We start from the raw sequence: 66,048 nt of genomic DNA, 5'->3' as shown, positions 1-66,048 counted from the left end.
GGTGTTGATGCTGCTGAAAGTGTATATTAAGGAAAAGTTTACCTACCTTACTTTTTGTGGAGGTGCTAGAACTACTTCTGTCTTGTGTTTAGATTTCAACAAACCTTTGCATGGGCATTATGTGGTTGCACAAATGTACTTTGTTTTGACCCGAAAATGCAAAAACTTCCTTTCTTCCCACTTTCTGAGACTCTGCAACCTTAAAGGAAGAGTGGGGTACTTTAAAGGAAAGGTGGTGGTGGTTGGGTCATGGGTAACAATGTCTACTGTGTACTTCCTTTCCCAAAAGAAGTCCCTGTCTACCGTCAGCATTTCCAAAATTTGAAGATCAGTTGTGGTGTTAACTCATTAACTAATGACTAGATTTTGAGCGGTTGTGGAAGCAAAATCTCAGTAAGTGCCTGGATGTTCTAATTCTGTTAAGTCAGTGAGTGCATATTCCATACAACACTCTCTTAGCCCGGTGGCAGATTTAAGGAGTGGGAGATAGATTTCTATGTTTCAGAAATCAAATACACAAAGAATAAAAATTTTTAATCCCATGATTCTTTGCCCAAGTTTAATTTTTTGGAGAGTTTTTCTTTTAGATTTTCTTTCCCTTCCATTAAACTTCTACTTTGAAAGGTCCCAGGGTTTGGGCAAAGCAAGTGGGAAAGACACTTGCTTAGATTCTCCAGGATAAGGGATTGAAGAGGACTTCTTTCTCTCATTTTATTATTGAATAATGTCACAATAACAGTTATTAAGGTGAACAGTCTACAGTAGAAGTTTTTAGATGCCTTCTCTGCAAAATAATTTGGTTTAGTCAACCCGAGGATGCCTTTGGTTAGCTGGAATGGAAGATGTGCAGGCTAGAGTGGTCTTGGCAAGTCTTCCAGGGGGAAATACAGCATTTGGAAGGGTAGGAAGCAGAAGGAATCTCAGGCAAGAGAAAGGTGTGAGCAGAGCCCCGGAGGACAGAACAGGTTGTGGTGGACTTGGTGTCCACATAGACCTAATTAGTGGTCTTAGCTTTTGTGTTTTCAAAATTACCACAGTTTGTGTTCTACAACTGTCATTCCCTTGATTTTATTTTAGACATACTATCTGTGTATTTTGAAATTTAAAATAACAGTAAAGGAGAAATGAAATTATTTTGTCTGAGAAAGAGTTAAAAAGTTAAAACATATGGATCTAAATAATTTTCTAATGGGAGATTTGGTACACCCCCAGAAGTTGTTTTTGGTTCAGAGAATAGTCTTCAGATCTAGAAAGGACTTGAGGAGTCCCAGAGAGGTGCTGCCTGGTCTGAACCATTTGATGCTCACGACAGAATGGATAAAAACAATTTGAACCAGGAAACCATGCAGATGTTCCTATTTTGGATAGGGTAAGGTCAGTGCCATTGTCAGAGGAAAAACTCTTGGCCGTCACAGGATGGGAGAGAAAGTTTGAGTTGTAAAGAATACTCAAATGCCATTTAAGGAAACGGGTTCTTCTGCCCCTATTCTTTGGAATATTTAGAGCTAAGTTCTTAGTTTTTGACATCATAAAAATGTCAAAGTATTCTGTTCTAAGAGCCATTTCAAACAACTGACTAGAATTTCAGAGCAGTTACGTGAGAGTAATACCATTAAAATTTTTAAATTACCCATAGTCCTATATCCCTAACAAGTATGTTCATGTTTGCATGTTCTCTTCTCATCTTTACTGTGTGTCTACTTTCTTAGTAATGGCACATAGAAATTGTTGAAGCAGGAATAATTCTCGAGATAATTTTGTATGTTTCCTTTTTTCTTTTTAAGGTATGTATTGGGTGGAGGAGAATTATGTATTGAACTTCTCACAGAACAGGTGATTATTTTCTTATAATACTCAATTTTCAACCTCCATAGAGTGTTTTGATTATGTAAGTTAGATAGAAAGTAGAAGGTTCTCTTAGAGAAATTTTAGTGTTTTTTTTTTCATACCTCCTACTTTCAAGAATGAAAAAGGTAAACCAGTAAAATGACACTGTTCTTGGTACTGAATCTATGCTGGGATAGGCATTAAGAGTGACCTTTATTTAAGGTTCTAATTTGCTCATGTTGGGCACTTAGAACGTCAGCTTGTTGCTTTTTGTGCAATTCTGGAAATGGTCCAATTTTACTTTTTCCCCTTGACTCCAGACTTTTTAACACTGATGTGCTGCTGTTGAGGCATATGCCATTTTGTTAGGCCTTCTCAAGTGGGAATCAGGAATGCTGCTGTGTTCCAGAGATGTTTTGTTCTTCCTGTAGGGCTGAAGCAGTGCCTACTCGACAGAACCAGTCATCATGCAAAGAAACGCCACCTGACTCAAAGGCAAAGCCAGAGTGCAGCTTGGAGGAAAGAAGGTATTTTATTAAGAATTTTACATAAACCATAAGATATATTTTATATTACTTTGTCAGCCTTCTTCCTGTCTTGACTTAATTCTTTTTGAGAGAATTCATTTCATTTTCATTTGGTTTGTTTTCTTCTTGTTACAAAGATGATCTATAGAAAATATAGAAGTATAAGAAAATTAAAGATACTAACTCATAACTGCTTAATGATTTAGTATCTGCTTGTTTAGTCTTTGTTGTATTTCCAGTAGGCAAACATGTCTACCGTTGTAAATTTATTATTGGTATGTATACCCTAGTAAGTTAAAAGTTATATGTACTTTGAAGTTTTGCAAAATTGAGTTCATATTATAGAATTAATTCCTGATGAACTTTTATGTGCTAGGCACTGGTCTTTTTATTTAATTATTTATTTTTACTTTTTTTTTTTCCTCTGTGCCTATGCTTACCAAGTCTTTTTATTTTTTACTTTTTATTAACTCTTTTAATCCTCTGAATAAATTAAAAAGAGGGTATTATTAATATCTGCATCTTGTAGATGAGGTAACTGAAGGTAGGTAACTTGTCCAAGGTCACAGGTGGCAGAGCAAGGATTAAAACCAGACAGTCTGGCTGCCCAAGGCCCAACCAAGAGGAGCTGAGAGCAAGCCACTTGGCAGAAGGATGTTGGTCAGGCTGGTTTCCTGTTCAGTTACCATGAAACATAGGCTTAACCTTAATTCTAGGACATTACCGAGAAAGCCTTCCAAAGCCGTAGGTTTTTTACCATGACCATGACTTTTTTTTTTTTTTGAGACAGAGTCTCACTGTGTAGCCCAGGCTGGAGTGCAGTGGTGCGATCTCAGTTCACTGCAGCCTACCTCTCTTGACAGTCCACTGGTTAAAGCGATTCTCCTGCCTCAGCCTCCCAAGTAGCTGAAATTACAGGTGCCCACCACCACACCTGGCTAACTTTTGTGTTTTTAGTAGAGACGGGGTTTCACCGTGTTGGCCAGGCTGGTCTTGAACTCCTGACCTCAAATGACCCACCTCTGCCTCCCAAAGTGCTGGGATTCTAGGCATGAGCCACCGCACCAGGACCCAAGGCCCTTAAGTTTTAATGTCTCATTCTTCAGTCAGATTTTCCTTGTTCCCGAGTGTTCAGCCAATTGTTTTTAAGTTTGTGTTGAAGGAGAAACTAACAATGAAAGTGGACTTGTTGACAGAAGAAAAGTAGGAATGCAGCCTCTGGTGCTGTTTGAGTGATCCCTCTGCCCCAGGCCTGGCTGCATGCTGCTGTGTTCTGGAAAGGTGCATTGTACCCTTTCTGCGGCAGGTAAGAGTCCTGTACAGGTGCTCTGCCCACTTTACCTTTCAGGCTTCTGTATCAGCTGTTTTTCCCTTGTAGAATGTGCCTCTGACCTGTGCCCCTGACTTCCACCCCTTAACCCTACCCAATACATCTTTACATGTCTGACCATCAAGCCTCTTCTGGGTCATATTCAGTTCATGCTGATATTTTCCCTTCCTCCCTTCTTTAGTCCTTACTGTTTTTGCTTTGGTCATGTTATGCTATATTCCGTAAGCCTTTAAAAATTTTGTTGTATCGTGGCAGGGGAGCATATTTTATAATTATGCTTTGTGCGTTTTATCTTCCACTCAATGAATGCTTGGTAAATATTTGTTTTATTGATTATATGACCCTGTTCTAGCTATACTGTGTTTGAACAAAAATGTTAACTGCCTTGTAAGTTCACTGCTAAGAATTTGTCAAAAGTGCAGAGATAACATCCAGAACTTGTCATGAATATTACAAAAAGCTATCTAAGCGCTTGATGGAAGTCTGCAAATTGACTTCATGTGAAAGAGTGTAAGAAGTGAAAATATGAAGCATGACTGGAGCGCCGGAGTGATAAAGCAAGGGTCCCTTTCTCCAGATCCTTTGTAACAGTGTCATGTGACCTCTTCTAGATCATTCTGAAAGACAATGCCAGCTCGGAACCTAGGAAAGCATCCAGTTGGTTTCCGCAGGTTAGGTGGTTCAAACCCTCATTAGCACCTTTGTTTTCTCTGCCTCAGTTTGCTTACAATGATGTTCTCAGTAGCTGTAATTGCTGTCTTTCTTTGAATACTTAAGCATTTTTTTTTTAGGTCACAGGGTATATGTGCATTTTTATTTTACCAAGTGTTAGAATTTTTACTCTGCCTTTGTGGGCTCTGGGTTAGCTACTTGGTTGTTTCATTGTAAAGTGATTAGCAGGAAGAACTGTGTGTGTGTGTGTGTGTGTGTGTGTGTGTGTGGTGTGTGTACTTTAAGTTTCTTAATTGGGTTGGTACATGTAAACCATTTAGAACAGTGCCTGCTGCATACCACATCCCCATCAGTATTCACGTCTCTCATATTCTATCCTCACACTTGATTGATAGTTTGCTTGATTATGTATTTCTAGGTTGAGGATAATTTTACCTTAGAATTTCAAAGTCTGTGCTTTTGTCTTCTAACCAGTCGTGGTGGTGAAACCTCATGCCATCCTGAGTTTCACTTGTTTATGCATGACTTTCTCCCTGGAAGCTTTTAGGAATTTGTCTTTTCCTTGGTGAGCTGAAATAGCACAACAATGTACTTAGTGTGGGTCTTTTTTCATTCATTGTGCTGGGTACACCAAATGAACAGGCCTATGGATAGGCTCTTTCAAAGTTGGAGTCTTGAGTCTTGTCATATTTTTGGTGTTAACTTTCTCTTTTCCATTTTATTTGTTCATTTTGAAGTGTCTATTAATTGGATTTTGGACCTCATGTCTTGAGTCTTGTATTTCAAGTTATTTCTAATTTTTTTTTAAATTTAAAGTTCTGGAATATTTTCTTATCTTTTGACTTTCAGGAAATTTTATTTGGACTGTCATAACTTTAAGTTTTGTTTTGGTTATTTATTGTTGCTTAACCAATTTTCTCAAAACTTAATGGCATAAAACTACACATCTGTCTATCTGTCACTACTGTATGGATTAACTGGGGCTAGCTGGACAGTTTTTCTTCTGGTCTCATTTGGCAGCTCTCACTGTGCAGTTAGACAGTGTCAGGGACTGGTCATCTGGATGCTCAGCTGTAGTCGAATGTCTGAGATGGCTTCTTCACCCACAGGTCTGCTGCCTTGGTGTTTCTTGATGTGGCCTTTCTCTCTGCATAGCATCTCATCGTCTCAGGTCTCTTCATGTGGCTTTTCTTTCTCCAAGAGTGTAGTCAATTCTTATGTTTGGCTTCCAGAAGCACAGAAATGAAGCTGCCAGAGGTTCTTAAGGCTTAGACCTGGAACAGCTCCAGTGTCATTTCTACCACATGCTATAGGTTAAAGTGAGTGTTGGGGCCAACCCAGATTGACTATAGATGGGCCTGTCTAAGGACATGATGACAGGAGGTATTTCTCATTGGAGACCAACTCCCAAGATGAAGCATGAGTTCTAAGAACTTTTTCTTCTCTGATTATTTCTTATTCATATTCTGTTTTGTTTTATACATGTAATATATTCACAAGTGTCCTTATGAAGTGATTTTGATACTCTGTCTTCTCCCTGGCATCTCTTTGTTCTTTAATAATTTTTTTCTTAGTTTATTCTGGTCTTATTTTTCTTTTTAAAGCCTTTCCTTAAATATCTATTCTATGTTGCTTATCATTTGTAGTCTTTTTTTTTTTTTGAGACCCAGTTTTGTTCTTGTTGCCTAGGCTGGAGTACAATGATGTGATCTCGGCTCACCACAACCTCTGCCTCCCAGGTTCAAGCAGTTCTCCTGCCTCAGCCTCCCAAGTAGCTGAGATTACAGGCATGTGCTACCATGCCCAGCTAATTTGTGTATTTTTAGTAGAGATGGGATTTCTCCACGTTGGTCAGTCTGGTCTGGAACTCCCAACCTCAGGTGATCCACCCACCTCAGCCTCCCAAAGTGCTGGGATTACAGACATGAGCCACCGTGCCTGACCTGTAGTCTTTTTTTCATTTTTTATTTGTTCATTCATATTTGAGAGAGGTACTAAAAGACTGGGAGGTGGGGTGTGGTGACTCACACCTATAATCTCAGTGCTTTGGGAGACCGAAGTGGGAGGATCTCTTGAGCCCAGGAGCTCAATACTAGTTTGGGCAACATAGTGAGACCCCATCTTTACCAAAAAAAAAAAAATAGCTAAGTGTGGTGACACCCATCTGCAGTCTCAGCTACTTGGGAGGCTGAGGCAGGAGGATTGCTTGAGCCCAGGAGATTGAGGCTGCAGTGAGCTGTGATCATGCCACTGCATTCCTGCATTCCAGCCTGGGTGAAAGAGCAAGACCCTGTCTCAAAAAAATAAATAAATAAAAATAAAAGTAAAAATAAATAAAAATTGATTGGGAGTTCTTTGTGGCAAAGACTTGTCAACTGATAGCTTTTAGGAGGAATGTATGCTGATTCCTAATTGTTATCCTCCATCCCTCTATCTTATCTCCTGGTGCAATCATAAATGATGGCTGGAACTACTCCATTCCTCTGGATGTAAAATCTACATTCTCTTGCCTGAGGTAGATATGTTTGCTTGGGTTCTGTTTAAGGAGATGGGGCCAGCAGTGTGTTTCAGGGCCTGGAAAACGTGTTCTCTGCCCGGGCTTTTGGTTAATCTCTGTTTTCAGTCTTGCCTATCAGTCCCACTCTCGGGGGTACCTCGTGTCTGAGTCTAGAACATTTCCAGGTTGCTGTGGGACAAATTAGCCTCCTTGTTCTCAGTATCCTCCTGACCTCCACCTTTGTTTGCTTTGCTCCATTAATTAACCATTTTCCATTTACTGTCATTGTCTAATGAAGATGAATTCTCTTCTGTTGGTAACCCCATTCCTTTTTTGTAATTGTGTGCTCATACAATGTTTATTCTTCACTGTATTTCTATTGGAGCCTCAGGACAAAGAGTAAATGGTGAAAATATGTGTTCAGTGTTAAGTTTTCCTTCTGTAAGACATCTGCAACTTGTGTTTTTCACTGAATAGATCATGGACCTAATGCATATAGAGCTACTTTGTTTGTCATGATTGTGCCTTCAATTATATGTAGAAATATAATTTATGAATTGCCTGATGAAGTTTTCCTAATTTTGAATTATCTTTGCATTCCTATAGTAAACACTGTTAGAATGGCTATGGTAATATTTTATTTTTGCATTTTTACTTCTGTATTAAATAAGATTATAGTTTTGTTTGCTTCCTTTAAGGCTGTTATTTCATTTCAGTATCAAGGGTATGCAGGGCTGAGTTGGGAAGCTTTACTTCTTTTTTCTAAGATCTAGGATGTAGATCTGGTTTACACAGTAATTTTCAATGGCAGGAGTATGTTGCCTCCTATGGGATGTTTGGAAATATCTGGAGACATTTTTGTGGTCACAACTGGTCATGGTCGGGAGGTCTTATTGGCATTCTGTGGGTAGAGGGAATGTTACTAAATGTCCGACAACACACCAGGAGAACCCTCCACAAAGAATTATCTGGCCCAATATATCAATATTGCTGAGGCTGACAAATTCTGGTTTAAATAAGTATCCAATATGGAGGATGAGTCTTTGTCTTTTTCCTTCTTCTGCGTATTGGTCTCCAGATTTTCCACTTCTTCAGTTAGTTTTCATAACTGTAGATTCTTAAAAAAAAAAAAAAATGAACACTTTGGCCGGGTGCGATGGCTCATGCCTGTAATCCCAGCACTTTGGGAGGCCGAGGCTGGTGGATCACGAGGGCAGGAGATCGAGACCATCCTGGCTAACATGGTGATGCCCATCTCTACCAAGCCAAAATACAAAAAATTAGCCAGGCGTGGTGGCGGGCGCCTGTAGCCCCAGCTACTTGGGAGGTTGAGGCAGGAGAATGGCGTGAACCCGGGAGGTGGAGCTTGTCACGCCACTGCACTCCAGCGTGGGTGACAGAGCGAGACTCCGTCTGAGAAAAAAAAAAAATGAACATGTCATCCGTACTTCTAAGGTGTTGTAAAGATGTGCAAAGTTTTCACTTTTTGCATCATATTCACATGTGGCTATATGCCTTTTTCTCTTCAAAGTTTTCTTTATCTTGATTGCTTATCAGAGGCTTGACTGTTTTAATCTCAGTCTTTTGAAAGAATTCTCCTTTAGTTTTATTTTTTAAATCTAGTGGTTTTTCTTTTTTACTTTTTCCTTATATCTTAATTATTTCCCCCTTTTTGTTTGTTTTGCTTTTCCTAGTTTAGTGGATCAATGTAATTTAAATTGCTTTTTAAACAAACATGTAAGGGTATATGTTTTTGTTGGGTGCTGTTTGACTTCATTGCACAAGTTTTAAAATCTACTTTTTAATAGTTTGTACTTTCTAAATTATTTCATTGCATCTTTTGTTCACATTGCTCTTACTATTAATTTTTTATTTTAATTAATTAATGAATTTATTTATTTATTTATTGAGATGGAGTCTTGCTCTGTAGCCCAGGCTGGAGTGCAGTGGCATGATCTTGGCTCACTGCCAGCTCCACCTCGGGGGTTCATGTCATTCTCCTGCCTTAGCCTCCCAAGTAGCTGAGACTACAGGTGTCTGCCACCATGTCCGGACATTTTTGTATTTTTAGTACAGATGGGGTTTCACTGCATTAGCCAGGATGGTCTCGATCTCCTGACCTCATGATCCACCCACGTTGGGCTCTCAAAGTCCCAGAATTACAGGCATGAGCCACTGCGCCCAGCCCAAAACTTTGTGTTTTTACAGATATTAGACATGTTTCTTGTTTAAGAAAAAAAATCTTAACAAAAACGTAGGAGAATAAGAGAAACATTTTTCCAAAAAAGAGAAATCATTGTGATTATTTTATCTTATTAGAATGTTGGATAATATAGTCTGCCTCATTAATCATCAAGCATGCTATGGGTTTTCCATTTTTATAGGATCTGTATCTCAGTTAAGGTAATACTGGTAATTTTTGTACTGTAATCAAAGATGAAAACTGTAGGCCAAAATCATAGACCTTGCATAGAAGCTGGATAATGAAGACAGCTATGGAGAAAAACATAGATACACACACACGGACACACATATATATAAAGTATACACACATATATTTTTTAAAGTTTGAAAGCTTTTAAAGCAAAAGCCGGCCCCTCTTCTCTTCCAGAGTGGGAGGCCTCTCCCCTCTCTTAGAGTGGGTGGGGACAGCGGTTGTGAGCCACATGTCCCTCTGGACACACTGCTGTCTGGCCACACCCCCTTTCCCTTTCATCTTTCTCATTGACCAATGGGCTTGGAGCATTAAGGCCACACCCCTATTCCACATTCTACTGGGGCCGTGGTTACGCCTCCTCTGGCTCAGTCACACAGCTGCCTGGTAGGTGACTGGAGGCGTTGATTAGTGCTCACTGGGATTTCGCTGACGTGGCCCCAACCCTGCCTCCCTACCCACCCTGCGATGGCAGAAGAAACTCAACAGAACAAATTGGCGGCAGCCAAGAAAAAGGTAAAAACGCACTAGGTCATAGCCCCTCAACCCAGCCACAGATCCCCTCTGATGACAAGACCCCTGCCAGAGTCCATACGACTCCTGAAGCACACTGGACTGGGCCCCCCAACCCCGGTGCCTCTGGGCTACCCCCACCAAAGTTTTGTCAGTCAGCCCCACCCCTTCAGCAAACAGCCCAGTCCTTGCCCTCACAAATCACCCCAGGGTGACTTTGGGTGGGTGACTCTTGGGGCTTCCCACTCCATTACTGGGCCTTCATCTCCTGCTGCCCCAAGCTTGATCTCCCTGGGCTCTTTGGACTCTCATCTCCAAGGATCCAGGCCCCACCCCCTTTGGTCTGGTGACTGCTGGGACTCCCTGCTGCAGACTCTGCCCTCCCCTCCTGTTGCCTCAAGGTAGACCTCCCTGGGTTCTTTGTGCTGGCATCTCCAAGGAGCTGGGTCCCAACCCTGTACTTCCATCCCCCATCATGGAGCGGCGACTTGGACATGGTGCTGACATGGTCCCTCCCCCCACCAGGAGGAGTGGAATGTAGTGATGTCACAGTCCACCTGTAACTGTCATTACTGCAAGACTGGCCTTTGATCTTATGACCCAGTCCCCTAAGCATTCTCACCCCATTTCTGGTTCCTCTGGTCACAGCACAAATTTCCAGCTGGAAGGGGAATGGAGACTGGGACCTAGGAGCAAGCGGTTTCAGGCTGCCTCACTCCCTTACAGATGTTGATGGTGGGAAAATCCTACACTTCCCCCGTGAACTCAAAACGTTGACAGTATCTCTGGGTGGCAATGAGAGAATGGGTTTGGTTTGGTTTTCTCCCAGGCTTCTACTTTCCAGAGAGATTTTAACATTTTTTTCCGAGTTCTCCACCTCATATTCTAATTCTCTATGGTTCTGGGACCAGACTGCCCTTCAGTCAGTGGTCTCTGAAGTGAGATTTGCTCATCTTCTGTGGAATAGATCTTGGGAAACTGAACTTGACACCTTGAATCTTCCTCATATTATCTCAACCTTGGGTACTTTGAGTGCCACAGGATAAATGTGGGACATCTTTCTGAAGCATCAGTTTCCCTTGATTCTCCTGAGATCAAGAGAAAAAACATGAATGTACTTAGGGATGACAGTCACATAGGTTTCTAAGAGTATACCAGACTTCTCTCTGAAATGAGGCTTGGGTTGTCCTCTTTCTGATAAATTCTGATTTAAGAGAAAGGCTGCCTTCTGCCATGAGGACACATTGATATAAAAGTTTGAGGGGTACTGGTGCACTTCTTCACACTAACAGATGTGTGAGGATGTATGACTCTAAACCACATGGCATACAGTTCCTGCCTACTTAATGTTTACTTTTCTACCTCTGCCTCTGGGTTTGGTCCCTGGCAGCTGCTGATTCTTGGCAAAACCTCAGAGCTTGGAGTCAGAAGACTGAGTTTCAAAGTTCCAGTATTGCCTTTTTCTTTTTTTTTTCTAGCCATGATATCAATCCCTCTCAGTCACTAAGTGAGTGTGACAACATCTTGTACTGTTGTTGGCATCATTAAATCAGATGGTGTGTAAGTGTATTTTGTAAAAACTGTAAAGGAGGATGTGGCTGTAGGGGCTGACGGTTCTCATGAGTATTACTGCTCTTCTTTCCAACAGTTAAAAGAATATTGGCAGAAAAACAGCCCTAGAGTTCCAGCAGGAGTGAACAGGAACAGGAAAACAAATGGCAGTATCACTGAGACAGCCACTTCTGGTGGTTGCCAGTCACCTGGGGATGTGAGTCTTGGCTGGCCAGGCTTCTGGGGACAGGGGGGCCAAGGGGCAATAGAGGGTAATTGTTAAGATTGTAGATGGACTGCTGGGTACTGGTTAAGAATTCTGGCTTTAGCTGGGTGTGGTGGCCCATGCCTGTAATCCTAGAAATTTGGGAGGCCAAGGCAGGCAGATCATGAGGTCAGGAGATCCAGACCATCCTGGTTAATGTGGTGAAACCCTGTCTCTACTAAAAATACAAAATTTAGCCAAGCATGGTGGCGTGTGCCTGTAGTCCCAGCTACTCAGAAGGCTGAGGCAAGAGAATGGTGTGAACCTGGGAGGTGGAGCTTCCAGTAGCCAAGATTGTGCCACTGCACTCCAGCCTGGTGACAGAGCAAGACTCTGTCTCAAAAAAAAGAAAAAAAGGAATTCTGGGTTTGAATCCTGCCTCTCCATCTGCTCTGCTAGGGCTATGATTTAGGGCAAGATCTTGACCTAATTGGGCCTCTCTTTTCACATCTGTATAACAGAGGTGTTACTGTTTGACTTCCACTTGTGAAGTTTAAATGAGATTTGTTATTGTTGTTTTTATGTTAATCCCTAGTACATGGCCTGCTGTAAACACTCAGGACACCCAGGATATGGTCATTGCTGTTTGAGTTTCCTCATCCCCAGTCTCAAGGGGAAGCCAAGACAATGAGAACAGTCACTTGCCATCAGGAATCACTGAAAGGGCCCCAGGATGGGATGGTGGGGAGATAAGAACCATGAGAGAAGTTAGCATAAAGGAGTTATGGGACAAAGGGTCCAAGACAGGCAGAAAAGAAAATGTTGCCAGTTGATGGGGAAGAAAGGAAGTCAGAGGACTCAGACACTGTGGGGGACAGAACATCTCCATATGCGCTCTCATCTCTTGTAGTCAGCAAGAGATTTCCACAGGGAAGGCCCTACATCATCTGCTACCCTGAAGGATCTGGAGGTAAGAGGCTCTGGGCACAGGTGCTGTGACCCTTCAGGTCAACCCTCCAACCTCCTCCTCCAGGTGGGACTGGGTGCCCCTCTGCCAGCTGAGACAGCCCACACACACGCCAGCCCTAATGATTATTCTCTCTACCTCTCCCCCAACTCCTCCTCCACCTCCTCCTCTCTGCATGTGCCTCAGAGCCCATGCCAAGAACTAGCAGTAGTCCTGGATTCAAGGTCCGTAAAAATCAGTCAACTGAAGAACACCATCAAATCTTTGGTAAGAGTCCAGTGGGGTCCCCTGATTCCACACTGCCAATCCTGGGCTCCAGTTTCCCCTTGGGGCCCTGAAGAAAGGGGCTGGGGGCCCCTGGTGCCCAGGACAAATAGGGAGCTGGGGCACCCAGGCCTCACCTGGAGGGAGCCCAGAGCATGCAGCATGGCTCTTCTTTTGCTGCCCTCTTTGCCAACTCTCTCCTCTCCAGACACCCGTGCTCGAGTCCTTGCTACACAAGCCCTGGGGTTGTTGCCTCTCAGGGAATTGGTAGCCTGACTGGTTATCAGGGGCCCTGTATTTCTGCCATGACTCAGTCCCTAATTTGCTCTTTGATTCTCAACAAGCCACCTCTCCTTTTTAGGCTCGTGTTTCCAGAGGAGGTAGTGAGTATCAAAAGTCTCTGTTAGCTCTTGAGTCTGAGATTTAAAGGCCCACTAGAAAGGAAACCTCAGGGCCAAGGGCTCCTGTCTGTCCTTTTCCATCCTATATCTGCTGTGAAGAACAGTACCTGGCCTGTACGTGCTCAGTACATGTTTATTGAATGAACCCACTTTTCTAAATCACAAGCTGCCAGAAGGAGGGGCCTTTCTGAAACTCCGTCTCTAGAGGTTTATGTTGCTGTCCTCTCAAGAGATTCCAGATTCAGACTTTGAGTTCTGTGGCTGTGGGCAAAAGCCAACAAAGACCCAAATCCTCTGTCCTTGGGAGCTTGAGGAGAGTTTACCAGTTCGTGTTCCCATTATGTCTGAGAACTTTGCCTTGAAAATCCATTCCTGGCCCCTGCCTACCACTTCCTGGTCTGGGGAATAGAGTTGAGGGGGCCACCCTCCATCACCTTAATTTGACTTTCCCCACAGAAACAACAGAAGAAACAAGTGGAACATCAGCTGGAAGAAGTAACGTGATTTCTTTGTTTGCTCACGAGATGACTGCAGGGTTTGGGGGGCACTCAGACATAGAGGCCCCAGTCTCATCTCGCCTACTCCCAGCCTGGGGAAGAAGGCTCACTCCTCAGATTCCACCCCATCCCCACAGGGCCCCTGATAACCTGGTCTCATGGGTGGGCCTGTCCTGGGGCATTGGTGGCATTCTGGGTGCATGTCTCTTGCTGTGCCATCTCTGCCTTTCCCTGGTGAGAGCTCTGTCTTCCTCTTCCTACAGGAAAAGAAAGCAAACAACAAGAAACAGAAAGCCAAAAGGGAGCTAGAGGTGAGTGGAGGGTGTGAAGTTTCCTCCTGTCCTCCGGAGAATGTTTCTTTCCTTCTCTTTCAGCACTTGCTTGGCTTTTCTCCCAAAGGTTCAAATCCAGACATTGAACATACAGAAAGGGAAGCTAAATACAGACCTGTACCACATGAAACGTTCCCTCAGATACTTTGAAGGTGAGAATCTGGGCACCCTGTCATCCTTCAACCTGGCACTTTGACAGGTCTTCAGGGGGAGTCCTTTGGGACCCATCTCAACTCTCTCATTACAGAAGAGTCAAAGGATCTGGCTATCCACCTGCAATATTCATTGCAGCGTAAAAGAGAGTTAGAGCGGGCTCTGTCTGCTGTCACTACCACACAGGAGAAGGAGATCAGTGTGAGTTCAACCATTTGCCCTGTCCCCTGGGTGCCCGGCTTCACAGATGGAGGAGTGAGCCTAAAGGTCCCTTCTGCAGGATGGAGTGTCCTGCCCAGAAGGCAGCATGGCCATATCTTGCTGCTTTTTTAAAAGGTTTTTAGTGGCAGCTTGGGGCTGAGTCAGCTGCTGTGGGTGAGCTGGGGGGCACTGTGTGGAGTGAGCACTGGACGCAGAGCTTGGAGGCCAAGTGCCTGCCCCACCCTTACCTGACTGTGGTCTTGGGCAAGTCCTAGGTGGGGTATTGGGTACTTGTACTGTGAAGGTACAGAAGAGTACTTCTAGTATGTTACCATTTCTGTAGAAAGAGGAAATGTGTGCATCTGTGTCTGTGTGTGTGTACATACTATGATAATATACATAAAACATGTCTGCAAGCGTTCATAAAAAATTCAGGAGAGAGCAACAAGATGGCTGGGAGATACTTCCCTTCTGTACCTTCTGAGTTTTGGACTATGCGAATGTATCATCCTTTCAAAAAGTGAACAAAATTTTAATTTTCCCTTCCTATCTGTGCCCCCATCCCCAGCAAGAAAAATGGGCTTAGAGTATTGGATAGACCTGGGTGTTTATATCCCAGCTCTGCCTAAGTGAACTCAGGCAAGCACTTAACCTCAAATACTCCATGTTTTTTCATCTATACAATAGAGGTAATCATAGTAACTGTCTCCTATGGTGGTTGTGAGGATTAAACAGGATTGTTAGCATGGTACCTGGTGAAGCATTCCACAAAGGTTCAAACAGTGGTAATAATAACAGTAATAACAATAGCAATATTATCTGATCTCTCTGGGCCTCTGTTAGCCAGCTATAAATTCAATCTCATTCCCTGTCCCTTCCAACTTTACTGAGTTCTTTTAAAAACCAGACCACGGGCTTGGAAATGCCTTGATCTTTACTGAGCAAGTTGTATATTGGGCCTAGCCCTAGCCCTTTTAAGGGGCACTGTGTGGAATGGCCTGGGCTCACCAGATTGAAACTGGTCACTCTTCACCATCCAGTTCTCCAGCCACAGTAAAGCACGTATGGAGTGGAAGTTAGAGCACTCCATCCAGGAGCAGGCACTGCTGAAAGCGCAGGTGACACAGGTGAGGTTTTCCGAGGGATGGATGTGGAAGGAAGATGACCCCAGGTGGCCAGGAGCAGGAGAGGACCAGTGACAGCCCTTCCTAACTTCTGTGCCCATTCTTGCAGTTGAAGGAGTCATTTAAACAAGCCCAATTAGAAAGAGACGAGTGTGTGCAACATCTAAAAGGAGAGAGGGCCCGGTGGCAGCAGAGGATGAGAAAAATGTCGCAGGAGGTGAGATCTGACCCTTCAGCACCCCCACCTTAGATAGGTCACTGGATCTTTCTGGGCATCTGTAAAATGGCAATAGTACAGCCAGAGGTGGTCATGGGTCTGGGCTTTGTGGAGGTGGGGTCAGAGAGGGAGATGGCAGCCTGTCCAGCCACCAGCCCCTCTCTCCAGGGCCCTTTCCCCTTGTGCTTTTGGCAGGTTTGCACATTAAAGAATGAAAAGAAGGATGATATGCGTCGGGTAGAGAAGCTGGAGAGGAGCTTGTCCAAACTGAAAAACCAGATGGGTAAGATGGGGCTGGCGTGACCTGGGAGCAGGACTGGCATCAGAGGGCTGTGAGGGTGGCTTAGAATGCCCCAGGGAGGTGGGTGGATGCAAGGGCTTTGAGGCAGAGGGAAAGAGGTCTGTGCCAGGAGATGGCAAGTCTTGTCATCTCAATAAGTCTCAGTGTCTCAGTGTCCCCATCAGCAAGGAGGGCCCACTGTCAGCCATCCGCAGTGCTCTTTTTCTGAAACTGGTTTGGAAGACTGGCTACCATCCCGGTGCATGGAATCATAAGCAGTGAGGCCAAGTTTGGGGAGTCTGAGAGGAGCTGTGCACCAAGAGGAGGGTTTTTGTTTTGTTTTGTTTTTTTGAGAATCCAGAGGCCCTTATTATCCGCTTCCTTTCTCAGCTGAACCCCTGCCCCCAGAGCCCCCAGAGCCCCCAGCAATGTCCTCCAAGGTGGAGCTGCAGCACCTGAGGAAGGAACTAGAGAGAGTGGCAGGAGAGCTCCAGGCCCAAGTCAAAAACAATCAGCGCATAAGCCTCCTGAACCGGGGACAAGAAGAGAGGATTCGGGTGCAGGAAGAGAGGCTTCGGAAGCAGGAGGAGAGGCTTGAGGAGCAGCAGGAGAGGCTTCAGCAGCTGGTCAAGCCACAGAGCATCTTTGAGGAGCTGGTGCGTTGCCCCACCGGGGGAGCCTGCCCTCCTCCCTAGCCCTCCGGGCCTTTGTTTCCCCACCTCTAAAATGGGGCAGTGTAGCCCTCACGTGAAATGTTACTTCTAAGGGCACCTGTGAGCCAGGTGGCTGTGGGAGAGAGGGGATGATTTTTCTAACCTGCCTCCACCCTTCCTGGTGCCATGGGAGGCAGACACCAAGTTCTGGGGTCTCCAGCTGCAGTGGGTGGCTGCTGATTGCTTCTCTATGTCCAGAACAACGAGCACAAAAGCGCACTGCAGTTGGAGCAGCAAGTAAAGGAGCTATAGGAGAAGCTTGGTGAGGTGAAGGAGACAGAAACCTCCACCCCATCCAAGAAGGGCTGGGAGGCGGGCAGCAGCCTCTGGGGAGGGGAGGTGCCAGGCCAGAGGCAGCTCCAGCCTGGGGGCAGGTGACCCCAGCACTCTCCAGAGCAGTACTGTGACTGTTTCTTGCTTCCTGCCCTCTGACTTTTAGAGGTGGGTAGCCCTGGGCTCCTGTCAGGTCTGGACATCATCATCCCAGCTAGAGGCATGGAGCCCCCAATCACAGGGGAAGAGACGGTGGTATAACAGGCTCCTTATGCCAGGTGCAGTGGCTCACACCTATAATCCCAGCACTTTGGGAGACTGAGGCAGGAGAATCACTTGAGGTCGGGAGTTTGAGATCAGCCTGGCCAACATGGTAAAACCTCATGTCTACTAAAACTACAAAAAAATAAAATAAATATTAGCAGGGCATTGTGGCACATGCCTGTAATTCCACCTACTCAGGAGGCTGAGGCATGAGAATCGCTTGAGCTCAGGGGGTGGAGGTTGCAGTGAGCTGAGATTGCACCACTGCACTCCAGCCTGGGCCACAGAGTGACACTCTTGTCTCAAAACAAAACAAAAAGACTCCTTAGATTAAAACTGGATTCCAGCCCGGTTCCACTGGTCACCATTCAAGTACTTTTCATCTCAAAGTCTGTTTCTTTAACTTCAAAGGGAAGTTAGCATTTTCCTTACAGAGGTGCTGAGGATTAAATGAGAAGAGGGTATGAGATTTGAGGCTGGGGAAGGAGGCATGGGGTTCTAGGAAAGGGAGGCAGTCACTTAGGCCTGGAGCAAGGGGCCAGGGGCCTGGGCAGGTGACAGAGCCCCACAGTGCCCTCGCTACCCCACTAATGGGCCCAGAATCTGGAAACCAGCCACCACGTGCTCTCACGCCCAGGATCTTCCTGCAGGTGGAGCTGAAGAGCCAAGAGGCTCAGAGTCTGCAGCAGCAGCCAGACCATTACCTGGGTCACGTGCAGAAGTACGTGGCCACCTATCAGCAGCGGGTGGCCGCCTATCAGCAGCTGACCTCTGAGAAGGAGGCGCTGCACAGGCAGTGACTGCAGCAGACCCAGCTCATGAACCAGCTGCAGCAGCAGGAAGCTTGGGGCAAAGCGGTGGCCGAGATGGCCTGCCAAAAGTTGCAGGAGACCCAGGGGAGGGAGCTGTGGAGGACAGGGCCGTGAGGGGGACGACCTGGCAAACTCCGTCCCTTCTCACTCTTTCCTGGCCCCTTAGGAGTGCCTGGAAGCTACCAGCCAGCAGAACCAGCAGCTAACAACCCAGCTGAGCCTCGTGGATCTCCCAGGGGAAGGTACGGGAGACCACTCAGAGGAAGAGGAGAGAGCCCCAGGAGGAAGGGGGGACTGTTAGCAGCATAGGATTGAGGAGTTGGAAGAGACCTTTAGAACAGCTGGTCATTATGCCAACCGGGTGCCTACACTAAGTTCGGCATCACTGTGTTGACCTCCTGTGAGCAGGGGGCCACCAAGTTGCCTAAGGATGGCTGAACTGGCCCAGGTCAGAAAGAGAGCAGGTCAGAACTCCCACATCGACCAGTAGTGGGAGTGTGCCTGGGCGGAATAGCAAGATTTTGATTCTTAAAAGTACAAATAAAGAAGAGCAGCTCATTCCTCTCCGGGGAGGGGCTGGCTCAGGGTTACACAGTGAGGGTGGAGGCAGAGGTGGGCCCACAGTACCTCCCTTGTTGGGTTGTCTGAAGACCCCTCTGGCCACCCCCCACAGGAGATGGAGGAGGACATCTGGACAGTGAGGAGGAGGAGGCACCTCGGCCCATGCCGAGCATCTCAGAGGACCTGGAGGGCAGGGAGGCCATGGTGAGCCTGACTCCCCCTGCACCCATTTTGCCACCTTCCTCTGTGGTCCCTCCAAGACCCCTTTATGCTCTTAGTTTCCCTGCATTCTGGTTTCTCTGGACCCTCACCCCTTCTGGGAGCCATTGGTCAGAAACCATTTCACCTGTAACAAATGTGTACTCTCTGAGGCCCCAAGGGAAAGGGCTGCACTCCACCTCTCTGCCCCATTTGCTGTGTGTATGCCCCTACAAGAATGCTCATGTCTTGCCCTCAGGTGGCGATTTTCAAGTCCGCTGGAGCCAGTGTCCAGGAGGAGCAGGCACGGTTACAACAGCAGGTGAAAAAGCAGAGGGTGTGCTGCCAGTGCTTGGCTCACCCGGTGGCCCCTGCCCTGAAGGAGCCAGAGGCAGTGGTCCCAGCCCCAGGGACTGGGGGCGAGTCTGTGAGTGGGGAGACCCACTGGGCCCTGCAGGAAGTCATGGAGAAGCTGGCCCATGCCAGGACTCACCTCCGCCTTCTCCATGACTTGAAAATGCCACCTGAGGGCAGGTCGCTGCCGAGATGTGACCGCAATATTTTGGCTCCAGAGCGGCTTTATGGACCACCTGGAGGAGAAGGCAGACCTGAGTGAGCTGGTGAAGAAACAAGAACTTCGCTTCATCCACTACTGGCAAGAGAGATACCATCAGTGAGTGGGAGGCCAGGGCACCGCAGGGGGAGCCGCAGGGCCGTCAGAGGGACCCCAGCATCTGAGCCCTGTCTTCTTGCAGGAAAATCCATCACGTTTTATCAGAGCCAGTGGGCAGTGCCAAAGATGCGGCACTGGGAGGAGGACGTCATCAGGCTGGCCCAGGACAGGGAGGAGATGAAGGTAGGGTGTGCAACATCTCTGTGGGGGTGGGGGTGGGGGTGGGTGTGAGGGTGGGTGCAGGCAGCGGCATGACAGCTGAGCACCCCTCCCTCCAGGTGAAGCTGCTGGAGCTGCAGCAGATGGTATTGCAGCTTATAGCCACTACAACAATGGTCACAGAAAATTCCTGGCTGCTGCCCAGAACCCTGCTGATGAGCCCGGTCCAGGAGCCCCAGCCCCCCAGGAACTTGGGGCTGCAGACAAGCATGGTGGTGAGTAGAGCCCTCAGGCGGGGTGGGCAGGCAGGAAGAGGGGTTCTCCCACTGTGCTCAGATCCCCACCTCCCTCTCTCCAAAGATCTTTGTGAAGTGAGCCTCACCTCCTCTGCTCAAGGAGAGGCCAGGGAGGGTCCTCTCTATGACAACCCTACCACACAGCCAATCGTGCAGGACCACCAGGAGCACCCAGGCTTGGGCAGCAACTGCTGTGTGCCATTCTTTTGCTGGGCTTGGCTGCTGAGAAGAAGGAGATAAACATCACTGTCATCAAAGAGCTGCTCAAGAAATTTTTAAATAAGAAACCAAGTTATGGGGTTAATCTCCTACACAATTCATTTACTTCATTTGAATGTTAGAGTCACTCATGATTATTTGTGTTTCTAATTTATAGTTTAAGTTTATTTGTAAAAAGTTAAAAGAGAGTGGGTCTCTGTGGTTCTCACTGATGTTCACTCTGGCATCCTTTAGCATTTTTCTTTTTTAATTTCATAATTGTAGGTCATTAGCATGCATATCGAGTTTGCCCTTATGTGGTGGGAGTTCAAACACACAAAGACCCACTCTTTGCAGAAAACTGTTCTCGTTGGTTTGGAATAGGCTGCCATGCTTCTTTAATGTTATTGCAGCATGTATATTCACTACAGAATTCAGACAAAATTTGCCTATGTTCTACTGTTGTTTGATGTAATCTTAATCACAGTGAGCTCTTCATTAGCTCAATATGTGGTTTGCCCCCAAGTGTGCACTGTTTATTACTTTGTAATATGCCACTATGAGTACTGACATTTAGAGTTGTTTAAAGGCCGAGAACTGGAAACAGCCTTTCCTCCATTTTCTGTGTGTTGGTGATGGGAGTAATAACCTTTTGGGGGAGCTTTTTAAATCTCACAGAAGAGGAAAGTGGCCTCCTCTGGCAGGTATGTGCAGGACAGATTGTGTTTCATCTGTTCCAGTGCCAAGAATTAGCGCTCTATTATGGTGGTTCCCTTAGGATTTATATGTGCTCTGGGCTCATGAAGATATTGCATCAGGAGCTGCAGCAGTTGTACTCTTTTTCGATGACCTAAAAAGGGATTATTTCTGAGGAATGAAAGGTTCCCATCATTGACTGTGGATGTGGAAAACCTTTCCTAGTTTAGAGCATTTGTATCTACAATACATTTTAAAGTCAGAGTTCATGTTACCTGTTTTAATCACATGACTACATGCCTCAGTTCACAAAAGGGCACTGGTTGGCATTCTTCTTAATGTATTTAGTGATGATCATAAGAAATCCTTTACGAGTTCAAATGTCCCTGGAACAGGTATACAGGCTCTAGTCAAGAATGAATTAGAGTGAAGGAAAGCTGTGTGGTGCCTGGCATTCCTCTCTGTTCATGGAGCTTCTTTGAGGCTTGAAGATTGATGTTACCATCTAGACGTCTCTGGCTAATACCTATTCTTCAACCACCTTGGTTACTCTGACATAGGAATTTACTTCTTTTCCTTGAGTGGAAAACACTTTAATAACAAACATTATTATAAACTAATATATGTGAGAGTACTTAGTTGAAACAAAAAGGAATTTTAGTAGACAGTATTATACTATGTTTGAAAATCAAGGAGAAGTTTATGCAACTTAAAATGTTTCCAAACTGCAGTGCAATCTACTGTTTGTGAATGTCAATGTATTATCAGGAAATGTGTCTATACAGTCACACAGTTATATTTCCTCACACACTTCTTTACAAAGAGTGAAATATGTTTTTGTACCTCTCTGTTTCAGTCAGGGACATATTTAGTGCAATATTTATGTGATTGTGCCTATGCATGATGAATGAATGCATTTCAGTCATTTATTGCCTAAATCATAACTTGATGCTTGGGAAAACTTCATAAAGTTTTAATGTCTGTATTCCAGAACACATCACATTATTAGGATGTAGGGAGATATGTATGTGTGCTCCCTGGTGTGGGGATTTCTAGTTACTAGACCGTCTCCATATTTAGCATTTGGCATCCTCATGATACTTCTATGACATTAACAGGAGAGCAGCAATACGATTTTACCGATGGAATAACAGATTTGCCGGCATTCACTGAAAGAGGGCAAATATTCGGTCCTTGTGACTTCAACTGACTCTTCCAAATTTTATGAATGTATCAATGTATTAGATAAACCCAGTTTCAGAATGATAAAGAAAAAATGTTAGACCAAATAATGTGGCTAATTAACAGTGGTACGATTTCTAGCCCGTGGGTTTAAAATGCACTTAAAGTCCTGTTCTTGCCTTTTATTTTCTGAACTTGCTGCTTTTGCATTCTTTGTGTTCAGTTTAAAGACAGTTACTTTAAGAGTATTTTAAACCCTCGTGCTAGAAATCGGACCACTGTTAATTAGCCACATTATTTGGTCTAACATTTTTTCTTTTATCATTCTGAAACTGGGTTTATCTAATACATTGATAAATTATTTCAAAGATACTTTTATCATTGAAATCACTTCACTTTACCCTGATAAACATCAGTGACTAGGAATGACCTTCAGATAGCGTTTAGCATCTGTAACCAATCTGACAATAATGTGTTCATCAGGTGCCTATGGATTAAATCACACACTGGCATATTTAAGCTGAAGGTCAGTCTGGAAAATAAATTTACTATATTGACTGAAATACCACTCTTTGTGTAGGTATTTGTTATATATTTAAGAAAAAGCTAAAAAGAATGGAAATTGTATGACAATAACTTAAGTCTTTCTTCAAAGTGCATGCCGTCTTTTGCGATACCCCATTCAGCCAAGTATTTGTGCTCTTCCTCATTCAGTATAAGGCAGCTTTCAGTTTGCTTAGAAGGCAACATTGGAATGTTAGAGTTCATCAGAAACATAGAATTTTAAAATGTGAGTTCCGCTGAATACATTTGAGTTTCTGTAGGAAGAACCAGAACACCTGAAGATTGCAGTATATAATAATTATTTTAAAAGTATTTGATTAAACCTGATAGATTTTCCAGAAATGAAAAAAAAATCAGCTCTAAAACCAAAGCTGATTTTTAGAAAATTTGAAAATGTAAATCAGCCCTATCCATAATATATTTTCTGTAAAACTTTATCTTGAAGAGTCATTTTAAAATAATATAACTATTAAAAAATGTAACTGCTATCTTAATGTTCTGAAATAAGTTAAAACATTTTAAAATATGAATACTGTAGTATAAAAGAAAGAAACGGTGGGAAGGAAAAGCAGAGAATGAAATGGCAATTCCAGTCCAAAGCTTTATTTGCCAAGTTTTCTTAGAATGAATTTTACCAACTTATGAATTCTTGTGAACAGAATGTGTCATGGAAATACTGAAAGATTTTTCCCTAGAGAGGCATTATTGACTGCTGGTGTGATGCTACTGTAATGTAATAAATCATTAATTGTTTCAAAGTATTGTTTTTGCCTTAAAATTTTATTTTGCATTTCTTGAAAACTATAGTATTAAAGGTATTTATACGTGTAACTGCTGGGCATGCTTCACATGAGATAATATGTTTCATTTTTTCACAAAATTGTAACATAACTATGCAAGTGTTTATTAAAAGAACACAAAATAAAAAAGTTATGGGATTAAAAAAAGTTATGAGGTTAAAAAGTTATGGGATAAAAAATGTACAAAAGTTGTGGGAAAAAAGTAGAAAAAAGTTTTATGAAAAGTTACAAAAAAAGTTATGAAAAAGAAGTTATGGGATTTTTTTTTTAAAGTCATGGAAAAAAATAAAAATTATAAGCAGGCCCCTGTTAGCAAAGCCTGGAGAAGTGGGGCTGGAGTCTCCACCGCCACCATGTCCCTACCACCCCTTCCCAGGCACCCCTTTACAATTAGGCTAGCAGGACAAGACCTCTGTCTAATGGGGAAAGACAAACAGACCCTTTGCCACCTTGACCAAGGCTGAGTCCCTAAATTTCTGGGTGATGATGATTGTTATTTAAGAGCCAGAGGCTGGTGGAGTTGGTTTGCTTGGAGGAGGCCTGATGGCCCCCTTACTCTCACCATAGCAACTTTTCCCTCAGGGGGGCTCCCTTCTTATTCAGAGAGGCAGGACAGTGGGGCTAACTGTGGACCAGGCGAGGGCACGGGCTGCTGGAGTGGCCCCCCTTCCCCAGTGTACATATTGTGTCTGTGTAAGTTTTTGTATATTCCAGAATGTAGGGCCACCCCTGTATCATACCTAGCTGAGGTTGGAGCTGGCACATGGGGAGGAGGTTCTAATAATTATTTGTGGCTGGGAAACTTATTTATTGCTAGCATAGGACAGTGGAAGGGGGCGGAGATGGGGTCATGGCTCCCTGGTCATGCGACTCCTGTTTATTTTGCTTTTTATTTTGGACAAAACGGATTTAGCCATACTGCTCGGCCTGGTGTGTTCCCGTTTCCCTCACTGGGTCCTGGAGTTTGTGCCACCAAACAAGGAGCCCCAGAGTGTCTTGAACATGTCCAGCTAGGCTGTTGGGGACCTTCCAGGCGTGTTACCTGTATGCTGCCTGGTGGCACCTGGGGGATTCCATGGGGACTGCCATGGAGCCTATGGGGTGCAGTCCAGCCCTGACAGCCAACAGGCCTAGAAGCCTGATGCAGCAGTGGCTGGGAAGACAGGTAGCAGCACCTAAGGGCACTGACTTCCACCCACCCCAGGCATCTTCCGTTCTGTCCCCTTGCCTCCCTCTCCAGTCTGCACCTGGTGGCCTCTTCTGCAATGAGCCGAGATCGTGCCACTGCACTCTAGCCTGGGCGGACCCTGTCAAAAAAAAAAAAAAAGGAACTGCTGCCTCCTGCTGCTGAGAGCATACACTGGTATGACCAGCTTAGAAAACAGTTTGGCTCCATCTCATAAGGTTGAATATTCACACTCCTCCCAGCCCGGCAACTCTACTCTACATCCAAGACAAATTCTTGCCTATATAAAACAGGGGATGTGGACAAGGCATGCAGCTCTGTTCAAAATAGCAAACACTTATTGCCCATCAACTGGAGGGTAGCTGACTAAATTGTGCTTTTTCTTCCCTTTGATTTCCTGTAGTCTTATGATGCAAGTGGCTTTCCCATGGCTAGCTTGGGGAGGGGGATACTCTTGGCAATCGAGTCTGGGTTGGCAGTCCTGCTTAGCCCTAGGGCAATCGGTGCCGCCCAAAACAAGAATAAACAGAACAAGTTACCGGGTGGAGCCAATGCCTTGGGTCCCTGGAGGTACAGACTTGTACCTGTAGGGAATAGCCATCATACACATCAGTCTTTTCAAATGCTTTTGTCACTGGGCTGAGTCCAAAGGACATCCTCTCCCAAAACATTACAAAGTTTATTTGGGCTACCATTTATCCAGCATTTATCATGTGCCTGAGCATGTACTAGTGTACTAATTGCATGCATTATTTCATTTATTTATTTATTTACTTACTTACTTACTTATTCATTTATTTGAGATAGGGTCCCTTTCTGTTGCCTGGGCTGGAGTGCAGTGATGCGATCACGGCTCACTGCAGCCTCAAACTCCTGGGCTCAATTGGTCTCACCTCAGCCCCCCGAGTAGCTGGGACTACAGGCATAAGTCACCAAGTGCAGCTAATTTTTAAATAAACATCTTTAAATAAACATTTTAAATAAATGAGGTTTGACTTTGTTGCCCAGGCTAGTCTTGAACTCCCGGCTTCAAGCCAGCCTCCTCCTTCTTCCTTATTGTTGCATTTAATCTTCACCATCACCCGATAAGAGTGCCTGGGTGTAGGTGCTCCACACGGTAACAATGGAGCAACCTCCTCTCATAGGTGACAATGAGATTCAGTTTAGTCAAACAACTTCTCAAAGGTCACACAGTTGGAGGGTGGCTGAGCCAAGATGAAGACCTAGGACTCTAAAGCTGTTGTGCCAGTAAATGACAAAAATCTCTGGGGGTTCAGGATAGCTTCCTCCCAAGAAATCTTTCTCCAAAGATTCTAAAAACAATCATAGATCCATCTTTCATAAAGCAAACAAAACTAGCAGCCCCTTCATTTTGGGGTGGGGAGTGGGGGGAGGATAAAGGTTAGCTAAGCTCCAGGGCATCCCATTTTAATCCTACGTATTTATAAGGCAACTGCCAGCACAGCACCCCGAACCTAAAGAACCCTGCAAAGCTGTCTCTGTGGGGCATGGCGTGTCCATGGATGTAAAGATTTTCCAATGTGTGCTTACAGGCCAGTGGCATCATCCTCAGTCACAGGTTAAAGGGCAGCTAGGCCTGGCCTGCTAGGCACCACCATGAGAATCTGCCGAGCTTTCCAACTAGTTTACCTGTTGGTTGCAGTGACAGACGCCCTGAAAAGAAGGGGTGTGGGTGGGAAGAGTTCTGATTTGAGGTCCCCTGTTCCGGGCATGATCTCTTTTCCCAGTCGCAGGAATCAGGGGACTCCATCTGTAAACACGGGCTGAAGCTATGTCCCCCAGCCCCCTCTTTCAACCAGGCATCACCCTCTGCTTCTCTTCCATAGACAGCCTAGAGCTGCCAGCATTCCCTTAGGATCTGTGCCCTCAGGCCTGGCTTAATTTTTTCCTCTCCAAAGAGCCATCTGTAGGGCCAGAGCCCGGCAAAGCCTAACTCATTACTGGATGCCAGTTCCTTTGCCTGACTTTCAGTGATTCCTACCTTACCCTGGGGTTTTATGTTTCTCGTCTCAACGCTAACATTTCTCATTCCTCCACAAGTTGAATTGCTCACTCCAGCCAACTGAAGCATGCTTTTCTTGACAGTTAGCTTGAGGCACACGGTTGGTGCTTAAAAAAAAAAAAGCATTATGTCAATTTCATTCATCAACAACAAAAGTGATGGCTCCACTGCAAAGTTGATAGTGCCTGCACCTCTGAGTTCAACAGCCTTCTAGACAAAGGGCTCTCAGCTGAAACATGAGCATGCACACATATGCCTCTCTCTCGGTCTGATGAGATAATTTGGATACTTGGTTGTTATCCTTGAGCATTTTCCTGCCTCATTAATGCACGTGTAGCCAACACAATAATAATCATAGCTAATAACGGCTAAGGCTGAGGACTTTCCTTAGCCAGGTAGTGGCTTTACAACTTTAAAGTTTTCACTAGACTCTCATTGAATCATTTCTCTTTTTCAGATCAAGAAACTGAGACTTACTATCACATTTGGGATTAAGTTAAAACAAAAAAAGAAACTGGGGCTTAAAGTTGTCAAGTATTTCACAGCCAGCAAGTGGCTAAGTTGGAACTTGAACCCAGGCAGTCTAGCCCTGGGATCCTGTGTCCTTACCCACTCTCCAGTGTTGGCTACGCAAAACTAAAGTGTACACATTTTCAACTATAGTTTAAATGCGTGACATATTTTTCACTATATTTTATGTAGGTGACTTTCAGTTTGGGGGTATTCTACTTACACAATCTATTAAGCTGGATATTAACTGAGAACAAAAAGAAACTAATGCACTCCGAAAAACATAAAACATGCGCAACATGATGTCACTGCAAAAGACAAATAAACACATAGCCTTCTTGTGACTGTATTTTGCTGACCGTCCACGAGTTAATCATCTGCCTGAACTCAGCAGTGCTCTGTTCCCTTGGGACACACACACACACACACACACACACACACACACACACACACACACAGAGTTAGTGGCTGTGCCGCCCTGAGCCTCCAGTTGGCGAGTGTGAGGAAGGGACCAGATGGGTCGGGCAGAAAGGTGCTGGGTCAAGGGAGGAGGCGGCAGCCGGGAGCGCGCGCACGCTCTGGACTCGTGCACCCGCCGAAACTGGTGCGGGCAGGGCCCGCCTGGTTGAGGCGTGAGGGGTGAGGGTGACGGGGGCGGGGTAGGGGCAGCCCTTTCCCAGGCGGTAGTGGGGGCAGTGGTTATGTTGCCCTTTGAAGCTGCGGCTTGACAGGAGCCGCGCCTCCTGTGGGTGGAGTCCGTTACAAAAGGAGCAGCCCCGCAGGCCACCACACAGCTCCCGCCAAGGCTTCCGGGCACCTTGCCATTTTCCAGCCACGCTCCCACAAGGGTCCAGGCGGCAGGCAGAGGCAGAGTCGCGAAAGCTCGGCTGGGCGGCCCCGCGGGGTACTCGCCGCCGTGACAGCGGCTCCGGACAGGCTCCCCTTCGCGCCCCTGCCGCCGTAGATGAGTGGAAGATGTCCGTGTCAGGGTTCAAGGCCAAAGTGAAGTTTCTGGGTCTATCTTCCACAAGAACCAGGAGCCGCAGCCCCCGCTCACGCTCCACTGCAACATGACTGTGAGGCGCCCGGCGGCGGCCTCGCGGGGCAGGGCGAGGGCAGAGAGGGGGCGCCGGGAGTCCCAGGACAAAGGGGAGCCTTCCCCAGAGAGGCCCCACTTCCCCGCCCCTTTCTTCCGCGACTGGCCCGGCCCCGGCCGGGACTGCGGGAGGCTTGGGTGGGAGGAGACGGAGGGCGCGTCTCTCCGACTCCTCGCGTGGGGTAGGCTTGGGGGCTGTTGGCCCCTCTAGGCCCCCGTCGCCGCGCCCCGAGGTGGGAGCCCGCGACTGCCGGAGCCTTCTTGGGACCCATGGTCGCCCTCCGTCGGCCAGCCTGCTCCGGAGACCGCGACAGGGCGGTGCAGGGCGGCTCCGGCGTTTTTTGAGCCCAGGCAGGGAAGGGGAAAGACCTTTAAGATTTTCGGTATTTTGGCTGGGCGCAGTGGCTCACGCCTGTAATCCCCTCACTTTGGGAGGCAGAGGCGCGCGGATCACCTGAGGTCAGGAGTTAAGAGACCAGCCTGGCCAACATGGTGAAACCCCGTCTCTACTAAAATGTACAAAAATTATCCGGGCGTGTTGGCAGGCGACTTAATCCCCGCTACTTGAGAGGCAGAGGCAGGAGAATCGTTTGAACCCGAGAGGCGGAGGTTGCAGTGAGCCGAGATCCAGCCGTTGCACTCAAACTTGGGGGATAAGAGGGAGACTTCTCTCAAAAAAAAAATTATTTTTTCTTTTGAGGGAGTCTCACTCTGTCACCCAGGCTGGAGTGCAGTGGCGCGATCTGGGCTCATTGCAGCCTATGTCTCTTGACAGTCCACTGGTTAAAGCGATTCTGCTGCCTCAGCCTCCCGAGTAGCTGGGATTACAGGCGCCCGCCACCACGCCTGGCTAACGTGTTTTTAGTAGAGACGGGGTTTCACCGTGTTGGCCAGGCTGCTGTCAAACTCCTGACCTCAAATGACCTACCTCTGCCTCCCAAAGTGCTGGGATTCCAGGCGTGAGCCACCGTGCCAGGACCCAAGGCCCTTAAGTTTTAAGGCCTCATTCTTCAGTCAGGTTTTCCTTGCTCCCGCGTGTTCAGCCAATTGGTTTTAAGTTTCTGTTGAAGGAGAAACTAACAATGAGAACGGACTCGTTGATGGAAGAAAAGATGGAATGCAGCCTCTGGTGCTGTTTGAGTGATCACTCTCCCCCGGGTCTGGCTGCGCACTGCTGTGTTCTGGAAAGGCGCATTGTATGGTAGATGCCGCAGGTAAGAGTCCTGTACAGGTGCTCTGCCCGCTTTTCCTTTCAGGCTTCTGTATCAGCTGTTTTTCCCTTGTAGAATGTGCCTGTGACCTGTGCCCCTGACCTCCACCCCTTAACCCTACCCAACTTGTCTTTACATGTCTGACCATCAAGGCTCTTCTGGGTCGTATTGAGTTCATGCTGATATTTTCCCTTCCTCCCCCCAATTTTTGCTTTGGTCACGTTATGCTATATTCTGTAAGCCTTTAAAAAAATTCTTTTATGGTGGCAGGGGAGAATATTTTGTAATTATGCTTTGTGCTTTTTATCTTCCACTCAATAAATGCTTGGTAAATATTTGTTTTATTGAGTATATGACCCTATTCTAGCTATATTGTGCTTGAACCAAAATCTTAACTGCCTTGTAAGTTAACTGCTAAGAATTTGTCAAAAGTGCAGAGATAACATCCAGAACTTGTCAGGGATAGTACAAAAAGGTCTCTAAGGGCTTGATGGAAGTCTGTAAATTGACTTCATGTGAAAGAGTGGAAGAAGCGAAAATGTGAAGCATGACTGGAGAGCTGGAGTGATAAAGCAAGGGTCTCTTTCTCCAGATCCTTTGTAACAGTGTTATGTGTCCTCTTCTAGAAGATCATTCTGAAAGATAATGCCAACTTGGAACCTAGGAAATCACCCAGTGGGTTTCTGCATGTTAGGTGGTTCAAATCCTCATCAGCACCTTTGTTTTCTCTGCCTCAGTTTGCTTACAGCGATGTTCTCAGTACCTGTAATTGCTGTCTTTGAATACTTAAGCATTTTTTTTTAGATCACAGGGGTGTATGTGCGTTTTTATTTTACCAAGTGTTAGAATTTTTACTCTGATTTTGTGGGCTCTGCTTTAGTCACTTGGTTGTTTAGTTGTAAAATGATCGGCAGGAAAAACTCTGTGTGTGTCTGTGTGTGTGTGTTTGTGTGTGTGTGTATTTTAAGGTTGTTTTGTTGTCAGAACACTTAGAATTTTATTTTATGTGGTAATTCTGTCAGTTTACTTTATTCTCCAGCCCACATTTATTGAACAGCAAAGTATGAAAGTAATGTGTCCCATAACCAGCCTTCAGAAGAATTACAACTGCTGTATGTCTGAACTTTATTTTCTTTTCCTTTTTTTTGTTTGTTTGTTTGTTTTGTTTTTGCTTTTGTTTTTGTTTTTTGAGTTGGAGTCTCACTCTGTCACCCAGGCTGGAGTGCAGTGATGCAATCTCATCACACTGCAAACTCCGCCACTCAGGTTCAAGAGATTCTCCTGCCTCAGCCTCCTAAGTAGCTGGGATTACAGGCACCTGCCACCCCACCTGGCTAATTTTTGCAGTTTTAGTAGAAACAGCCATCTTGGCCAGGCTGGTCTTGAACTCCCGACCTCGTGATCCACCTGCCTCGGCCTCCTAAAGTGCTGGGACTACAGGCGTGAGCCACCATGCCTGGCTGAACTTTCAAGAAGAAGTTTGTGCATCAATTTTTTAAAAATTGTGATGTCAAAAGATAGCTGTGTCCTACATTTGGAAAGATACAAAAACTGAACATTCTGGCAGGCAGTTTTGCTTACTGGTGCTTGAGATAGAGCCATACATTGGTCTCAGTGGATTTATGGAGAAAAATAGATAGAGAAAGTTATTTCTAAATAAGACCAAAAAATCCTTTTCTTAAGCAGTGACAAGTAAAGAGGTTGTCTTGGTTAACCTTGAAATGTGTTGCCCTTGATTAAGATAGTTTTATGGTGGGGATGGTAGTGGTGATAAACTTGTTTGAAATTTGTCCACTTATAATAACCTTTGTGGTAGCTGTCCCAGACAACTTCATCCTCACAGGCCTTAAAATTACTATAAAATTAATAGAATAGAGGAGAAACAAAGGACCTGAATAATTAGATGCTTAGATAATTGTAATGTGTTTTCATAACCGGTGAAAAAGAGCAGGGTTAGAAGCACTTAAACATTCTATGTAAGGAACACTGCCTGAATTTATATTGCAATTTTTGAGCACCATTCGTTGTTTAAAAACTGGTATATTGTAGGTCATATTTTAAAGACAAATAGAAAACTTTTTTCAAGATGGATATAAAGCTTAAACTTATCAAAATTACAAAATTTAAAGCATATGATTGAAAAACATTAATGCATAGATTTACATATTGGTCATCATTTTAGATGTCTTTCAAAATTGATTGTCTCTTAAACTGAACAAACTTTGAACATGTTGTAGCATTTGTGCTGAAGGTTAGGTTTCCTGGGGTGGTGGATATTTTATAATATGGATAACAAAACCTTCTTATTTTAAGACATTTAGAAAATTTTAGGCAAAACTAGAAAATGTTGCCAAGAATTCTCCCACTCAGAAGGTACTACTATCAGAATTTTGTATTTTTCCAGTCATCTGCTCATCTTTTTTTTCCTGTGCTTGTATATGTTCCCTCTCCCTTGAAAAATCAGATTTTTTTTGGTAATCTGCTTTTTCACTCAACGATATTGTAGATCCATGTCATAACTTATTCCTCTACAGTAGCTTCAGTTATTGTGTGCTTTCTGTTGGATGACTATACCATCTAGTCAGTCATGTTTCCTGGTACTAAATACATAGGGGTGTGTGTGTGTATGTGTGTGTGTGTGTGTGTGTGTGTGTGTATTTTTTTCTACCTTAACTAATGCTTTAGACATCATTAGGTAGAGCTAAATCCTTGAAACCTTCCAAGTGGTGGCTTTCAGTTCTCATTGTTGAATTGGTTTCTAGAGATGGAACAAATTATATTTTATGGAAACTTTTTTTTTTTTTTGAGATGAAGTCTCGCTCTTGTCGCTCAGGCTGGAGTGCAATGGCATGATCTCGGCTCACTGCAACCTCCACCTCCTGGGTTCAAGCAATTCTCCTGCCTCAGCCTCCCAAGTAGCTGGGATCACAGGTGCCTGCCACCACACCTGGCTAATTTTTGTATTTTTAGTAGAGACGGGATTTCACCATGTTGGCCAGGCTGATCTCAAACTCCGGACCTCAGGTGATCCACCCACCTTGGCCTCCCAAAGTGCTGGGATTATACGGATGAGCCACCACACCTGGCCTTTTTTTCTTCTAGGTACCAGCTTTTATTTATCAGTTTGGTAAAAATGTTAGAAAGTGTGCAATAAAATGGGCATTCTCACAGTTGTGGCACAAAGTATAATTATCTTTGACTTTCTAGGAAGCAGTTTGGCTTTGTGGAAACTTGCCTAACCTCTCCCCATTGAGGCAAGATGAATTCTGACTATGCCAAGGTGGCCAACCTTGTCCCTGTGATTCCAGATCTCCCAGAAAAAGAGGTCTAGTCTCAGAGAAAACCCAGATTTTCTTGACTTAGCCCACCTTGACAGCTAATCACTGGAAATGGGGTGGGCTGGTAGAGTCCTTTGGTCAGATTTTGTGTCAAGAGAGGGAGGTGGAAAGATGGGAGGGAGGTAGTAGCAAAACTGGCCTGAATGGAACTCTGTAAGTTAAAATGGCAAAGGGATGTTTCTTCCAAAGAAGAAATTCTAGGGAAGGAAGGAAAGTGGAGGGGAAGGCAGCAGTTCTCAAGTTTTGGAATCAGGACTCCTTTACATTCTTAAAAATATATTGAAGGCCCAAGGAGCTTTGGTTTATGTAGGTTATATCTATTGGTATTTATCATTAGAAATTAAATCAGAAATATTAAAATTATTCTTTAAAAGCTCACCACATATTGTTATAAATGTTCTTATGAAAAAATTTCTAAACCCAAAGTAGCACAATCTTATATTTTTTGCAAATTTCCTTGATGTCTGCCATGTCATTTTCATCTGCATTCAATTTATTGTGTGATATTTGCTTGAAAAAATGTGAACAATGTCCAATCTCATACAGATAGCCATTTTAGATCACTGTGGATATATATATTTATATATTTATGTATATATAAATTTTTTTTTGAGATGGGGTCTTGCTCTGTCGCCCAGACTGGAATGCAGTGGTGTGATCACAGCTTACTGCAGCCTCAGTCTCTGGGGACTTAGGTGATCCTCCCACCTCAGCCTCCAGAGTAGTTGGGACTACAGGTGTGTATCACCACACCTGGATAATTTTTTGTATTTTTTTTTTGTAGGGACAGGGTTTTGCCATGTTGCCTAGGCTTCTTTTTTGATACTCCATCAAAACTTGGTTTTTCTTGAACTTTGGATCTTTTACCCTTGCGTGATATTATAACATCATGCATTGGTCATTTAGAAAATAATGGTTCACCAAGATCTTCTACATGTTGATACATTTGATGATACAGTATCAAAATACATTCATCAATATCACCAACAATCTCATTAGAATACATTTGGAAAGCAATGGTGGATATAAGTTTTCTAAAATTCTAATTTTCTGTTCAGAAGCTTGAATCTTATTATTAGCAGTTTTATTATTGAATTTTATTATGGCCTGTCTGTTGTTTTTCTTGAAATGACAGAATCTCATTTTTTGAGAAAGTGTCTCCCAAAAACCCCAGTTGAAATAACATTGTTTGTCAGTACTCTTTTCAAGTAAAAATGATATTCCATTAAAGTGGTTAATTCAGTTCATGACTTAGTCACACGAGGGTTTTTTCTCAGGCAGTCTGTAGGAATGCTTATGTGTGCTTCCAGTTTCATCACTTGAAATATTAAAAAGAGATATTCAAGGATTAAGATATAGTAAAATTTTCACTGCTTCATCACAGACATTCTTTTTATTTTTGAGGCAGGGACTTGTTCTGTCACCCAGGCCAGAGTGCAGTAGCATGATCACAGCTCACTGTAGCCTCAACCTTCTGGGCTCAATCCTCCTGCCTCAGCCTTCCAAGTAGCTAGGACTACAGGCATGCAACCACCATGTCCAGCTAAATTTTGTATTTTTTGTAGAGATGGGGTTTCACCATGTTGGCCAGGCTGGTCTCAAACTCCTGACCTCTGGTGATCCTCCCGCCTTGGCCTCTGAAATTGCTGGGCTTACAGGCATGAGACATCATGCCCGGCCTGCCCTTCCATTTCAAACCTTTCCTGTGCATAGTGAAGAATACCATGACTACTAGTAGTTTGGTGTTACTGCCTTTATTTGTGCTAAAGTGCCAGCATTTTTACCCACTATTGCATTTGCACCTTTACAGCAAATATCACTATGTTAGTATTCCTGTTAAAATAGTTTGGACCTGGATGTCTGAGGGCCCCACTTTGGGAACCATTGAAATAGGTACTTAAACTTACTATATATCATATCTTTTCATCTACAAGATTTTTAAAAACATTATTTCATTTAATTTTTTCTGTAATTTTAAAAATATGGTTTTGAGGAGTTTCAGTTCAGAGCAACACATATTTTATTTTGCTTAAGCTGAAGTTTATTAGACAAATACTGACCTAATAGAATGAGGTCCTAAATCTAGTTGCAGTTTCTTTAGCAAAAAAAAAAAAAACAAAAAACCCAAAACTAAAAACATAAAAATGGTCCCTTATGGTGTAGTCTCAATGTATGCTGAAGAATTTGAAGAAGAAAATGCAATACTCAGTAAGTGCTGTTCTTTATGAATAGGATTAATTCTGAACAGTTTCTTTTAGCCTGTAAAGAGATTTGGGACACAGTAAGAGAGGAATGAGAATATAGTAAAATAAACCATTATTGAAGAGATATACTGTTAATGATGTCCTCTTTCAATACAACTTGCTTTTTTCTTTTTTCTTTTCTTTTTTTTTTTTTTTTTTTTTTGAGACAGAGTCTTGCTCTGTCCCAGGCTGGAGTGCAGTGGCACAATCTCAGCTCACTGCAACCTCCGCCTCCCTGGTTCAAGCGATTCCCCTGCGTCACGCTCCTGAGTAGCTGGGACTACAGGCATGTGCCACCATGCCCAGCTAATTTTTTCTTATTTTAGTAGAAACAGGGTTTCACCATGTTTGCCAGGATGGTCTCAATCTCCTGACCTCATGATCCACCCACCTCGGCCTCCCAAAGTGCTGGGATTACAGGCATGAGCCACCATTCCTGGCTAACTTGTTTTTCTTAAAAGAACCTTCAGTAAATATTTGGTTTCTGTGGCCTCAGCTATAATTCAGATTACAGTTTTCAAAGCAGTGTTTCCTAAAGTTGTTTGTGCAAAATTGTTTTCCATGACTTGAACCTAGTTGTTCTGAAGCTAATATATAATAATAATGGCTTCTCCCCAATTTATAATAGAAAACAGTACAAAGTAACAGACTATTATATGGGGGATGGAAGAAAAAGGACAAGGGTTGAAAAAGTAACTATTGCATACTATGCTCACCATCTGATTAATGGATACATGTGTACTCCAAACCTGCGTATCAAGTAGTATCCCATGTAAAAAATCTGCATATGTACCCACTAAATCTAAAATAGATGTTGAAAAAAAAGTTTTTCTATGTCAGCAATAATTGAATTGAAGGTGTAAAACTGTAATAAAAATTGAGACACTACAAAGTATCTTGTAGTTAAGCTACAAAAAAAAAATTCTAAAACCATCTATATAGAAAATTTTAGGAATTGATCTTAAAGGAAATCCAAATAAGTGGAGAATTATCATGTCAATCGATGTGATAAATTAATATTAAATTACATTATTTTTTCAATAAATCTAATATGGTCATTGATTTTAAAATGTGCATAGAATATTACTTTTTAATAAATAATGATTAATTTTTAAAAATGCAGAGGGTTGGACTTGCCTTATCAGACATCGGAACGTATTACAAATATATGGAGAAAAATGCAGTAACTGGTGAATTTTTCGTTTCCGTTAAGAAATAATGGATCTGGCCAGGTGCAGTGGCTCATGCCTGTAATCCCAGCACTTTGGGAGGCTGAGGAGGGCAGATGACGTGAGGTCAGGAGTTCAAGACCAGCCCTACCAACATGGTGAAAACCCCCTCTACTAAAAAAAAAAAAAAAAAAAAAATTAGCCAGGCATGGTGGTGGGTGCCTGTAATCCTAGCTGCTTGGGAGGCTGAGGCAGGGAGAATCCCTTGAACCTGGGAGGTGGAGGTTGCAGTAAGATTGCACTACTGCCCTCCAGCATAGGCGACAGAGTGAGACTATGTCTCAAAAAAAAAAAAAAAAAATGCTGGATCTCACTGGCAATGGAAAGGGAAAGGAAAGTTACTGATGGCAACATATTACTAATGGTAAATAAGCAATGAAAAGATACTCAATATCATATGTCATTAGAAAATTGCAAACCAAAACAATGAGATGCTACTACATAGCTCTTATAATGGCCAAAATCCAAAATAGTAACACTACTGAGTGCTGGTAAGAACAATGAGCAGAAATAACTCTTATTCATTGCTAGTTGGGATGCAAAATGGTACATCCACTTTGGAAGATGGTTTAGCAGTTTTTTATGGCACTAAGCACACTCTTAGCCTATGATTCCATAATTGTGCTTCTTGGTATTTGCCAAATGAGTTGAAAACTTATGCCCACACAAAACATACACACAAATGTTTATACCAGTGTTATTCATAATTACCAAGACAGAAACAACCAAAGTACCTTTCAATAGGCAAATGGACTAACACTCTATGGTGTAGCCATACAATGGAATATTAATCAGTTCTATATAAAAAAAAAGAGCTATCAAGCCACAAAAAGGAATGGAAGAACTTTAAATGCATATTACTGAGTGAAAGAAGCCAATATGAAAGCCTACACACTATGTGGTTTCAAGTATATGACATTTTGAAAAAGGCAAAACTGTGGAGACAGTAAAAAGATCAGTCATTTCCAGGGGTTCCTGGGGAGGAAAGAAAGGAGGAATAACTAGGTAGCACACAGGGGATTTTTAGGGCAGTGAAACTATTATTTTGTGTAACATTGTCATGGTGGGTACATCTCTGTTAAAATCCATAAAATGGACACCACAAAGAGTGAACCCTAATATAATTATGAACTTTAGATAAAAATAATTTATCAACATTTTCTCATCACCTGTAACAAATGTAACATACTAATGTTAAAAATACCACAAGATGTTAAAAATAGGAGAAATGGGGGTGGAGTGAGAGAGTCTACAGACAGGCATTTTAACTTTCACTAATTTTTGCCTGTAAACATAAAATAGCTCAAAAAGTAATATCTATTAATTTTTATATATATATAAAAATATATATGTGGTTACTACAATGTCTTATTGAGATTAATACACAGTGAGAGATTGTGTCTAAGAACTGACATGGTCTTTAATTTGAATAACAACATTGAAATACAATATTAGTGTATTTAACTGTAAATTAAGAAAATAAATTTTTCATATATGAATTGTTTATAACACTTTATTGAAATAACACCCACATCAATCCTCATCAGTTCTGAGGCCCACATAATAATTAAAGGCCTCCAGCCAGTCCAATTTCATTCATTCCTAGAACCAGTGAGTTTCACTCTTGCAGGCCATGAGTAGCAGTTCTTCAACGGACAATGAGATCTCGAAAGAGAAAGGTGTGTTCTATTTCTTTGTGACTAGTGTCCTAAGTCATGGAGACAGAATCATGGGCTTGGAAGTAGCATCATCTTCCAGGTTGCTGTGTAACTCACATTCCCAAGGAACAGACTGTTGGCAAACCCTTTGGTCTCCATCCTTGGGATTTCTTCTTCTCCTCTACATTTTGTTTCTCTTTCTCATTTTTTCTAAATCATTTTTTCTTTTTCCGACCAATGATATTTGTCCTTTTGTCCTAGGACTGGATCTCATTTATCTTTCTGGGAATAGCGCCATCTCTAAAGACTCCAGGTTAACCCACTTCATATTTAATCATTCCAGTCTAGATACTAAATATTGCAGTGTCAGTCAACATTCCCAGGGCCAGATCTTACCTCACACCTCAGGGTCATAACTCTCTTGACTACATTGTGTTTTGTCCTAATTTCCTCATTCTTGGCCGTGTGTATTTTGTCCTATCCTGGGAACAAGGAGAGGAGTGAAGAGCTTTCTCTTGCATTTCAATATTAACCCTACTCCCGTATTCTTCCAAGAAAGCCAGGAAAAACAATGCCAATGTTTTCCATTCAGTTTATATTTCATGTATAATTAACTTTTGTATTGAACATGAATAAACTGAAAATTTCTTGAAATAGAAACAATTTGATAGAATTTTGTGGGTACAGTGTATACAATCCGTGTCCAAAAAATTACTGGCATCTAAACTTGTTATAGATTTTTTGTTCCATCATGTACTAATTCAGTAATTCTATTGGAATACAACTAACATTTGTTTGTTAGTTATAATTCATTCTTGGTAAGCCTTTTTCTGTGTTTTGCTTATGCTTCCATTATCTTCTAGATGAGCACTTTTGTATATCTAATTTAGAAGCATTACATTAAGAACAGTAAGAGAAAATCATAAGCAAGTGTGAATATTTTTTCATAACCACTTATGAAGAAACAGAAGGGCTCCTATTACATTCACTGTAACAAATTATAAAGTCATAAACACATACTCTTCAAAGTAGCAATAGGCAAATCAGGGAGAGAGAGAGAGAGAGAGCACAATGTTGCTCCCAGAAGACAATGAATTTATTGCTACCACTGAAAAAATTTTTGGAAGGGATGAAGCTTTTTGCTAACATATACAATAGCAACTGCAAAAGGAATAGGACCTGGAATCTTCAGCTGAATCAGTCTATTTATAATCTCATGTAAGACTGGTAGAGACAAAACATAGCTCATTGCTTTCTCATCATTCATTAATTCACTCACTCATTCAAAACACAAATAGATGCACGCTATGCTACACACTGGGGATACAAATGGTTACAACAATCCCTCAAGTTTCTCAAAGCCAGTGGGAGAAATAGGCATATAAACAACTAATATCATGCACTGTCATATTGGACACTTGAAGACTGCCTAATGGACTGTGGGACTACAATATAAGATACTGTCAGTTTGTCCTAAGAAGGTCACTCACGGGGAAGTGAAGACTGAATTGTGTCACAAAGGAATAGTCAAATTTTCCAGGCCCACAGGGAAAATGCTCTTCCAGATGGGAGGACCATTGTGAGCAAAGTTGAGGATCAAGGAAAAAATATAAGTCTGAAGAGATGAAAGTAGAGCCACGTTGTTCAGTACAAAGGGGGGAGTATTTGGTGAGAGAAATGAGAATCAGGAGGGAGAGACGGACTGGGTCGGATCACAAATGGTCATGGTCAACCTAAAACTAAGAAGCTGAGAATTTATCAGGAGACAAGTAGGTGTCAAAGATGTTATAAGGTGCAACATGATGAGGTTTGCATTTCAGAACCGCAGCGCTGATAGTGGTGCAGAGGCTGGATTACAAGCGGGAATGGAGGAGCTGGAGGCCGGGGTAGGAGAGAAAGGAGTGTGAGGGGTGGTGGGGTGAGTGGGGTGGGGATGGATTTCCTAAAAACATGATCAAGGAAGAGAGATTGGGTTGGGGCATTCAGAGGCAAAAACAGAAGGAAAAAAAATCTAAAAGGAAGAAGTGACAGGCCTGTGTACCAATTTGAATAATACTGCAGTTGTTTATTGAGAGCTCATGATGTACCAAACATGATATTTTAATCCTCACTACAATGAATTTTGGACTTTTTTTAAATTTTATCAATTGATATTCAGAGGAGTTAAATCGCTTACTGAAGGCCATGCCAATTTTAAGTTAAGGGATGAGGTTAAAACTAAATGCTACTAGATACGGGGCTGGTGTCCTCTCAACTATATTCTTTGGCCCTCTTAACTGGATCAGCAACAGGGGAGAAGGCAGAGACTAGAATAGCTCCTCACAGTTCTCTGGATCTGCTTGGATGCTGACCAGTTTGGAGGAAGAAGATGAATTAAATGGAGGTAGCTGAGGGATATCCATGTGCAAAAGATAAATAAGCAGTTGGATACACGGGTCTGAAGAAGGTTCCTGGTGACACTGGTTGGTAGATAGACCGAGAGCTGAAATTCACCTGCAGTAATTGTTACTCTGTGTCTTCCTGTTGCATTTATGGGCCAGCTCAATATATCTTTTCCTCTATCTTTTAAAGTTAGAATTTACAATACCTACCTAATAATTACTTCCTGAAGAGTAAAAATCTTTTGTAATAGTTTTTCATTGGTCATATTATTTATTAATGCTATCCTCAACAAATATGTATTCATTAACCATTGGATACATTGTGCAAATGACACCACACCATTTGATAGAAAGAATGAGGTCTCTTCTTGCTAAATAGTTCTAGTCATCTCCCTTTTATAGTTTCCTTTACTTTGTCTTAAAAGCAATTTATTTTTCTATTCATTATTCATCTTATTACATGTTCTTTTTGCTTCACTTTAATCCTTTTTTGCAGAAGAAAGATTATAAATAAAAATATCTATATATAACTATAAAGCTTACACTCTCATAGCCGGCATAGAGTTTGTGCAAAAGCAAAAAGATGAAAACTTTAGCTCTTTTGTAGGTATGATTTTTGAGTTGTGATGGCAAGAAAATTAAGTGGGATTTTGATATAAGAGTAACAAAAAGGAGCCTGTAGGGAGAAAACAGATAATACATTGAGAATGAATAGAAATTATTTATCAGGCTGGCTCTGCCACAGCAATTCTTGTCCCTTCCCTAAAATTAATTATTTTCTGGTTTAACTGAGAAAATATGAGACAATCTCAAATTTCTTCAGAGCTAGAATACAATATTCCATTTTATTAGCCCTAGAACAACATGAACAGAAGCTTTAGTGGTAGCGTTATAGTCTATGCTGAGGTTTGTTAGCAGTGCATTATTACCTAAGAGATCGCTGCTTAGTTCAGCCAGTTAACTGGAGGTCACTAAAATGTTCTGCTCTTGAAAGAGAAAGAGGGGGAGAAAGGGCGGGGGTGGGTAGAGAGAGAGAGAGAGAGAGAGAGTGAGTGCTCCTTCTTCACAGAGCAATTTGTGTAAATGCATGGTCCAGTGGCCCTGAGATCCATTAATTAAATTTCTAGACTTCATAGCATTCGCTGATGAATCATGATGAAAAAAGTTGGAAGGGAGTAGGAAACACATACACTGCAGCATCTTGTTTCGCCAGAGTTGGGCCCTTGAGAATTATTAAGTGATACTTTGACATAATTCAGAATTAACAAAATCTGTCTGTTCTCTAAAAGTGTGTATTTTCATAATTTAAGTAAGTCATGCAAATTAGCTTAGATCAAAATGTGAGCTCCATTGTTGCCTGCAAGTCAGCATGATTTCATGATTGGTGATATAATAGTATCATCACCCCAGGGAAGGATATTTCTGTGAAATTAAGTGATATAGTTCTATCTGAGTAGGAATATTGTACCTGAAAAATCCTGCTAATAAATATAGGTCTCATTTTGATATTTTGGAATTTTATAGGGAATTAAATATAATAAAATCATGCATCCTACTGAGGTCAGACATCTGAGAAAAACAGGTCAGTCAAATCCTCATTCCTGTGAAATTTACCAAGGGGCTTTTAAAATGGCCAAATGTTAAAGTATCTAGCATGATGCTTGAAATATAATCTGTAGAAATACACTAAACTAAAATGACCTTGTCCAGTCTCATGGCTTCAAATACCAGCCCCATGCTAATGATCAAATTTTCTATGCATTCAAAGCTCCTGAACTCAGATTTAGATATGTAACATCTCTACTGGTTTCTTCACCTTACTGTCTCCCACACCAAACTTCTATTCTTTCTTTTCCTGATCCATTTCCCCCCACCTTTTCCATTATATTCAATGTAATTAAATAGGGATGTTTGGCTCCGGCTATGAAATTTGACTCACATCCCATGTCAAATTCATCACAAATCCTGTCAACTCTACTTCAAAAATATTTTCAAAATATGACCACCTCTTACCAGTACCACTCTAGTTCAAATCATCCTGTCTCTTTCCTAGGTGGTTGCAATAACATCTCACTACCTAGATCTACCCTTTGTCCTATAGTCAATTCTTATCTCAGCAGACGGCAGACTATTAAAGCTGTGAACCATATCAGCCTCCATTTCAAGTGCCTTCAGTGGCTTCCATTTCACCTCCAGTAAAATCGAAATCTCCACAATGACATCTAAGACTCTCCATGGTTGGTCCCCTTCTTGCCTTACAACTAAAAACTCTTCTACCATTACCACTGTATTTACTCTGCTGTAGCAGGGAGACCTGTTTGCTGTCCCTTAAACAAAGCAGATGTCTTTCTCCTCTGGTCTTTGCATTTGCTGGTCCTATTACTGGGAGTGTTCTTTTTCCCATCCTCTTGATGACTTCCCTCATCTCCTTCAAGTCCTTGATGGAATGTTCTTACACAGTGAGGATTTCCCTGGCAACCATATTTAAAACAGACTCTTCAGTCCCATGTGCAGCACTCTTTATGCACCTTCCCTGTTTTAGAATAGTTTGAGAAAATGAGTAAGTGTTTTGGGGACACAGCACTTACTATCATCTGACATAATTAGGCATAAAACTGTATTTCTTAATTATTTTCTTATGTACTTGTTTGCCTCCCATCATAACTAAGCATTTAGTAGAGATTGTCTATTTTATTCACAATGGTATTCCTAATTCCTTAAAAGTGTTTGATATAAAACAAACATACATTGAGCATTTGTTGAATAAAAGAATTATATGTAAAATTATGGTCAGACATTATTCCACGGGAAAACTCTTAGTCTCTAAACAAATTTATTTGGATACCTGGTAAATTATACTATAACTAATTTGGGAAATAAATTTGCTCCTCTTATGTCAATTGAGGGAAGCTTTGGCAAGAGCATTCTGCTTCATCTCCAAGTCTTTTTCTTCAAAGCCTATTGTTATTTTTTTCAAATCTGACAACCCTATGAGACCTACCCAGCTGAAGATTAGCTGGGATGCCCAGTTCCTGTTCTCACTGTGGGGCACCAGATTTTCTGGGCAAGCAGTGTGAGTAGATAAAGCAATGGGATGGGGTGAGGTTACAGGCATCAGCCCATTCTAGGCTTTGCTCTTCAACACATACTGTCCTCCTGAGCCAGGACGCAGACCATGGCTACTTTTGCCCCTGCATGTCTGTTCTGATTTCTTTCTTTATATGGGATGTCTCACTATTCTCTTGCTTTTAATATGGAGTTGCAGTCTCTAAGCTAAAAGGCCAAGTACAGATTCACCTGCCAATGAAGCTCTTTAAATTCTCTCTTCTTTCTCTGGACTCATTGGCTGTAAGTCCATGGAACAAAAACAGAATTTGCTACTTTTCAATGACATTGTTTTAGTTGAGTTGTGTTTAACTAACTTGTTGAATGAACTGACACTGTACATTCTCCCTGTAAAATAACAGTGTGTTTTCTATTATGCCTATGTAAGTCTGTTGCCTCAACTGGGCGTTATGTTAACTTATCTACCAGACAGTTTATTTAGCTTGTATTCAAGTTGGGCTTTTGTGACATAAATAAAATCAGTGATGTGATTATCATATAGTGGTACTATTTATGTAAAAATATTTGGGTCTTGAAAAGATTAGAAAAAGCTAAGTTGATTCATAGGAGGGCTAAGCAATGTAAAAATTTTAAGAAAAAATTATAAAATTAGAATAATCAGAATAGCAAAATTTTAACAAGCTAAAAGGTTTTTGCACCTCAATTACTTTTTTTTGTTCTATTTTAAACAGGTAAAAATTTAGAATTATGATTGACTTGTTATGATCATAATTTATACAAAGAAGACAATGTATAGAAACTCCAGTTAATAGAGTAATAATCAAAGGGTCCTGGACTTATATCAAAATATTGGCCAAATAATTTACATTTCTGGTTTTTTTTTTAACCCCATGATCCTCCTCCTTAACTCACTTTTTAGATTAACTATCAAAAAACTGGTCTCAATTATATTTGAATAGAAGGTTTCTACTCTATTGTTCTCTAACTTGACCATGTTCGGTACCCTTAATTAAAATATATAATTCTTTAGTAAATAGTTTTCATAGATGTTTTCTTTCTAACTGGTTATATGAAAGCTACCCAATAATGGGCAGGTTGAATAGCCGTGGGGTAGGCTCAGTGTTGGTCTGTGGAATGCTACTGTAGGTCTCCACAAACCTAAGACACAGAAACGCACCTTTAGAATTATCTACTTCACAGTAGAACTGTGACAGAACCTGAGGCTTGCCTGACTCCATACTTCTTGGTGTTATTCACAACACCACAGCCTAATTTTGCTTATTTCTTTATTTGAAGAAATCTTGAAAAAGAATTGCTTCTTTGATTTTTCTACTTAATTAAAAATTTCATCGGAATCAGCAATATCTTTCTGTGATGGCAATTGTATCTCCTAAAAAATCACAGTGGAGATATATTTGGAATAAATATATCCAAATATTGAAGTAGTACATTCTCAAATATCTGAGTAGTATATTCCATAAATTATGTCTGCAGGCTTAGAAATAACCTTCATATAATATTAATAAAAATCAAACTAGCTATTCAAAATATACTCATGGCATTGGACATTTGGAGGTAATTTTCACCAACCATCAATGTCTGTATTCATATATTTATGTGATGGTATTGTTATTTCTGTAGTCTTGGTCAACAAAATTTACTCATGTTTGATATAATTTCCACATACCCATAGCATGCCTTTGGAAGTAATGCAGTGCTTGACATTTAAGGAAAAAAATATCTGGTTAGGATTCCAAAATGTAAATCATTGAATAAAACAGTGCCATTTACTTTTAAGATGAGGACAGTATTTTGATGGGAGGACATAGGTGATCTTGTGAACAACAAAATAATCTCGAAGCCACATACATATGGTAAATATTCACACTTAGGACTATGTGGGAATGGCAGCAGTCATTTCCAATAAATAACGTGTGAAAATCACACGTGTTCCAAAAACACCTCCTGCTTGTTCATGGCATAAAGCCAAAGCTCTGCTATATGAATATTACATATGTTTTTGACAAAACATCTAGTCTTGCACCAGACACAATATTCTAGTTTCCTGAAGAGGAAACTTTATTCAAGCATGTGCTAAGTAAACTATAAGATTCATATTAGAAACTTCAGTCCTATAGCTGTTTCTATTTATTTGGAGTTGGAAAAAAAATGGCATTATTGTACATGTACTTGCTTTATAGTTAAAAAAAATGGAGGGGGGCAAAATAAATAAATCACATTCTCAAAGCATCAAGGAAATTTATAGTGGAATTACGAATCATATCATTGTAGGGTCATTTTCCTTTGTATCATGATATCATATGAGACCAATGTCAAATGGAATAGATAAAAAATGGACAAAAAGTTTTTTTTTTGGGGGGGGAAGGCTGCAGACTGAGTTATTTTATTTCACTATTTCCAGTTTGAAGCTACTATCATGGGCGTTTAGAGTTATACAAATAACACTTACAAAAAATAAAAGACTAAGACACCCAGAATGAGACGCATGTCGGGGACGAGGGAGGCTGGCAGCAGGGGGGCCCCGGCGGCTCACCCCAGGGCTCCCCGAGGGGGTGACGCCTGGCTTCATCCACCCAGGAGGCCCAGGGAGCACCAATCACAGTGGGGGCTCTGGCCTAGGCGTCCCGCAGCCCAGGCCCAGGGCTGGGGCTGGACGGGAAGGACGGAAAGAGAGGGCTGAGATGCACCCGCTGGGGAGGGTGCTGAGACGCCCCACCCAGATCACTCACTACTACAGCCAGGCTTGCCTGGGACGCCTCCAGCAACAATATTTCATTTAAAAAAATACTGATTTGGTCATTTTCTGTTTCCAGTCAGGCTAGGGTGAAAGGAAAGAGACAGGAGGAAGATGGCCCCCACACCCCTACCCCCCGCCACCACCACCCTGGCAGAACATGCAGCAGGCAGACCCTGTGGCTGTCACGCCCTGCCGCTCCACGGAAGGGAGCCAGGCTGAGCCTCTGCCACGTGGGAGAGGGGCTGTTTCCAGCCACCACCCAAAAAAACACCGAGAGTCAGTCCTAGCCCACCCGACGGCTTCCCTTCCCAAGCAGGGGTTTCCGGACAGTGCACCAGGGAGGGCCTCTGACAGGCTTGGGACACGTGCCCAGCTCCTGGGGGGCTGGGAGGAGGTGGCCAGGGGGGGCAAGAGATTCCAGTTACACTACACGCCCAGGGCTCCCAGCCCCCAACCGTCCCTTAGCCGCTTCCAGAGAAGTAAGGCTCAGAGCCGTCTGAGGTCAGAAGAAAGAGGTGCCAGACTCGCCCCATGGCAGACAAGAGGGCAGGGGCATCTGAAATCCCTCCCAGGGCCAGGCCGCAGCCGCTGACCCGAGGGGAGGAGGGAACCCGGGCGGAGGGGAGAGTGGGGAGTCCATAGGGGCGACAGGCGGGGGCACCGTTTTCTCTGGGGTTTCCAGTTTGAAAGGCAAGGGGCTTGCCTCCCGCCCCGGGGAGCCCACCTGGAGGAGAAGGGGTTAGCAGGGAGGGTTGGAAGAAGCCGCCACGTAGGCAGGGGCGGGGAAGGGCGGGGCGGGCAGGCCCTAGTACTGCCAGAGCGAGGAGCGGTCCACGGTCTCCGCGGAGGCCTTCAGGACCCCTGCGTGGTCGCCCTTCAGGTAGCGCCCGCCCACCTTGACGGCCACCTTGTTGTCGCAGAACTCGAAGAAGAAGTCCACAGGAGGGTCGCCGCTGCTGGTGACCGCGGAGTCACTGCCCACCGTCCAGTATTTGCCTGTGGAGTCTTTGATGTTGTAGGCGCCATCGTTGAACTCCAGCTGGAAGGCGTCATAGCTGGAGCGGTTGGCGTCCAGGGTGCCCCTGACCTTGCGGCAGCCGATGAAGCCGTGCTCCCCGCGGAACACGATGATGGGGCGGTTGATGAGCTTCATGAAGAAGAGCTCTGAGTCCCCTGCTGTCTCCACCGAGGCGGCCAGCTGCCCATTCTTTAGATGTCACAAACTTGCCATTGGACGCCCGCAGTGTGATGCGCCGGTCACGCCGCTCAATGTCGAAGTAGCAGCTGACATTCTGGGTGGAGGCGGTGGACTGCACGCCCCCAGTGGCCGTCAGCGTCCAGTACTTGCCCGTGTGGGTACGGAAGGCACACTTTTTGGTGTCGCGGTCGATCTCCAGCTGGAAGGTCTCCTGGTCGGTCTCCTCGTCCTGATTGGCAGACAGGTCCCTACCCTGGCGCGTGGACACATTCCTCTCGTTGGCCGCCTGCAGCACGACCTGGGCGCAGCTCTGCTCCAGGGCAAAGAGCTCGTCTTTGCCCGCCTTGGTGGCCTTGCCGGCCTTGAGCGTGCTGCTGGGCCCCGAGGGCGCCAGGTAAGGACCCTCGCAGCCGCGGAAGGCCACCTTGCCGAAGCGGAACTCCAGCGTGTAGCCAGTGGCCGGCTCGGGGCTCGCCACCAGGCGCCCGTCATGGCGCAGGAAGCGGTGGTCGGCGGTCTGCACGCTGTAGCGCTGGTCCTGGAAAGCGAGGATGATGCGCGAGTCGATGCCCCAGGGCACGTCGCGGTCCACGGCGATCTCGTCGGCCGGCCGCGCGCTCAGGTGCGCCTAGCGCCTACGGGTGACGCTGTAGATGTTGACCTGAGGGTGCATGGCGATGTGCACGCTCCGCTTCTCGGCGGGGGACACCGTCTGCGCGAAGCACGACAGGCGGTCCTCGGTCCCTCCGAAGTAGCGCCGGTGCTCCTCGGACTGCAGCGACCAGCGGCCGTCGTCGTGCGCCACCATGAGGAAGCGGCAGTCGGGACCGGGCACCTCGCGCTCGCAGGTCACGTTGCCGTCCTTGTCCGCCGCCAGGTAGCGGCCCAGGTGGCTGCGCAGGCACACGGCCGCGCTGCCCGCCTCGTCAGGGGGCTGCTCCGGCGTCCAGATCTGCTTCTTCTTCAGGCTGCTGGCCAACGCGTTAACCTTGAACCCGAATGCCTCCGCCCTCAGGTACTTGTTGCCGCAGTTGATGAGGCCGAACTGGATCTGCACTGCCTCGGCTGTGCCGTTGGCGGTCATGGTGGCGGTGGACGGGAGGCCGCGGTGCGGCCCCGGGAGGTGGGTGGCGGGTCCCCGCGGCGGCGCCCCTGCTCCTTTGTTCGGCGGCCGCGGCCCGCACGCGCCCTCCGCAGCGCTCCACCAAAAGGTTTTTAAAATCATTTCAGTTAACAGGTTTAAACAGAGTTTAGCCATGAGGCAGTGAGTAATGGAATACAAACTAGTGAAAAAGATGAACAACTAGGGATTAAATGTTGAGGAAAATTGTTTTCTAATGAATTAATTTTGAATTGATAAGAGACAAAGAATAGGGACTTTTAAATATACAACTTCGGTGACAAAGTATTTGTCTACACAAGTTTCTTATGTCTAGTGCCTTCCTTACCTCCCAAATATTATTTTATAACTCTGATAACTTCTAAAAGATACATATGAGATATTCATATCTAAAAAAGTCACCAATATTTTGAACTAGTATCAAAAATAAAGAAGTATTTGACATAGGTTTATATACTGGGTTTATACATAAATAAAATACAAATACAAATCACAACAGCAAAGATAATAATTAAAAACTGCGTACTCACCTTAGGGTTTTTAAATAAGCTAATTGTTTTTCTTCTACACAAATAGCTAAAAATGTACAGTGAATGCAAATATACTCAATTTCTCTTTCTTTTTCTATATTTGGATTGGTTAGTGAAGTGTCACAAAAGTGATGATGCTGAATTTTTGCTATTTTCTCTCTAAAGTGATGTTCTGAAAGAAATATATATATAATTTGCGGTTGTGAAGAAGCCCTTTTTTTAGTGCTAATTTATTTCCTTTGTGTACTTTGCAGTAGACATACATGTTAAAAATTCAACAGAAAGAAGAGGATAAAATAATCATGACATTAAGCCCCTTTAGAAATTAGCAATGTTCTCTTATTAATAATGGCGTGATGATATGCCACTCCATGAGCTCTTGAACCAAGTTATTCGTTATTTCTCTGCCACATGGAAGCAGGATATTTGGTCCTTGTCCTATCTCAATGCAGTGCCTATGGTTTTGTTACAGAAACCTTAATTTTGCCTGCTTTTAAGTAAAGCAGGTTTTATGCAAACTTCTCAGAGGGCAGCCAGATAACTTTCAAGCACATTTGAAACACCAGAGGTGACTCTGCCAAGTGCCTCAGAGAAAAATACAAACTATGACAAAGACACTTCTTCAACCCATCTTTCTAAAGTTGCTGACTCTACAGGTTTATTATAAGCATTAGACGAAACCAGCGAGAGGCATGTGTCAAAGCTTGAATGTGCAGCTCCAGGTTAGAATGTCAGCTTTTCCTTTGGGTTACTGAAGAAGGAGAAAAGCCATTATCCATGCATGAAACAAAAAGGTATATGGCCAATCAAATGGAAGGCATACTTTCGGTAATCCAATCCCAATATATGCTATTTGCTTTAGTGGGGCTTAAGTAGGTCACTTAAGTGGTTTAGTGGGGCTTAAATAGGTCACCTTCTAGAAGTGAGCAGAAAAATATTTTAAATTAATTGTTATTTTACTATCAACATTTTTTTAAAATTGAAAATGGAACACCGGTTTTATAAGTAGTTTCTTCATTTTATTATTTAATGAGGTGGCTAGCCTTGATTTGAAAGGTTTTTTTTAACATGACTAGCTTTCTGACACTCTAATGCCCATTTTCTAAGACTTCTGTGCTGTAAGCTATTTTAACAAAGGGTAAGTGGTATGTCTTTAAATTCTGATTTTAGAGGAATTCCTAAATTCTCATTACTTTCACATATTATTTTATCTACTGTGAAATGATAACTTTGTTAACATGAAGCTTTTCAAGCTGTCACTGTATTGCATCGGGTATTTCTGTTGGTTCATCAAAGTGAAATGAAATGAAAATGCAGGAAAAACAAATGAATACAACACAAGAGTAATTCATTTTGGCTGGGTACGGTGGCTCATGCATGTACTACCAGCAGTTTGGGAGCTCAGGAGTTAGAGACCAGCCTGGCCAACCTGGTGAAACCCCGTCTCTACTAAAAATACAAAATGTAGCTAGGCGTCATGGTGCACGCCTTCTGGTACTGGAAGGCTGAGGCAGGAGGATCACTTGAACCTGGGAGGTGGAGGTTGCAGTGAGCCGAGATCATGCCACTGCACTCCAGCCTGGGCAACAGAGCGAGATCCCCTCTCAGAAAAAAAAAAGAGTAATTCATTGAAACACCAGTTTGTAAAACATCAGGATGCTTTTCTCTTGTTAACTATAACATTGTTGTTGAAAACTCTGCTAAAATTTCGCATTCTTTTTTTAAAAAAGGTAAATGAATTTTCATAACGTATTGTGCATAAAAATTATTTAAAGTTGACATTAATATAAAACTTATTGAGCTACTTTAAAGTTTTTTTTTTTTTTGCTTCCTTTTTGAACTTTTATTTTAGGTTCAGGGGTACAAGTGCAGGTTTGTTACACAGGTAAACTTTTGTCGTGGGGGTTTGTGGTACAGATTCTTTCATCATCCAGGTATTAAGCCTAGCACCCATTAGTTATTTTCCCTGATGATCTCCCATCTCTCTGCCTCCCCTCTCTGAAAGTCCCCAGTGTGTGTTGTTCCCCTCTGTGTGTCCATGTGAGTTCTCATCATTTAGCTCCCACTTACAAGTGAGAACATGCGGTGCTTTTCTGTTCCTATGTTAGTTTGCTAAGGAGAATAGCCTCCAGCTCCATCCATTTCCCTGCAAAAGACATGATCTCTGTTCTTTTTCATGGCTGCGTAGTATTCCACGGTGTATATGTACCACATTTTCTTGATCCAGTGTGTCACTGATTGCCATTTTGGTTGATTCCATGTCTTTGCTATTGTGAACAGTGCTGCAGTGTACATATGCATGCATGTGTCTTTATAATAGAATGATTTATATTCCTTTAAGTATATACCCAGTAATGGGATTGCAGGGTCAAATGCTATTTCTGTCTTTAGGCTTTTGAGGAATTGCCACACTGTCTTCCACAATGGATGAACTAATTTACACTCCCACCAACAGTATATAAGCATCCCTTTTTCTTCATAACTTCGCCAGCATCTGTTATTTTTTGACTTTTTAGTAATAGCCATTCTGGTTGGTGTAAGATGGTATCTCATTGTGGTCTTGATTTGTATTTCTCTAATTATCATGAACAGACAGTTTTGAAATTTTTACAATCTTATGAAGACAAATGAATACAGAATTTTCTGAGCTGGGGCTTTTCTGGGGCAAGAGTATAGAGATTAACAAAATGAGATTGGGAGAAATTGAGCTACATTATTGTCAAATTTAGCTTGCTGGGAGTAAAAAACAAAAAACCAACAAAACTGAAGTCTTGCACTTAATAATAACTATTTCTGGCTTCCTTCCCTCTGCTAAACATGGATTGTCAGATTTCTCTCTGTGAGTTGTCCTCATCCACCACTAGAGTCAGTCAATGGCCCTACATTGTATTCCCTGGCAATGATTTTGCAATGAGTTTCGTTCAGGTTCTTAACACTTTAAGATAATGTCAACATTCTTCCTTAACTTCTCTCTGCTTCCAGTGTCTTCCATTTCTAATCCGCCCTGCACACAGAACAGTTTATTTATCCTTCTAAAATACAGAAAACTACTCTCAATTGTCTACAGGATAAAGTACAACCCTTTTAAACTTTACCAAACTAACTTAGAAAAATAATTTCCCGGGAGAAGCGGCGTCGGCGGCTGGAGCAGAGGCAGCAACCGGACGAGCAGCAGAGGCCGTCGGGAGCGACGGTGAAGATGGCGGCGGCGGGCGGCGGAGGCGGCAGTGGCCGATACCAGGGCGGCGGCAGTGAGGGCGGCCGGACCACTAAGCGGCTCAAGACTGGCAACGCCGGCGACCAGCACGGAGGCGGCGGCGGTGGCGGTGGCGGTGGCGGTGGAGGAGGCGGGGTGGCGGGCGGCGGCGTGAAGAACTACCATGACCCGCACAAAACCCCTGCCTCCCCAGTTGTCCACATCAGGGGCCTGATTGAGGGTGTGGTGGAAGCTGACCTTGTGGAGGCCTTGCAGGAGTTTGGACCCATCAGCTCTGTGGTGGTAATGCCTAAAAAGAGACAAGCGCTGGTGGAGTTTGAAGATGTGTTGGGGGCTTGCAACGCAGTGAGCTATGCAGCCGACAACCAAATATGCATTGCCGGCCACCCAGCTTTTGTCAACTACTCTACCATCCAGAAGATCTCCTGCCCCGGGGACTCGGATGACTCCCGGAGCGTGAACAGTGTGCTTCTCTTTACCATCCTGAACCCCATTTATTCGATCACCACGGATGTTCTTTACACTATCTGTAATCCTTGTGGCCCTGTCCAGAGAATTGTCATTTTCAGGAAGAATGGAGTTCAGGCGATGGTGGAATTCGACTCTGTTCAAAGTGCCCAGCGGGCCAAGGCCTCTCTCAATGGGGCTGATATCTATTCTGGCTGTTGTGCTCTGAAGATGGAATACGCAAAGCCTACACGCTTGAATGTGTTCAAGAGTGATCAGGATACTTGGGACTACACAAACTGCAATCTCAGTGGACAAGGTGACCCTGGCAGCAACCCCAACAAACGCCAGAGGTAGCCCCCTCTCCTGGGAGATCACCCAGCAGAATATGGAGGGCCCCACGGTGGATACCACAGCCATTACCATGATGAGGGCTACGGCCCCCCACCCCTCACTACGAAGGGAGAAGGATGGGTCCACCAGTGGGGGGTCACCGTCGGGGCCCAAGTCGCTACGGCCCCAGTATGGGCACCCCCTCACCCCCTCCCCCACCACCCGAGGATGGCCCTCACGCCCACAGCCCTGTGCTGGTGGTCTATGGCTTGGATCAATCTAAGATGAACTGTGACCGAGTCTTCAATGTCTTCTGCTTGTATGGCAATGTGGAGAAGGTGAAATTCATGAAAAGCAAGCCGGGGGCCGCCATGGTGGAGATGGCTGATGGCTACGCTGTGGACCGGGCCATTACCCACCTCAACAACAACTTCATGTTTGGGCAGAAGCTGAATGTCTGTGTCTCCAAGCAGCCAGCCATCATGCCCGGTCAGTCATATGGGTTGGAAGACGGGTCTTGCAGTTACAAAGACTTCAGTGAATCCCAGAACAATCGGTTCTCCACCCCAGAGCAGGCAGCCAAGAACTGCATCCAGCACCCCAGCAACGTGCTGCATTTCTTCAACACCCCGCTGGAGGTGACTGAGGAGAACTTCTTTGAGATCTGCGATGAGCTTGGAGTGAAACGGCCAGCTTCTGTGAAAGTATTCTCAGCAAAAGTGAGCGCAGCTCCTCTGGACTGCTGGAGTGGGAATCCAAGAGCGATGCCCTGGAGACTCTGGGCTTCCTGAACCATTACCAGATGAAAAACCCAATGGTCCATACCCTTACACTCTGAAGTTGTGTTTCTCCACCGCTCAGCATGCCTCCTAATTAGGTGCCTAGGAAGAGTGCCATCTAAGCAGGAAGACATTTCTCTGTCCTTTATGCCATTTTTTGTTTTTTGTTTTTGTTATTTGCAAAAGATCTTGTATTCCTTTTTTTTTTTTTTTTGTAATGCTAGGTTCGTAGAGGCTTAACCTTAATGGAAACGCTGGAAGTCTGCAGGCGGAGGGAGAGGGGAACTGATATCTCCCAAAATTAACCTTCACTTTTAAACAATTGTTGTACATGTGATTTTTTTTTTCCTGTTCATACATTTGTGCTGCCCATATACTCTTGGCACATTTCAATAAAATTGTTTGGAAAATAAACACAGCGCTTGCTGGGAAAAAAAAAGAAAAGAAAAATAATTTCCCATATTTGTTGTCTCAAAGATACTAGAATATACTGATTTATAGCTACTGATTTTTCCCAAACAAATTAGCCCAGTATGAATAACCTCCACAGTCTCTTTTTGTTGTTGTTGTTATCTATCTGAATTCTGCCCATTTAAGGTAAACTGATGTCTATAATTACTCCTGCTCAAGAACTTCTAGAGCCTTCTAACATCTGGTAACCAATTCCGTCTTTAAAGTACTTACTACCATGATTTCAGTTTTCTTGACTGTATCCTAACAGAAAAAATAGTACAAAGGGGTCACAAATGCAGAATAAAAGCTAGAAGGATAGAATGATTAATATTCACAAATTTTAGAGTAATAGATGGTTTTATTGTAATTGGAAGTGCGGAGGATTTCTGTGAATTAGTATACTTTTTTTATATACTTTAAGTTCTAGGGTACATGTGCACAACATGCAGGTTTGTTACATATGTATACATGTGCCATGTGCTGTGCTGCACCCATTAACTCGTCATTTACATTAGGTATATCTCCTAAAGCTACCCCTCCCCCCTCCCCCCACCCCACAACAGGCCCCGGTGTTTGATGTTCCCCTTCCTGTGTCCAAGTGTCCTCATTGTTCAATTCCCACCTAAGAGTGAGAACATGCAGTGTTTGGTTTTTTATCCTTGCGATAGTTTGCTGAGAATGATGGTTTCCAGCTTCATCCATGTCCCTACAAAGGACATGAACTCATCTTTTTTATGGCTGCATAGTATTCCATGGTGTATATGTGCCACATTTTCTTAATCCAGTCTATCATTGATGGACATTTGGGTTGGTTCCAAGTCTTTGCTATTGTGAATAATGCCGCAGTAAACATATGTGTGCATGTGTCTTTATAGCAGCATGATTTATAATCCTTTCGGTATATACCCAGTAATGGGATGGCTGGGTCAAATGGTATTTCTAGTTCTAGATCCTTGAGGAATAGCCACACTGTCTTCCACAATGGTTGAACTAGTTTACAGTCCCACCAACAGTGTAAAAGTGTTCCTATTTCTCTACATCCTCTCTAGCACCTGTTGTTTCCTGATTTTTTAATGATTGCCATTCTAACTGGTGTGAGATGGTGTCTCATTTGTGGTTCTGATTTGCATTTCTCTGATAGCCAGTGATGATGAGCATTTTTTCATGTGTCTGTTGACTGCATAAATGTCTTCTTTTGAGAAGTGTCTGTTCATATCCTCCATCCACTTTTTGATGGGGTTGTTTGTTTTTTCCTTCTAAGTTTGTTTGAGTTCTTTGTAAATTCTGGACATTAGCCCTTTGTCAGATGAGCAGATTGCAAAAATTTCCTTCCATTCTGTAGGTTGCCTGTTCACTCTGTACGTTGCCTGTTTACTCTGATGGTAGTTTCTTTTGCTGTGCAAAAGCTCTTTAGTTTAATTAGATCCCATTTGTCAATTTTGGCTTGTGTTGCCATTGCTTTTGGTGTTTTAGACATGAAGTCCTTGCCCATGCCTATGTCCTGAATGGTATTGCCTAGGTTTTCTTCTAGGGTTTTTATGGTTTTAGGTCTAACATTTAAGTCTTTAATCCATCTTGAATTAATTTTTGTATAAGGTCCAAGGAAGGGATCCAGTTTCAGCTTTCTCCATATGGCTAGCCAGTTTTCCCAGCATCATTTATTAAATAGGGAATCCTTTCCCCATTGCTTGTTTTTCTCAGGCTTGTCAAAGATCAGATGGTTGTAGATGTGTGGTATTATTTCTGAGGGCTCTGTTCTGTTCCATTGGTCTATATCTCTGTTTTGGTACCAGTACCATGCTGTTTTGGTTACTGTAGCCTTGTAGTATAGTTTGAAGTCAGGTACCATGATGCCTCCAGCTTTGTTCTTTTTGCTTAGGATTGTCTTGGCAATGCGGGCTCTTTTTTGGTTCCATATGAACTTTAAAGTAGTTTTTTCCAATTCTGTGAAGGAAGTCTTTGGTAGCTTGATGGTGATGGCACTGGATCTATAAATTATCTTGAACAGTATGGCCATTTTCGCGATATTGATTCTTCCTATCCATGAGCATGGAATGTCCTTCCATTTGTTTGTATCCTCTTTTATTTCATTGAGCAGTGGTTTGTAGTTCTCCTTGAAGAGGTCCTTCACATCCCTTGTAAGTTGTATTCCTAGGTATTTTATTCTCTTTGAAGCAATTGTGAATGGGAGTCCACTCATGATTTGGCCCTCTGTTTGTCTGTTATTGCTGTATAAGAATGCATGTGATTTCTACACATTGATTTTGTATCCTGAGACTTTGCTGAAGTTGTTTATCAGCTTAAGGAGATTTCGGATGGAGATGATGGGGTTTTCTAAATATACAATCATGTCATCTGCAAACAGGGACAATTTGACTTTCTCTTTTCCTAATTGAATACCCTTTATTTCTTTCTCCTGCCTGATTGCCCTGGCCAGAACTTCCAACACTATGTTGAATAGGAGCGGTGAGAGAGGGCATCCCTGTCTTGTGCCAGTTTTCAAAGGGAATGCTTCCAGTTTTTGCTCATTCAGTGTAATATTGGCTGTGGGTTTGTCATAAATAGCTCTTATTATTTTGAGATACATCCCATCAATACCTAATTTATGGAGAGTTTTTAGCATGAAGGGCTGTTGAATTTTGTCAAAGGCCTTTTCTGCATCTATTGAAATAATCATGTGGTTTTTGTCTTTGATTCTGTTTATATGTTGGATTATGTTTATTGATTTGCATATGTTGAACCAGCCTTGCATCCCAGGGATGAAGCCCACTTGATCATGGTGGATAAGCTTTTTGATGTGCTGCTGGATTTGGTTTGCCAGTATTTTATTGAGGATTTTTGCATCAATGTTCATCAAGGATATTGGTCTAAAATTCTCTTTTTTTGTTGTGTCTCTGCCAGGCTTTGGTATCAGGATGATGCTGGCCTCATAAAATGAGTTAGGGAGGATTCCCTCTTTTTCTATTGACTGGAATAGTTTCAGAAGGAATAGTACCAGCTCCTCCTTGTACCTCTGGTAGAATTTGGCTGTGAATCCGTCTGTTCCTGGACTTTTTTTGGTTGGTAGGCTATTAACTATTGCCTCAATTTCAGAGCCTGTTATTGGTCTATTCAGGGATTCAACTTCTTCTTGGTTTAGTCTTGGGAGGGTGTATGTGCCAGGAATTTATCCATTTCTACTAGATTTTCTAGTTTATTTGCATAGAGGTGTTCATAGTATTCTCTGACGGTAGTTTGTATTTCTGTGGGATTGGTGGTGATATCCCCTTTATCATTTTTTATTGCATCTATTTGATTCTTCTCTCTTTTCTTCTTTATTAGTATATTTTTAAAGCATTATTTCAGTGAATCCATGGCTGAGAACCTACTCTAATCTAGGTGCTGCCATCGGCCATAACAAGAAAAGGAGAATAAACCATGGATTACAAGGCCTTCCCTTCAAGGCTGGTGTTGTTTCTTTCTGAATGTCTTTACAGAGAACTCAGTTCTGATTTTGCAGAGTTTTATGTTACATACATAGGACAGAAAATAGGAACTAGGGAAGCTCTGAGATTTCTAGCATGTCTGTTGAATAAATAATACTATTCTTTCAACTTTCTTACTGCTTTCATCTTAGGATATACAGCACTCTGAAATGCTAGTCAAACCTCAGAATACCCCTGTAGTATGCTTATGGGTGATCTTTTTTTGAGATTTACTAAGGGGAAGATTTGATGGATCATAGACCGCCAAGCAAGTTCCCTGGAAGATGCAGATCAGACCAAGGAGCAGCCTTTTTACCGCAACAGGTAGTCATGTTACTGCTTCAGGACTGCAAGATGGAATACATGAAAATGTGTTCATGTATGTGGCCTTAAAAATGTCGCACAGAATTTGAAAAGTGAAAGCTTATCCTTAGAAAAAGAAAAAGGCTAAAAGCTGGTAGACACGAGATAGGACTGGACACAGAGAACAGGCTGATATCTTCTTAAATGGTGGGCAGACTTTAAAAAAAATTCTATGGTCTGTTTTTGCTAACTAGACCCTATATAGTCTTCTTAGTAACATCCCCACATGGAAATAACCATCAGTCTCAGATGGAAAGAATGAGAAATCATCTAAATAGAGATGCAGAAAAGATTTAGCAGGACGAAAAGAACTGAACAGCACAGAGAGATGGGTGATACATAGTTCTGGAATTACACATTCAAACATAAGCTAGTGAGACATTTAGAGAAAGCACTTTTGCACGCATTTGTCTTCAGCCCTCTGCCAAGAAAGTCCTCTAGCCCATGAAGAAAAGCAATGTTTCAGGACAACCAAGCGTTCTTTGAATCATCTCCTGTGTTCCTGTGGGACTTCCCTAGCCTTTGGATCCCTCACATTGCTCACTGCTCTGTGTCTCAAGCCTCATCTCCTCGACATCCATATGGATTAGCTTTCTGGCTCCCAATTTAGCTCCATTTCCTTGATTCTGACAACTTTACGCATAGGTGTGCTGCCGTTTACATTCCGCATGGCTCCTCACACATGTGTACAACATCCATTTAATTCATTTCTTTATAATGCTGAAATTCAGTGAGTTCCAACCATATGCTAAGGGCTGTGCTGGGTGCTGGAAATCAGTAGTGAGCAACACACTGATTTTTAGAAGTGTATATGTTGAGGAGAGGGACTAAAATATTAAAAATTATTTAAACAAAAATTATTGCTATAAATGTCATGTAGAAAAACAGAATATGTGATGGCAAATAACAAAGCTCCTTGTCTAGGGCTTCAGGTACATTATCCCAGAGGTGTCACCTCTAGACTGAAGCCTATAGCTATTGAATATGAGGAGACATGGGATGGAATAGAGTGGCGAGGACTCCTGGGTATGTGCCTTGTGTGAAATTCCGAGTTAGGAAGGATCTGTTCTCTTTGAGGAGTGAGTGTAGGCTAATGCCACTGGAGCAGATTAAGCATGAGGTAGGAAGGCCTCGTCTTGCTTTCCAAGAGGACAAATGCCTGGATAGCAGAAAGGAAAATGAAGGAAAGGAAATGGATTCAACTGCTGGTTAGGACCTGGGGTCAATTAGGTTGAGGGTGTGAGGAAAGTGAGGTGGCCACCATGGCTCCATGTTTCTAGATGAAGAAAGGCCATCTGGGCAGCATCTGCCTGATGTTGGCCAAGCCTATGATATACAGCAAACAGGTGACCAGTTTCATTTGTCAAGAATAATATAAATGTAGCAACACTGTTCCCCTTATCACATATTTGTGAAAGTAAGAGAGTGTGTGTGTGTGTGTGTGTGTGTGTGTGTGTAAGGCGTGGAAGTCAAGAAAAGGCCGCTATCATGCTCTCTGGGTAGTTTTTGAGAGGGGAGGAAAGACCCAGGAAATAAAATGTAAATGAGATGCATAATCATGGTGAAATTTAAAAACGGAGTAGGAAGTAACCATGAATTAGATCCTTAAGGCAGAATGTTCTGGAAGAACATGGAGAGGATAAACAGCTTAGCTGAGTTCTTGATTGCGTACAGAAGTGAAACCCTTGCATATATACAAAATTATATTAGTATAAGAAGTCTTTGGTATGATTAAAGTCCTGAGCATATATGGAGTCATTAAACTTCCTGAGCATATATGGAGTCATTATTTGAAATTTTTGTATATTCAGATTATAGTTTTATTATTTTTCTGGATACAGTTTTATTAAAATGAAGACAAACTTAAAATGTGGGAATACTGCCTGGAAAGTAGAATCAAATATGTGATAAATTTCTAGAAATTAACAAATGTTTTCATTTACACTATAAGCAATTATTGATGTATAACCATGAATCTTTTCATTTGTTTTCTGATCTGATAAACACTTCAAATAATATTTATTTTAAAACTTTTTAATTGATTCAAAATTAATCTGAATAATTATAACAATTTTTGGATAAAGTTTATGTAATCATTATTATTATCAAAAATGTAAAAAATCCAACTACATAAGGTTAAACCTTTACAGAAGACCACAAACTTATTCAAGCATATTTTTGCTTTGTCAAAAATATTTATCCCTTAATGTCAAACAAAAGATTATAGAGCTAAGTAGTACTTTTCTATGAAAAGAAAAATAACAATGACAATAATGAAAATAAAAATCAGGACTTAAGCTAAGAAAGAATGGAAAACCTTAAGGAATATAATAGTGACAGACAATTTTAGCATTAATTATGTAATCTCTTATTTAAAGTTAAACATAGCTATGAAAAAACTGAAACATTTTCTCACTGAATGTGATCTGCCAGCTGACTAGTGAGAAGGTTTGGCTTCTAAATAGCTTAAACTTAGCCTGGAAATGCAGATTGTCGGTATTTTCTCTGCCCTCCAAAATTGTGATAATGAAATCTTTTAGTCTTCCCGTTTCTGTTATACATAAATATGATAAAACAAGAACATGAAAATATGTTTGCATTGCCTTAGGATGATGCATTTGAACTCAGAGTCTTCATATAATCATCATATTGTCAGAACTTCTACAATGACAGTAGTCAATGCTGAGAGCAAAAGGAATCCCAAAATTCTTCCATAACGAACTGTATTATTAGCAAAGATTTATCTAAGAGTTTCAAAGTATTTTATAGTCTAAAAATCACATACATTCACACATATGTATTATTTGAAGAAATGTCTAAGAAAATGAAACCAAAGTTTAAAGAAAACACATTTTTAAATTTTAAAGCAAAGATCATTTATAGCTCTAACTAAAATGTTAAATGCCTCTTAAGTGTGTCTATGATTCATAGGCCAAGCAGACATTATTCCTGATGGCTTTTATTTCTTGACAATTTTTGCTCACTTGAAATCCCTAGAAAATATGCCCACCAGGTTAACAACAATTTTAGAAGAACTTATGAATTGGCTTTTAGGTAAAGTTTCTGAACATTCGTTGTTGGGCTACATCCTGCTCCACACATAAATTATGATATGAATTGTTCTACATGTAATATATATTATTGTTACATGTGATCAAGTGTCACACATGTCCCCAAATACCTGTTCACCTCCTCCGCGTGGCTGAATGGCAGAAGTTTTAGAGCAACTATCCCAAAGCAGCAATGTCAGCCATCTTCTCCAATCTTCCCTATACTTCTTGCAGCTCTCTCATAGATGACAATATGCCCTTCACCAAGATCCATCCTTTCTTAATTATATGGAAAACCTCAATTTCATAACCCATGAACAGAAAGGGGAAAAACCTCTCATTCTTTTACTCTCTGCAGTGCCAAATACACTGTTAGATTTTTCACTTTCTGCCTCTCTGACCCTGTTTTCCTGTGTCTTTTTCTTTCTCTTCTCTCTTTTTTAGTGATCAGGTAATTACCTCTGGTCCATACTGTGGCCTCTTTTCCATAGTTTTATTTTCCGAGTGCTCTCTGCATTATCAATTCCTCTCCCCTCTAGATTACACCAATTCTCTGTTTTTTAGTAGCTTCACTTTGGAAACACCAACAGTGGCATTTTTATGAACACAGTACATTTCCATACACCCACAGACACACACGTGCACACACACACACACACACACCCCTCTGTTAAAGACCTTGAAACCCAGAAAATTCTAAAAAAGTAGATCAGAGATGTACTTTCTTTCAACAAATTCAAATTTTGGCCAAAAATATCTTTTTGTGAATACTTTGTAAATGTATATCCTCATCTATTGAAAATTATGCATAATGTTTCCAATTGTGTTGAAATGCTTCAGTATAGGGTAGCATTTTTTCCTATTTTCAGTTAAGAACTGACTAGAACCCAATGCCAAGAAGTAGTGACAAGTGAGATCCCTTCCTGAAGCAACTATGAGGGGAATATAAGGTCCACAATGTAGCTCCTTTTTGAAATATGATTAACCATTGAATTACACTAATCTCTTTGTAAAACCCCGCATTATGGTAGCATGTGTAGTACTGGAAATTTAAGAAATATATGTAATTCTTCTATACACTTAGAGTTTTTGTCCAAATGTCAAATGATAAATTATAAATGCTGAACACTGATGTTCTCCCTCCAAATTGCACTAAAAGTGCTCTGCAGCATAGGAAATGGAAATTTTAATTCATTAGTCCACTTATAACTTCAAGTTAATCTTCTTATAAAATTGTCTGTCTTGGATGAGGAATATCACACACCAGGGCCTGTCGTGGGTTTGGGGGAGGGGAAAGGGATAGCATTAGAAGATATACCTAATGTAAATGACGAGTTAATGAGTGCAGCACACCAACATGGCATGTGTATACATATGCAACAAACCTGCACGTTGTGCACATGTACCCTAAAACTTAAAGTATAATAAAAGTAAAAAATATATACATATTATTTACAATATCATAAAAATAAAATACCTATAAATAGAAAAAAAATTGTCTGTCTTACAAAGTATATTTACACATCAATTTACTAAACTGAAATTCGAACATTTGTAAGAATTGCCATATGTATAAAAATATTGATTATGTATAATTAGCATTTTTATTATTGATAGCATTTTTTTAATTAGAAGAAAAAACAAGGTTTATTATATGATGAAAAGCCAGCAGAAACATGCAATTGCGAGATTACATACTTAAATATTCACTAATGTCTTGTTTCCATTTTATTTTCCCCAGTTTCTTAACTTAGTAATCTTGAATTCAGCAAATATTTATATGTGGTGGCTATGTATCATTTACAATACATAGTAAAAATCACTGATGACTTGAATGAAGCATTACAGGAAGTATCCTAAACAACACTAGGAAAAAAAATATATTGTTAATATATTGAAAATTACAAAAGAAAATCCATCCCTGTTATGCTAAAATAATGAAATTTATTCTTTGTAATTTCCTAGAAGTAGATGGATAAGGTAATTTACAAGTTTTTGGTTAGCATATTGTTTAACTTATTTTTTATTTTTTATTTATCTTATTTTTTTAAGTTTTTTGAGATGGAGGCTCTCTCTGTCGCCAGGCTGGAGTGCAGCCTATTTATGATCTCAGCTCACTGCAACCTCTGCCTCCCAGGTTCAAGCGATTCTCCTGCCTCAGCCTCCCGAGTAGCTAGGACTACAGGCGTACGTCACCACGCCCAGCTAATTTTTGTATTTTTAGTAGAGACAGGGTTTCACCATGTTGGCCAGGATGGTCTCGATCTCTTGACCTTGCGATCCGCCCGCCTCAGCCTCCCAGAGTGAACTTATTTTTGCAATGTGAAGCAATCTAACATATAGAAAAGGGAAGCACATAATATTCTTTTCACTCACATTCTAGTGATGCCTTCTCATTTTCAGCAGAGCAATGCTTGGAATTTTATATGATTGGGCATTTGCACTTTATAGCAACAAACTGATCAGTTGGTGGGGTGCCCAGATAATATGTGCTAATATTTCATTTATACTGTACTTAGCAGGAAAATTATTGGAGACATGTCAGCTTATGTGTGAAATACATTCAAGGTCAGAATACAAAAATCACAAGTACACACAAGGCATTTAGCATAAGCTTCCTGACCTGGCTTTGAAGTATTACAACAGAGATTATTTGCCTCCAATTCAAAATGTCTCTTCCCTTAAATTAGGGACATAAATGGGACCATATTTTTCAGTGCTTGAGAAAGCATCCTTTTAGAGCAATGGTACTGAATTAAGAAATTCTGGTTCCGAATACAGTGGAATTTAGTGTCCCATGGAAAACCCTTCAACATTTCTCATTTATTTATGAACTCAAAATCAATCCTGTATATTCAGAGTGGACACAAATAATGGCTGAGATCTTTTCCAGCTCAGTTGGCTTGATTTTTCTAGGCATAGATATACTATTGCTTAGGATCATAGAAAGAGCACTGGGGCAAGGGTCTGGAGAGCTGAATCCTAGTCCTTGGTTTGACTCTTACAGGATTTAGCTTCTATTTTCCTATCTGTAAGCACTTTTCCTTTCTTAGAGTTGTGACTCTAAGGATTTTATTATTATTTTATTTCAACAGAATTATATAAAGTTTTAATTTCTCATCTCCTCCTTCCACAAACATGTAAAAACTAAACACTGTCCCTCAATTATCTTGTTAATGCCTCTTTCTTTTCATTAATTTTATGGCCAAATTACTGTTGTTCTTGGGGAAAAAAGTAAATGACAAGAGCAAATCTCCATAATTTTCAAGCCCCAGTGGTAAATAATGTTAGCAGTTTTGGATGGATCCTTTCAGAAATTTTCAGTATATATATATATATTTTTTTTTTTTTTAATTTCTGAAGTATTTATTGATCATTCTTGGGTGTTTCTCGGAGAGGGGGATATGGCAGGGTCATAGGATAATAGTGGAGAGAAGGTCAGGAGATAAACACATGAACAAAGGTCTCTGGTTTTCCTAGGCAGAGGACCCTGCGGCCTTCTGCAGTGTTTGTGCCCCTGAGTACTTGAGATTAGGGAGTGGTGATGACTCTTAAAGAGCATGCTGCCTTCAAGCATCTGTTTAACAAAGCACATCTTGCACCACCCTTAATCCATTTAACCCTGAGTTGACACAGCACATGTTTCAGAGAGCAGGGGGCTGGGGGAAAGGCCATAGATCAACAGCATCCCAAGGCAGAAGAATTTCTCCTAGTCAGAACAAAATGGAGTCTCCTATGCCCACCCCTTTCTACACAGACACAGCAACAATCTGATCTCTCCTTCCTTTCCCCACACTTCCTCCCCTTCTCTTCAACAAAACCGCCATCGTCCTCATGGCCCGCTCCCGATGGTCGCTGTCTCTTCGGAGCTGTTGGGTACACCTCCCAGACAGGGCAGCCGGGCAGAGGCGCTCCTCACCTCCCAGACAGGGCGGCTGGGCAGAGGCGCCCCTCGCTTCCCAGACGGGGCCGCCCGGGCAGAGGCGCTCCTCTCCTCCCAGACGGGGCGGCCGGGCAGAGGCGCTCCTCACTTCCCCGACGGGGCCGCCCGGGCAGAGGCGCTCCTCGCTTCCCAGACGGGGCCGCCCGGGCAGAGGCGCTCCTCAGTTCCTCCCAGACCGGGTGGCAGCCGGGCAGAGGCGCTCCTCACCTCCCAGACGGGGCGGCCGGGCAGAGGCGCTCCTCACTTCCCCGACGGGGCGGCCGAGCAGAGGCGCTCCTCACTTCCCAGAGGGGGCGGCCGAGCAGAGGCGCTCCTCACTTCCCAGAGGGGGCGGCCGGGCAGAGGCGCTCCTCACTTCCCAGACGGGGCGGCCGGGCAGAGACGCTCCTCACTTCCTCCCAGATGGGGTGGCGGCCAGGCAGAGGCGCTCCTCACCTCCCAGACAGGGCGGCCGGGCAGAGGCGCTCCTCACTTCCCAGACGGGGCGGCCGGGCAGAGACGCTCCTCACTTCCTCCCAGATGGGGTGGCGGCCAGGCAGAGGCGCTCCTCACCTCCCAGACAGGGCGGCCGGGCAGAGGCGCTCCTCACTTCCCAGACTGGGCGGCCGGGCAGAGGCGCTCCTCACCTCCTAGACGGGGCGACCAGGCAGAGGCGCTCCTCACTTCCCAGACGGTGTGGCGGCTGGGCAGAGGTGCTCCTCCCTTCCCAGATGGGGCAGCCAGGCAGAGGCGCTCCTCACTTCCCAGACGGTGTGGCGGCCGGGCAGAGGTGCTCCTCCCTTCCCAGATGGGGCAGCCAGGCAGAGGCGCTCCTCACTTCCTCCCAGACGGGGTGGCGGCCAGGCAGAGGCGCTCCTCACTTCCCAGAGGGGGCGGCCGGGCAGAGGTGCTCCTCACTTCCTCCCAGACGGGGTGGCAGCCGGGCAGAGGCACTCCTCACCTCCCAGACGGGGCGGCCGGGCAGAGGTGCTCCTCATCTCCCAGACGGGGCGGCCGGGCAGAGGTGCTCCTCATCTCCCAGACGGGGCAGCCGGGCAGAGGTGCTCCTCACTTCCTCCCAGACGGGGTGAC

General features: G+C 43.0%; 1 protein-coding gene and 2 pseudogenes across 1 annotated transcript; 2 read left to right on the top strand and 1 right to left on the bottom strand.

The window, feature by feature from the left end:
* Window positions 1–10,402: 10,402 nt before the first annotated feature.
* Window positions 10,403–23,342, top strand: LOC129013811 (golgin subfamily A member 8M-like). Its single transcript, XM_054450521.2, has 19 exons — window positions 10,403–10,535; window positions 11,449–11,568; window positions 12,467–12,526; window positions 12,710–12,790; window positions 13,645–13,683; window positions 13,949–13,996; window positions 14,085–14,169; window positions 14,265–14,371; window positions 15,412–15,498; window positions 15,605–15,712; window positions 15,908–15,995; window positions 16,383–16,648; window positions 18,221–18,296; window positions 18,728–18,819; window positions 19,073–19,135; window positions 19,386–19,486; window positions 19,569–19,669; window positions 19,765–19,920; window positions 20,006–23,342. Exons 1-19 carry the CDS (start codon window positions 10,527–10,529, stop codon window positions 20,179–20,181), a joined length of 1,863 nt encoding a protein of 620 aa, XP_054306496.1. The 5' UTR covers window positions 10,403–10,526; the 3' UTR covers window positions 20,182–23,342.
* A 5,230-nt stretch (window positions 23,343–28,572) lies between these two features.
* LOC129013813 (heterogeneous nuclear ribonucleoprotein L-like) lies at window positions 28,573–54,008 on the top strand (annotated as a pseudogene).
* On the bottom strand, window positions 46,871–48,467 carry LOC129013815 (fascin-like; annotated as a pseudogene).
* Window positions 54,009–66,048: the final 12,040 nt, after the last annotated feature.

Source organism: Pongo pygmaeus, chromosome 16 (assembly GCF_028885625.2).
Source record: "Pongo pygmaeus isolate AG05252 chromosome 16, NHGRI_mPonPyg2-v2.0_pri, whole genome shotgun sequence".
In the NCBI taxonomy this organism is placed as follows: domain Eukaryota; kingdom Metazoa; phylum Chordata; class Mammalia; order Primates; family Hominidae; genus Pongo; species Pongo pygmaeus.
This window is presented reverse-complemented; position numbering and strand designations above follow the sequence as displayed.

What these genes read in the sequence shown, in the direction of transcription:
- LOC129013811 (XM_054450521.2), top strand. An exon ending in TGGAACATCAGCTGGAAGAA is followed by an intron (nt 13,684 to 13,948) that starts GTAACGTGATTT and finishes CTCTTCCTACAG; the next exon opens with GAAAAGAAAGCAAACAACAA. An exon ending in GGCTGCAGACAAGCATGGTG is followed by an intron (nt 19,921 to 20,005) that starts GTGAGTAGAGCC and finishes CTCTCTCCAAAG; the next exon opens with ATCTTTGTGAAGTGAGCCTC.